The following is a 72,089-nucleotide window of genomic DNA, read 5'->3' as shown; positions in this document are numbered from 1 at the left end:
GGGTGTTCTTTTTGTTTGCTTTCTAGTTTTTTAAGTTGTGAGGTTAGGTAATCAATTAAAAATTTTTCTTGTTTCTTGGAGTGGGCCTGTAGTGCTGTGAATTTCCCTCTCCGAGCTGCTTTCGCTGCATCCCATAGATTTTGTGTTGTGTGTTCATTTTCATTGGTTTCCAGGAATTTTTTAATTTCTTCCTTGATCTCCATGATAACCCATTCATTGTTTAATAACATGTTATTTAGCCTCCATGTTTTCAAAAGTCTTTGCATGTTCTTGTTGCAATTGATTTCTAGTTTCATATCATTGTGATCTGAGAAGATGCTTGATATGATTTCAATCCTCTTGAACTTGCAGAAGCTTAGTTTGTACCCTAACATGTGGTCTATCTTTGAGAATGTCCCAAGTGCACTTGAGAAGAATGTGAATTCTGCAGTTTTGGGGTGTAATTCTCTGTAGATATCTAGTAAATCCATTGAACTAGTGCTTCATTTAGAGTCTCTGTTTCCTTGTCAAATTTTTGTCTAGATGATCTATCCAGTGATGTTAGTGGGGTGATAAAGTCCCCTGCTATGATTGTATTGCTGTTGATTTCTCCTTTTAAGTCCTCCAGAAGATTTTTAATGTATTTTGGTGCTCCTATATTGGATGCATATATGTTTATTAAGGTTATATCTTCCTGTTGGATAGATCCTTTCAATATTATATAGTGGCCATCTTTGTCCTTAATAATGGTCTTCATTTTGAAATCTACGTTATCAGATATGAGTATTGCTACCTCAGCTTTTTTTCTTTTCCATTTGCTTGAAAGATTTTTCTTATCCCTTTACTTTCAACGTATGTGAGTCTTTTGTTGTGAGGTGGGTCTCTTGTAAACAACATATATGTGAGTCATGTTTTCTTATCCAGTCAACTACTCTGTTTCTTTTTATTGAAGCATTCAAACCATTTTCATTTCAGGTAATTATTGATGTGTACTTACGTATTGCCATTGTTGTTTAGTGTGGTTATATATTTCTTCTTATTTCTTCTACTAATTACATCAGTCCTTTTAACATTTCTTTCAGTGATAGTTTGGTGCTAATATATTTTCTTAGCCTTTTTTTTTTTTTTTTTTTTTGGTCTGGGAAGCTCTGTATTGAACCTTCTATTTTGAATGATAGCCTTTCTGGATAGAGTACTGTTGGATTCAGATTCTTGTTTTTTATGATCTTGGTTACTTCATGCAATTTCCTTCTGGCTGTAGTGTTTCTGTTGAGAAGTCAGCAGAGAGCCTTATGAGGGTTCCTTTGTAGGTAACCTGTTGCTTATTTCTTGCTGTCTTTAGAATTCTGTCTTTAATTTTTGGCATTTTAATTACTATGTGTCTTAGTGTGGGCCTCTTTTGGTTTCTTCTTACGTGGGGCTCTCTGTGCTCTAGAACTTCAATGCCTTCTTCTTTTACCAAGTTAGGAAAGTTTTCTGTCACTATTTCTTCAAATATATTCTCTAACCCTTGCTCATTTTTCTTCTTCGGGGACTCCTATGATGCAAATGTTATTACGTTTCCAGTTGTCACACAGTTCTCTTAAGCTGTCTTTCTGTTTTTGAATTGTTTTTTCCTTTTGGTTTTCTGAATGTTTGATTTTTTCTACCCTGTGTACTAATTCACTGATTTGGTCCTCAGCTTCCTCTACTTTGCTGTTTAGTCCTTCCAATATGTTCTTCATTTCTGCTATGTCATTCTTCATTTCCATTCAATTGGTTTTCAATGTTTCTATATCTTTACTCATGGTGTTGATGTCCTTATTCATGCTGTTGAGCTTTCTCAATATCATGGATCTGAACTCTACCTCTGATAAATTGCTTAATTGCATTTCATTTATCTTATCTTTCATAGTGTTCTTTTGTTCTTTCATTTGGGGTTTGTTTCTTTGTTTCATCATTTTGGCTATCACAGTGGGTTTTGGAGCCTGCCAAATTTTTCCTGTGGGTGTTGGTGTTCTGCTATTTGTGGCTTTCTCTACTGGATTTAGATGAGTATGGGTGGGTCCACATTAAACACCACTGTCAGGTCTTACTTTTCTGGGTAAGTTTGCAAGCCAAGGAAAGGTTTAGTTATCTTCCAACTTTTTCCTGGAGGTTATTAGTCTCAGTTACTCAGGGCCTTGGAATGTAGCCCTAGTGTTCTGCATAAGAGGATGTCCAGAGGGTGGGACAGATGCTGGTTGTTAATGAGCCTCAGTTTGCATTTCTTTGCCTCACCTGGAATGGGCTAAATCTCAGAGGGAGGGGCCGCTGCTTTTCCCCACAGCTCTGAGAAGGAGCAAACTGGCCACCATCCTGTGTGGCCAAGAAGGAGCAAGCTGCCCACCATCCTTTGTGGCCACGATGCAGCAAAAACTCTGAGCGCCCTCCAAATCCCAGGTGTCCACACAGAGTTCCAGTCCATTCCACCCTCCCTCTACCAGTGTCCCAGGTGAGTGGCTGTAGCCAATTCAGGGCTCTGTTCCTGCCCTCTGCACTGTGGATTGGTATTTTATTCCCAAGGGTGCTGCTCACAGCTAAGACTGCTGCTGTCCATGGGCTCCCAGCCCGCCACCCTCTTGCACCTCTGCAGATTCTACCAGTGTCCCTGGTTACATGGTCCTGTCCCACTGCTTTTCTGTTGCTTTTTTCTGACGATTTGTTTTTATTTTAGTTGTAATTCCCATTTGATCATGGGAGATCATCTGTGTTGCTTCCATTCATCTGCCTCTATTTTGTCTCCCTTCAAGACATAATTTTTTTAAAATTATGAGGCATAAGAGGTCATGTTTACATGCATTTAAAAGATTTGGACACATAATGGGTCCTCACAAAAGCCTTGTTAAATATTTAAAATCTTGAATGCTTATTATTTTATGGGTGATCAAATTAAGTTTGCATCCAGTTCCCAAACTAAGATTCTGTGAATGTTTTATTTCAGTACATTATTAATGAGGATTGTACAAGAGAAATATAATGTGAGCTGCAAATCCCAACCGTACATATCATTTTAAAAATTTTAGTAGCCACATTAAAGAAAGTGAAAATAAATAAGTGAAAATAATTTTAATAACATATATTTCTTAACTTAATAGATCCAAAGAATAATTTCAATAGATATTAATATTTTAAAGTATCAGTGAGATATTTTATAGTCGTTTTTTAGCACCATCTCTTGAGAACTCTGCATTTTGCACTGAGAGCACATCTCAATTTACCTAGCCACATTTCAAGAGTCCAGTAACCACATGTGGCTGTTCACTCCTATATTAGCACAGCTATAGACCATGTTGATATTTATAGTATTGAATAAAATTTAAAAAATAGCTTATTATATAATTTTATAGCCATGTGAATGAATCAGGAACATCAAACCCGGCAATTTCATTCACACAGGTTTCAATGCTCTCACAATTTCATCAGTAACACTTTAATACAGTTTAGGAACTTGCTCATCCTTTTTTCTTGTATTATGAATATTTTCATTAATCTTTTCATCAGATACCCTGGGGTTTTATAGGTGTGCATCACTATCTCCAAATGGTGTTACTATTTTACTCTTAGAAATATCAACACTTCCAACATGAAGGCTTTGATGCATTCAACATTTTAAATAACTTATCTCAAAAGATATGCATATTGATGAAAAATAACGCAATGGAATACTATGCAGCTGTAAGAAAGAAAGATCTCTTATAATTTGAGATGACATGGAGGAACCTGGATAGTATTATGCTAAATGAAATAAGCCAGTCAGAGAAAGACAAATATCACATGATCCCACTTACTTGTGAAATATAATGAACTAAACAAACTGATGAACAAAATTGACTCAGAGACATAGAAGTAGGGTACAGACTGACAAACCCTAGAAGAGGGAGGTCTTAGGGGAGAGAAATAAACCACAGAACTTATATGCATGTATTCATAACCAATGGACAGAGACAGCAAAGCTAGAAAGCTAGGGAAGGGGTAGGGGGTTGGGGAGGAGGGTGTCAATGGGAGAAAAAAGAGAAACATCTGTAACAAAAACAAATTAATAAAAATAATTCAAAAAATAATAAAACTGATATTTAAAATAATTTCACTAGAAGAAAACGGTAGGCATTAATGTGTTTTGTTTTATTTTTACAACTGATGTTTACCAAGAATAAGAGGAGGAAGAAGAGGAAAAAAAATGAAGAGAAGGAAGAGGAGGAGGTGAGGACAAGAAAGAAGATGAAGACAAGACAAAGGAGAACAATAATAATATTCAGCAGCAACAAAAAGAAGGAGGAAGAGGTAGAGGAGAACACAGTAGAGAAAGAGGAGAAAGAAAAACCCATCGAAGCCATATGTTAGTACTGAGCTTGCAATCTTTCCACTGATAGAAGGCTGTTTTGGAAGGCACTCCATTTCTTTCAGTCAACCAAGTTATTGCACATTTAACATCCTGAAGAAGACACAGTTCTTGCTGAGAGCAATTGCTGACAAAAGAGCAGGTAGCTAGAGCTGAAGAAAGACTTTACATACTTTACACACTGAAAAAAGATTCATACACATTGAGAAATTCCCTCTGCTGCATCCTGACAGATGTTACCTGCTTAAATACTTCCAATAAACAAGAATTGACGACCTCTGAGGCAGCACATTTTATTTGTAGACCCTTGCATTCACTCTCAACTTCCCTTGTGAGGCCGCAGTAGATCATTCATGTGCTCATTGTGCTATTCTGGCCTCTGGAGAAAACATAAATCTGTCTGTCTACTCTATAAGATAATCCTGAAAATATTTGAAAACATTTTTCTTATCAACATCTTTTTATTTATTTCTTCATTCTCATAAAATATAATTTTAGCCACTTTGCCATGCTGATCTTTGTCCTTTAAATATGTATTTGGTAAATTCTATTTTAAAATATTTTGCTTAAACTAAATGTTCTAGAAACAGTCAGTGGTAAATTTATTGGATCATAATTTTTCATGATATGGGCATTATAAATCTATTAAAGTGGCCCAGGAATGTGCTTACCTTTTTATTAGCTGCCTTATAAATTCAGTTCATTCCTTACAGATAAGTATTGAGAATTTACCATGTACTGGGCTAAGTGCAGTGGTTACAAAACTCATTAAAACATGGTCTCGCCCTGGCCGGTTTGGCTCAGCGGTTAGAGCGTCGGCCTGCGGTCTGGAGAGACCCGGGTTCGGTTCCCGCTGAGGGCGCGTACCTCGGTTGCAGTTTGTTCCCCGCTCTGGTTGGTCGTGCTGGTGGCAGCCACTCGATGTGTCCCTTTCACGTTGATGTTTCTCTCTCTCTCTGTCTCTCTGTCTCTCTCTCTCTCTCCCTCCCACTCTATCTGAACAAAAACTGGAAAAGAATATCCTCGGGTGAGGATAAAAAAAACATGGTCTCTTCTTCAAATAGCCTGTGGTCCAATGAGACCTACAGTCACTATGATAGCTACCTGTCAAGGTGCTTAAGGTACAGAGGAGGAGGATGCAGCAGAGTCTGGAATAATATTGTCACCTTTTAATTGGTCAACTAAAATTGTCATAGTTTTTCACCTGTAATGCCACCAAGCTCATTTGAACAGAGTATTTACTGAATCTACATGAAGACATTTGCATTTATTCTAGTTAAAGTCAATCCCTTTCTTATTTATTTCCAAGAGAGTTTGGAATGTGAATTTTGTCAGACATCTTTTTTAACTTCCTTTCTCTGCAAAGTGGGTACTGTGTGTTTCACCCAAGTCATGAACAAAACTAGTGGAAAGGACCGGGGAATGGCATGCGGCTAAGTCTATCTTTAGACAGAAACCAAACCATTAATTACCACTTATTAAACTGCTGCTGTTCACACGCCTGTAAATCTGCATCATATGTCTCTCATCTAGGTCACCCTTTGCCCTCTTATTCACAACAATGGGATAGAATCCTGCCTCTATATATTACCTAAAAATCACATAATACTCACATCATTCCTCTGGGCACCAAGCAACCATATGTAAAACAGGATTGGATTTGGTTTGACATGATTTTCTCAAGTGAATCTGGGCTGCATTCTTAGGAATGACCAATAAAAACGGTGTTACCCGGCTGTGAAGTCCTGAAGGCTAACTCACAGAGGGGACTGCTTTTTGTTGTTGTTTTTTTTCTTTAATATAATTTTAAATGCAGAAAGGATTAAGACATTAATGTAATATATAATAGGCACAATATATAGCATAACATACAATGCGATATGTAATCTTGCTGTTACCAGTGGAAGTGGGGCATCTCCTTCCACACTGGGTGCTGGGGCTGGGGTCCTTACACTATATTGAGAAAAAAAAATTCTGAGACTCATAAGGGAGGATGAGTGATTTTCATGTGCGTGGAATTATATCCCTAGGCTTCCAAAGTCCCATTTCCCCAAGAGAACTAGAAGCAAAACCAGTGTCCAAAGTTTCTGTTCCATGTTGGAATTGGATCCAGTATGGTATCAGGCTAGTTTCAATCCACTGTGTGTGGGGTCCACTGGTTGTGGGCCTTGGGAGTGAACGCAGGGGAACCACCAGTGTGCATGCTCAGTGACAAGAGTGCCCAGAGAACCAAGAGGCAAGCACGAGCACAGAGAGCAGAGAGTGCGCTCCGTTGTTTAGGGATCAACTATCTCATTTTGTGCCCTTGACGCGACCATGCTTACACTGGCCAATGACTTGTTCCCAGGTGTGACTGACAGGCAGGTTCCTTCCCTCTTCCACCCAGACTTTACTGGGCATGTGTCTATTCTCCACCTGTCCAGTCCCTTCCCCAGAGATGTGTGGGAAATAGACCAATGGCTCCCTGGGGAGAGTTAAACGTCAGCCTCCCGTTAAAGCTGCATAAATGACATGGCCTTCCCTGTGCTCCTTTCCAGTTAATGAATAACTAGGTTAATTACACTGCTATTATATCTAAAATACTATACTATACTAAATTAATATAATATAATATAATATAATTAATAAATAATGTACTTCAGTCTCCAAATAGGGACTCTCAGCTATGGGAGCCATATCCATGGTCAAAACAATCAAACAAACAGAAATATGTTTCTATGTCTCAAGCAGGAAATTAAGAGTCATTTTCCTACCAAAAATTGTTATACAATGGTCAGATATATTCAGCATGGTTCAGCTAACACAATATTTTAGGAACATGATAGGTTAAATGACTTTTCACAGCTGGTCAGGGAGTTTCACTACAATTTATAGCATTATTTCAAAGAGAAAATGGGTTCTAAGATTCCAATAATGGATTTTAAAAAAATAAGTCTTTTAAACACAATCCAATTACTGGTCTAAATCGCCTCTGTGTAGTTTCACGATTTCACAAGAATCTAAATGTATGTGTAAGTGTGTATTATGAATACTTGTTTGCTTTATATAAATTTCTCTAGAATATAGATATCAGTGAACTTTGTACACTGATAAATGTAAAAGTAAAAAAAAAATCAATGTTTTAACTAAAACGTACACATTTTGGTTTTATATGGATCATATCCACAAAATGAAATATTAAAATACACATGCAACCTTAAAGATAATAGTTGTCTTTCTTTGTATAATTATTAATACTATCTTTTCTTTAATATTTCTGTAAGTCTGACTTGGTATAAAGCTGAACATACTTTAGGTAAGTATCATTATTCCCATTTTATAGCTAAGAAACTATGGCTTAGAGAAATAGAACAGCATTTTCCCAAGAATGCATAACTAGAAAGAATAGAGTGCGGATTCGATTCTCCTTGATTTCAAAGCCTTTCACTTAATCACAATGAGATATTACCTTTTAAAAAGAAAAGTTGGCTCTGACTAGTTTGGCTCAACAGTTGGAGCGTCAGCCTACGGACCAGAAAGTCCCAGGTTCGGTTCCCACTAGGGGCATGTACCAAAAAAATAAATAAAAAGAAAAGTTGCTGGGACAGGAAGAATTTCATTATAGTGCTTATGATAATTATTTGATTGTTACTATGACATGGAGCTACATTATTAGAAAGTATGTTTGTCACTTCTTAGGCACCAGGCACTTAGCATTTGATTGCCGGGGTCAAGAGGCATTTCACAGATAGAAGTTACAATCATTTAATGACGGAATCCATAGAGGACAATTATTTTGATCCCTTCCCTTAGCCAATGACAATAGTTCTTTTGCTCAGTCCTTTCTGTTTTCCTAACCCTTCTGACAGGCACTTGCCCGTCACTAATTCCCAGTAGGAACACTAGTGGCATTGCAGTTTTTCAAGACTTTTCAAGTCTCCTGGATTCTAGGCATGACATATGGTTTCGGTAGGGAACTACTGATTGCGTGGTGAAGCCTGTTATTTCTTCCACTTTTCACTGCGCAGCTCACAGCGTGCCGGCAGCTGAGCTGCGAATAGGATTTTCAGGTTCAGCATGAGATCCAGGAGCCCTGAAACAACAACAATAATAAAAGTGGGCTCTGGTTTTTATGCTGGAGGCAAGTTCTGCTTTCTGTATTCAGAACTTTTTGAAGGGGGGCACTGGGAGTCAAAGAGACAGGAAATGAAAATGCTACCCAGACCCATGCTTACCACAAGGAAAACTCTTGCTCCTTTGAAATTTCAATTTTTTTTCTAGGTACTGCTGTAAGCAAACTACAATACAGCTTTATTTCCTTTTGTGTGATGTGAAATGCCACCATCTCAGCCAAAGTTTTAAGAAATGCCATGACACACATAAAAACACTCAATTATGTTGCTGAAATAATCCAGGCACATTTTTCTCTCCGAAAACACTCTGCTATATTTTACATGAAAAATTACTACAAATACATGTGTCAAAAGTCCTCCCCAGTGAGAACCCTGGGTCCTGTGACATCGATGGATTAACACTTGTAACCTTCAGTTCTAATTGGAATAAAGTCAATGTCTGCTTTAAAAAAAATTATTTCAAGAAAATCAATGTGCTTTTAACAACAAAGGCCAAATTCTTTATTGTTACATGGACATGAGGAGGTTTATTTAGGTCTCTGTTTATGTTGGCTCTATGAAATGATCTTACTCATTTGTTCAAGGTACAACTCTGGCACTTAGAAACTAGCCAAAACAATCAAAAGCAGTAAATTCTTGATGACTGGGACTGTAGCTAATATAGAAACAATTTCTGACTCCTAAATATGTACTATGTAACTGAGGAGACTAGGGCTGGACTACTAACATCTTCATTAGCAATGAACAGAGAGAGTCCACAAGACAGCATGATCAAATGAAATGACCTGGCATCATAGGACATGAGGTCACATATGTTTTTACTACTTGAAAATTATTTGTTATGAGACTTGTTTCTTAAATTTTCTGAAATATAGTTTCTTCATCCATAAAATAGGGCTTAAAATTATGTGTCTCATTTTGGGAGCACATTCTCCATGGATGCCTCATATTTCTGCACGTCTTTTGAGCAAAGACACAGGCAGCTTTTGCTCTGGATCACCCATTCGTGAATGTTTGTACACAGTATAGCTAACAGCACTGGAAGTTTCCTATGGGCAAGAGGGAAGATTTGCTAGCTCTCCAGAATAATAAAGACAATGTCTGGACAGTTTTGTTAGTGGCTTCTTTATAAACGTTGGTTGTTTCTGAAACTTGGGGAAGGGAGGATCCTGTAATGCAATCCAGTGAGTGTGAAGATGTCAACTGGCCCTCGTTGTATTGCCTGTAAACAGCTGGGCTCAAGCAACTGGCATATTGATGTTACTTTGGCAACTGCTATTGCTTTGATTAATACACTGTCCTTTGTCCCTGAGCCAAGAGTGTTGTATTTATGGCTAGTATCCATTAAATGATGGAAGGCTAACTTGTTCAGACCTTTCATAGTTCTTGATATTCATAAAGTTTTTGTGAAAATTAAAAATAAAATTGTTTGGAAAGACTTAATGAAGTGTTTTATAAGAAAGAAATTATTTTATAAATCTTGGTTATCATCACTATCAATATGGTGATACAGTGATTTCTATTTTGAGTAGCTTGTAATTGTGGGAAACAAAAGACATAACATACATGGACAATTAACTACTAGAAATATTCTAGAAAAATAGCTTGAGTTGCATTTTTAAATCAAGAAACATTTATTAAACATCTGTGATATATTACTATATAAAGACAATGTAAGCAACTGACAATCCACAAAATGGGAGACAATAATTTCAACCCATCTATCTAATAAGTAGTCAATATCCAAAATATACAAGTCACACAACCCAATAGCAAAAAAGACTTGAATAGACATTTAAATAGAATGCAGTAGACATGCATATGGAGAACAGATCGATTTAAATATGCTTAATATCGCTAATCATCAGGGAAATGCAAATCAAAACCACAATAAGATATTGTCTCACACCTGTTAGGTTGGGTATTATCAAATAGACGAGAGACAACAACTATCCGTGAGACTGGAGAAAAGGGAACCCTTGTGCACTGTTAATGGGAATGTAAATTTCTACAGCCACTATGGAAAATAATATGGAAGTTCCTTTAAAAAAATTAAAAAATTAAACATGAAACTACCATATAATCTAGCAATTCCACTTCTGGGTGTATATCTAAAGGAATCAAAATCACTATCACAAAGAGATTCCTGTACCTACATGTTCATTACAGCATTCTTCACAATAGCTAAGATATGGAAACAACCTAAATGTCTATCAGTAGATGAATGAATAAAGAAAATGTGGTGTGTGCGTGTGTGTATATGTGTGTATGTGTGTGTGTGTGTCGATATATAATAAAATATTATTCAGCCATAAAAAAAGAAGTAAATCCTGCCTTTGGGACAACATGAATGGACCTCAAGGGCATTATGCTAAGTGAAATAAATCACACAGAGAAAGACAGACACTGCATGATCTCATTTATATGTGGAAAATAAAAATGCTGAACAGCCAAGCCAGTGTGGCTAAGTGGTTGAGTGTTGACCCATGCACCAAGAGGTCGCTGGTTCAGTGTCTGATGAGGGCACATGCCCAGGTTGTGAGCCAAATCCCCAGTGTGAGGCATGCAGGAGGCAGCCAGTCGATGTTCTTTCTCATCAATATTTCTATCTCTTTCTCCCTCTCCCTTTCTTTCTCTCTAGAATCAATAAATAAAATAAATACATAAAAATGCTGAACATACAGAAATGGAGTAGATACAGAGTTGCTGAATGACCACTCCGTAGCAATCTCGAAAAGTCTAACACATTAGTACTGTAATAGCAAAGTTCTCAAACAGATTTCCCAGCCAGGATATTGACATAGGCTCTAAATAAGAAAAGATATGCAGAGAGGACAGTGAAGAGACCCATTCATGTAGAGTAGAGATTCAGAGAGGGGAGAAGTAAGAGATACCAGAAGTAAGATGTGCCAAATAATGGCAAACTTTAAAAGCAAATTCTGAATATTATTCAATTTATAGTGGAGTAAGAGATATGTTCTATTTGTTATGTAGACAAAAGGCAAGTTCAAAACCTGTACATTAACAGGAATGATGGGGATGATGTGGTACTAACTCCATGCAGGTCTGTGAGTAAAAGTGATGATACCGACAAGCATCTCTGAACCCTGAAAGGCAGATGAGCGGCCCAGATCCGTTCCCAGCTAAAAGTATCATCTTGGTACTTCTCTTTCATGTCCATTTCCCTTCTCCTAAGTGTGATACCTGTTTGTATCTCCCCTGCTCTGCACACTCACTTTCTCGTGCGTGCTCCCCATCCACGGCCACTGTCAAATGTACAGGTGAGGTGCTTCCAACTTAAATTGGCTCATAGTCCTTTATATAATGTTGAGCATTTTTTATTTATTTCTTTTGAATCCATTTAAATTGAGTTGCATTTTTTTTATCTTCACCCTAGGACACTTTTGCATTTATCTTCAGATAGAGTGGGAGGGAGAGAGAGAGAGAGAAAGTGAGAGAGAGAGAGAGACAGAGAGAGAGAGAGAGAGAGAGAAATAAACATCGATGTGAGAAAGACACATCAATTGGTTGCCTCCCACATGACTCAGACCAGGGCCAGAGACCGATCTGCAACACCTTGAGGTAGGTGCCCTTGACTGGAATCGAACCTTGTATTCTTTGGTCCGCGGGGCGAAGCTCTAACTGCTGAGCCAAACCGGCCAGGGCTTGAGTTGCTTTTCAATTGTATGTGTCCTTTGATCAAAGCTTCTGCTCTGAAAATTTTCCCAGGCTTACCTGAGCAATTTTCAGTTTGTAAAAGTATGTCCATACTTTCATCATGACTTTGCTTTATGAATAATTCCCCCCATCTGTTTCATCTGCTCATCTATAAACTGTTTCAGGTTAAAATTGGTTTTTAATCATCTATATGTGTCCAAAGACTGGCACAATGCCTACAACATTATATGTACTAAATAATTTTTGAATAAATGAACTGAATCTTTCTCCTCTCCTTTAGCATAAAATTTAAGATATTCACATGTAATAGTCCGTATGAAGCTATGTAATTTGCCAGAATCAATAATCATCATTTTTTTGTTTCTGTTACATTAAGTGAAATTGCACTTTCTAGTGCTGTTCCCTCTTGATTTATATCTTCCCCAAGTCATTGTCTCACAGCAGCTGGAGCGGCACAATAGATTTATGTCTTTTCCAAAGGCATAAAAATTAATCTGAGTTTTAATTATTTTCCCAATAGTATATAAGTTTCAATTTGGTTTCTACTTAGGATCAATATTGATTTCATTTACTTTAGTAATTTCACCTTTTAAAAAAGAGACCATGTTACAGCCAACCTCCTAAAAGTATGGCCTAGTGCTCATTAATATTAATCACAAACATTACATTTGGTTTTCTCTTTGGCGTTTGGAAAGGTATAGGAATAGGCAGAGAAACCAAGTCCTGAATGAAGTTGAGATCATTGCCTGGTGGTTAGGATGGCCAGCATGGTTCACTGTGAATCGCAATGCATTTCCAGTTCCATTACTAACAAAGAGGTTCCTTGGGTGCTCAGTTTCACTGTTTATCATCAAGTGTAGTTCAACGCCTTACATAAATATTTGGAAAGGATAGAACGGTTTCAGCACAAGAATAAGAACCACTTGCTATCTTTTCATACGAAAAACCAGCCTGATCCTCACTTCTCAACTGGGCACATAGAAGATGTAGAAGAATTAGATCTCCCATAATGTGAATAGGCAATTCCTGGGACTATGGGACAAGCCTGTAGCATCATGCCACCTGTCCTCTTTTCTGTACTTGTGACCAAAATGCTCTTCTTGGCTGAACCTGGGCTCAGCTCAGAACCCTACACAGAAAATAACTCCAAGCACTGGCACTAGTCACCAGAATTAAAACAAGTATGTAAATCTCTTTACATACCTGCCCTATAGCATCACATGTGCAAAATCTCACTGACCAAAGATTAAAACTCTCACTGTAACACCAGGCTATAGAATATTACCACTGGATGGAGACCTGTTCTGATTTGCTTAAAGAGTGGTGTATCACGGAGATCACTTACTGTATTTTCCAGATTTCAAGACATATGTGTTCAGATTTTAACATTTTGGAAATTAGGTGTGCACCTATAATGTGGTAGCGTTTGTTGTTTATCATTGTTGTATTCTGTTTTTGATTGTCTGATTTGATATGATACCACTTGAACATGTCTTATTAAATCAATGATCCTTTTCAAGAATAGATAATTTGCTACAATATTTCATTGTAAGTATATTTTGAAATACAGAGTTTCAGATATTAACTTTTAAGAAAATAAGCTTTATCATAATTAAACAGTCATATTTTAGTAGAACCGTGATGATTTATAGTTTTGTTTGTCTCTGACAGACATTATAACTTAGCAACTAAACCATAGTGGAAATTGATGTGGCACAATTCCATCAACATAAATCAAAATCAAAGATATATAGCTCATAGATAAACATATAATATAATAATATTATAGTCATCATAAAAATAATCTAATAATATGAGGCTGTCTGACAGACATGGAACATATGAAGTATGTTTTATGAAATGACAGAGGTAGGCAACTTTGGAAGAATATAACTTGCCTCAATTTTACATTTGCATAAGTCTTGCTAGCAGGAGAGGAACCTATCTTTGGGAATTATATACACTTTTTTTGCATTTATCAACAATTATATAAAAATATACATATAACCCACTTTGCTGAAAAAAATGTATATGTTCTCAGTAGTGTTCTATATAAAGACTATAAACTCAATTTTTTGTTCACATACTTTTTTTTTTTATTTGGAGTGATGAAAAGTTAAGTTTATTCTTTCCCTCAGAGAAATCAGACCAGAATATTTATAGAAAGGGGGAAAGCCAGATAGCTACAGTATATCCTCTGGTTACCAAGAATAAATTAGGTAATGCATTTGAAAAAAAGATAGCGAAGTATGCAGGCTAGATAGATATTCTGTAAAATCTTCCTACATCAGAACACCTAGAAACTCTAAATAAAGCAGTACAAAATATTATTGCAAAAGTACACCTGTGCTCGCAAAACTTCACAGGAATTAAAAATATAAACTTAACAGCAGAGTAATAAATAGTCTGACAAGTCCCAGTGACCAGGGTGTGAGCTGATATCAGAAATTTAGAGCTTTGAGTTTCGTGGCTGCTTAGGGTCAGGACATAAACCCTTGATCCTCATAATTTGGGGAGTTGTAACAGAGACTTCTGCATACAGCCAGGATCATTTTAAAGAATATACCTTTAGAAAAAGAAAATATGGGATAAAATATTATTCATAAGCAAAGGGAGATTTATTTTCTCTATTTGAGAAAGCCTGCTCTGAAAATGTATTACCCTAGGCTTGCTCTCATATGGATGCTAGCTTCCTATATATTCTAGTAGAATGTTGATCTTAGATACCTCAAGAAAAACATTAAATTAAATTGATCTTCGATTGGTAGAGTTTTTGTATACCAGACAGAAAGAAGCTCAAATTCTTACTGGAGGGATTTACCCTCAAAACAAGCCTTAGTATTCTCAAAAATGAACTTGGCTGAACTTGATTTCACAATCCAAAATTACAAAACTACCTTAGCAAACAAGTCACCACAAAAAAAGAATTGGTAAAAACAATTGAATAAAAGCAGATCCCTGTGCCCCATGACTGCAGAAACTAGAATTCCTGGATCTTGAATATAAAATCATATGCTTATGATTATGTTCAACAAAAAATACATCTCAAATGAACAAGAAAGCAGATACCACTAAAACAAACAAACAAAACCAGGCACATTTTAAAAGAACCAAATATATATCTTATAAATTAGAAAAATAAATATAGTAAAATTTATTAGATTAGATAAATATTTAGACTGGAGATAAAGATAAAGATAATTTGTGCTCTGGGAAAGAGTCCTGAAGAAATCAACTAGAACACAACATAGAAAGACTAAGAGGTAAAAAATATGAAAAAGTATTAATAAACTTAGGGAATAAAATGAGATGTAACAAATATCAAATAGGAATTAAAAAGTAACTGAATAGAAAAAATGAAGGGGATATATATAGTCAGCCCTCCATATCTATGGGTTCTACATCAAAGGCATCAACCAACCACAAATTTAAAATATTTTTAAATGCTACATTGTTATTAATGTGCACTATGTAGTTAAGTCTTTGATAGTTGCATTTTTACTAAATAAATACAGCTTTTTTTCTTATTATTCCCTAAACAATACAATATGAAAGCTATTTACATAGCATTTATACTTTGTTAGATAATATAAGTAAATTAGAGATAATTTAAATTACACAAGAGGATGTGCATAAGTTATATTCAAATAGTATGCATTTATATAGGGACTTGAGCAACTATGGATTTTGTTATCTGGGGAGTGTGAGAGGGTTAGAACCAGTTCCTCAGAGATATTGTGGGATGACTACATACTCTGTGTAATAATACCCGAAGCATTGTAATACTTGGTGAAAGATATGAATACTCAGTCAGGACATATGAAAATTACGTAGAGTAAGAAAAAGTAGGAATGAATCATAAGACCTGTCATAGTAATACTTATTATAGAATATCAAAGGCAAAAGAAGAGCTCAAGGCTTCCAAAAAGAAAAAAAAACAAAACAAAACACATTTCCTTTAAAGACAATGAAAATTGTTTTCAAAGTGTTGAGAGGGAATGACCATCAACCAACTATCTTTCATTAACATTAAAGGATAAGTAGCTAAGTATATAATTTCAAAAACAATTGATATTTTTTATCACCACCATATGACTAATAAAAGCTATATTTTCAAAAGGAAAATAAGCCGTGGCCGGTTTGGTTCAGCAGTTAGAGCGTCGACCTGCAGTCCAGAGATACCTGGGTTCGGTTCCCACTAAGGGCACGTACCTCGGTTGCAGTTTGTCCCCAGCCCTGGTTGGGTTGTGCGGGAGGCAGCCACTTGATGTGTCCCTTTCATGTTGATGTTTCTCTCTCTCTCTCTCCCTCTCTCTCTCCCCCACTCTATATGACCAAAATGACCAAAAAAAAAAAGGAAAACTGTCCTCAGGTGAGGATTAAAAAAAAGGAAAATAATTGTGGAAGGAGTGTCTAAGAGTAGAAAGACATGTCAAGCAAATAAATTGGAGTATCAAAACAACAATCAGCAATATGTATAATAATGATAATATTTACTTGATGATATTAAAACACAGATAAAACTACTGTACTGGATGACAATGTAAGATACAGAAGCTACCTAATCAGATAGAAATCCTTTCATGTCTTTGGTTCTTTCAAGAGGAAGGGCCTGTCGCTGATTTACCTTAAGTATGATTAAGGTAGGATTTGAGTATTAATATTTTTCAGGAAATTACCCTAGAAAATTAGCGTGCATAATTCTACACCAGTATATGAGAAAGGGGACTAAAAATTCAGTTACTCTGTAAAGAACAGCCTAAATAAGACAGAAAAAGCAGCACAAATATAAAATATTGTAGTAGAAATGAATTCATTTCTATCAATAGCTCAATAAATAAAATAATTTAAATAAAAGAGACACACCCAAGACAGATGAATAGGGTATGGTAAAGAGTAAAGTGAAGAAAGTAGACTTAAAAGAAAAACTCACAAGGAAATAATTTTACTACATTATCATATAAGTATACTTTAAGGAAAAACATTATTAATTCCAAGGAGGATAAATCTGTGATAATAAAACCTGAGTTCAGTAGAACAAACATTGCAACATTAATGCATGCAATAACAACTGAAATATATATATAAATAAAAATTTGACAATTGTAAGAGAAAATAGAAAAATTCACCACACAGAATAAAAATTCAACTCTGGCAGGCAATTTATAGGCCAACCAGAAAACAATTTTATAAGGCTAAAGATTTAAATCACCTTGATAGAAAAGTTGATTAATAAATATATATGCAACCCAAATCTGACAATAATCCCATTTTTATTAAATTTTTTTTTTCTTTATTGATTTTAGAGAGAGAGGAAGGGAGAGGGAGAGAGAGACAGAAACATCAATGAAAGAGAACATCCACTGGCCGCCTCCCACATGCCCCCCCCACCCACTGGGAGTTGGGTCCACAACCTGGGCATGTGTCCTGACTAGGAATCGAACAGGTGGCCTCTTGATGCATGGGTTGATGCTCAACCACTGAGCCATACTGGCTGGGCATGATCCCATTTTTAAACACAAATGAGCATTTTAAAAAATGATAATATACCCTAGATTTATGCTTTCCAATATAATAACCACTAGCCATATGTGGCTATCTAAATTTAAATCTAAATAAAATTTAAAAAATAAAAAATAATAATTTCTTCAGTCACAGTTGGTCACATTTTAAGTGCTTAATAATCACATGTGGCTATTATTCAATAAACAAATCATCAAGTAAATCACAAATGAGTAGAAAGAAATTAGGAGTCATACCTACTAACTAGTGTTCCTTAAAGAAGAAAACCATAACTGTAACCCCTTGGACAGAAACAGAAGACCTATTCTAAATTTTCTTGACAGAAGTATATAGATTCAATCTCTTTTGTAATTCTTCAGCACTATCATATGAAACTACCCAGACATAAATCCACGCACATATGATCCACTGATATTGGACAAAAATGCCAACAATGCACAATGGGGAAAGATAGTGTCCGCAACAAATCATGTTAGGAACACTGGACATTCACAAGCCAAAGAATGAAATTGAACCCTTACGCTGTGTACAAAAATCAACTGAAAACAAATTAGAGACTTAAATGTTAGGTATGAAACTATGTAACTACTAGAAGAAAGCACAGGGGAAAGCTTCATGACATTATTCCTGGCAACGATTTCATGTACATAACAAAATGACAGGCCACCAAAGCACAAATGGGTAAGTGGGACTACATCAAACTAAAAAGCTTCTGCACAGAAAAACAAACCAAATGAAAACAACAATCCATGGAAGGAAAGGCAACCTACAGAATGGGGGGAAATATTTGCAAGCCATATATCTGAAAAAGGTAAATTTCCAAAACATATAAGGAACACCTACAACTCAATCGGAAACAAACACCCTAATAAATGGATTAATAAATAAAAGCCTTAAATAAACATTTCTCTAAAGAAGACACAAATGGCCAGCAGATATGTGAAAAGTTGTGCAAAGTTACTAAGCACCAGGCAAATACAAATCAAAACCACAATGAGATATCAGCTCACTATGAGATATCAGTGCAGCCTAAGAAAAAAAGAGACGAATATTGGTGAGGATATAGAGAAATTGGACCCCCTTGCACACTGGGTAGAAATACAAAATTTTGTAGCCACTATGGAAAACATTATGGAGGTTCCACAAAAACTTAAAAGTAGAACTACCATATTATCCAGCAACCCCTCTCCTGGGTGTTTATCCAAAGAATTAATACCAGAATCTTGAAGAGATATCAGAATGTCCATGTTCATAGCAGCATTATTCATGACAGCCGAGATGTGACAATGACCTAAATGCCCATCAGTGGATAAATGCATTTTAAAATGTGGTGTATACATACAATGAAATATTATTGAGCCTTTAAAAAGAGGGAATTTCTGCAGTATGTGACAGCAACAAGGGGAGTGAACCTTGAGGACATTATGCTAAATGAAATAAGTCATTTAAATCATTACACTTATATGAGGCATCTAAAATAGTCACACTGTTAGAAGCGAAGAATCAAATGATGGTTGCCAGGATCTGGGAGAAGTGGGAAATGAGGTGTTGATAATCTAGAGGTATCAAATTTTAGTTGGGCCAGATGAGAAAGTTCTAGACATCTGCTGTATAGCTTTGTGCCTATAGATAACAACACTGTATTACACACCAAAAATCTATTAAAAACATAAATCTCATGGTAAGTGTTTCACTACAGTAAAAGAAAATAATTTAAAAAATATTACAGACAACTCAGATACTCAGTGAACCAAGTGGAGCTTAAACTAATGCTGTTTGCAGCTCTATAGACAGCCCCAAATTGTGTTCCTCCTCACAGGTTGAATACACTCCTGGAAGATACTTCATCCAACTCTTCGTTTTGCTGACTCCTGAACTCCTCTTTCAGGTCACAGGGAAAAACTTCACTCCATCCCTAGTTCCCAGAACAGGGCCTGTCATCTGGTAAAGACTAGGAGAATAATTGTTGGATGCAGAAAGGGGTGGATGAATGGGTAAACATTTTCTAAATCTAACATTCTATAATTCCATGTTTTATTTTCACTACCAATGTGTAAGAAGCTGTAGGAGTGGTGGGAGAAGGTGAGTACAATTCTGAAGAGAACCAACCTCAGAATCGACCCCTCTTGAACTAGAGAAACGTTGGCTGCATGGTTACACAATGTAAGCATGATGTTTTTCATCAGAAATCTGCGTTCAAAAGATGGTTGCCTATTGAAAATCTCCTTTGCTTATTCACACACAAAAAAAAATTCTCAGTGGAAATTTCCTACAAAGATTAGTTGGGACTTTTTAACCACAACTAAGACAAATACCAAAATACATTTATATTTATAGGTACTCAGGTCTTGTCTTATGCCTGAGGTAGTGTATAAGAAACGCAGTTGCAGAAATGCAGTTGCTTCTCAGGGTTTCCAGTACCATCAGAATTGCATTTCCTTTTGCATCTCTGCTCCATTCCCTCCGTGTCTTGGTTTCCACCACACTATTACCAAGAAAACTTGGCCAGCTTTGGTCCTGTGCGCTTGCCCAACTTTGCTGAATTGCCAATGCCTGCACCAATTCATTGTGGCCAAAGTATAGGGCTGATTAATAAGAAAAAATAAGCTCCTCGGCAACTGTGTTGCATAGGAGGGTCAGTTTGCCTGGAAACCCGGAAAGTCGGGACATTGCTCAGATCAGCACAATAGTGCCTAGCACACTGCTTTAATGGCTTAACTGGCTGCTTTTCTGGGTTCATTAATATAGAAACCAACTGAGACTGAATACAACAGTTCGTAAGTATCTCGCATTCTTGCTTCACATTAAAACCAAGTAAAACAAGACATTTTGCAACATGCATAAAAAACAAAAACATTTGTTTTTGCCACTTATAATATTTGAATGTTCCACATGTCCCCAGTTTCTGTGCTTTTACCTGCTTCAGCATCTTCACTTTTGACAGATTTTCTATGCCACAGAATCACCTCTGCATTTTTTACTGGGTTCCTAAAATCCATTTATCTAGCGTTGATATGGCATGAGCCTCAACCTTCAACATCGTCCCCAAACTTCTGTTTTAGATCTCCATAAAGCTAAAAGAAAAGGAGATGGAGTTACCTAAGTGTAGTAATAACAGGCTATTGCTACATCTAGGTTCATATCAAGTACCCCTGAGCATAAATAATAAAATAAATACGATAATTTGGAAAAAACAACAACAATGAATTTAAGAAATGAAGTATGTGTGGGCCAGAACAATAATGAGGACATTGTGAAGAATGCTTTTAACATCATGGCTCTAGGATGAAAACAGAATCTTATTTGTCTAAAAAAAAAAAAAAAAATTTCTATTAGAATGAAGTAACACTCAGTCAATGCTTGTTGACTCACTCAGTATCTTTTGTATGAATATAGTGTATCAACATCTAAAGAACATTGCTTTCCGGATATAACATGCAAAGAAATGCTTGCATAGAAGCATGTCCCCAGTGACCTAGGGATATTTATTTACTTCAAAAACAAATTAACTACAGCAAGGAATAGGGCCCAAATTATTCGATAAAAATGAAATTATCCTCACTAAATTTTTTTGATCAATATACACCCTTTGCTGATTCCTCATTATAAGGCTGTCAATATTCAGAAAGAAAAGATCAACACAAAACAAACTGCAGGGCCTGCAGCTTCTGGAAGATATTTGCCATGTGAAGACACTGCATTGCTCACAGCAGATTAGTGTTTCCCTCTAGTGGTTAAAAGGCATTTAACTTCATCAACCAAGTCACCTTTGAGAAACAAAGCAGGCATTGGGAACAAGGCAGCATTGAGGCAAAAACTAGCACTGGTCTTAAATGAAATGATTTGCAAGTAGGATCAAGATGGTTATTATGGAGAAACTAATTCAGAGTTTAAATAGCTGATCAATTTCCCTGGGATGAACAAGGACAGAGAATGTTTTAAACTCTGGCTGATGAGAGATGCTGATGAAGAGTAAGGAAATGAACATCAGAAGGGGAAACAATTAAAATACTCAGTAAAACCAATTCATTTTAATGTGGTCTGAGATTAGTAATGAAGCAGGATTAGCGATTTTTAATACCATGCTGCATGACTTATTTAAAATCCCTTATTAAAATAATTTCACTTTTGAAAAACCAGAATTCCTATACTGGCTTCATTCCAGCGATGACTGACTGCGTTTCTCCTGTGACCCTGCAGCCTCAGGATGGGCAGTGTTACACCTCACAAGGAGGAAAAGCAAGGACACTCTAATCATAATGATCATTTGCCAAGATACGTCAGTAGGTCTAAAATATCTCATTAGAGGAGGTGAGGTAGTGTATTTGTGACACTAGTTGCGTTTAACTCTTTAAAATGCAGGACAATTACGTAAAAGACTTTCTCTCTTTCTAAATACTGTGAGCGTGTTAGGATATTGACAATCATCTCAACAGCAAAATGCCACACCAACTCCAAATATGCACACTGGGGTTTCCTGAGCAATCAAACTTGCTGAAATTACGGGTCAAAAGATCAGCACTGAAACTTTAGGCAGCCCAAGGGAAGACAACAATCTTCTACCTTTGTTGTATTCTGTGAACTGGCCATGATCACAGAAAGTGAAAAACAGCTATCAGATCACAGGACCATTTCTGCACCTGCAGTTATGATGTACAAAAGGAGCTCACAATGCCAGGCTTTCAGAAGCACATAAAGCTACCTATCCTTCCAATTTCTCCTAGGGAAATAGGGGCATGATATAAAGCAAAGAAAAATGCCCATGTTTCAAACACACAAATACAAGTCCTTCTTCAACTCAACTATTCAGAGTTTGGTTTACACTATGAATTATTGAAGGGGCATGAAAGAGAAGAGCTGAAAACAAAAGCTTGAAATCATCAGCTCATCACCCATAATGAGGTTATAGATCCTCAAGGAGGGAAGCTGAAGAGAAACAATTATTCTACAACTCCTCTTTGTGTTTAAGATGTTATAAACAATGTGGTCAATAAATTAATCTTGCCTTTCTAAGGCAAATAAACAAATGGAAATAGAACTGCATTCAATGATCGATCATTTACTTTGTATATTTATTCATTGTCCCCAATAAACTGTAGTAAAAGTACAAGTGGTTCTAGCTTTCTACAGAATAGGATAAAAATGACAGATAGGCAAATATGCTATTTTAATTTATATTTTCTTTATATTTAGTAGCATCTATAAAAAAAACTACAAAAGATTAAGCAGAGGTTTCTTTTCTTAGAAAATTAGAGAAAGTTATCAATTGTTAAATCTAAAGTATGAAAATTTAAAATACACATTTTTTTCATACTTTGGTCAGCAAAAATAGATTAGTCACAAAATAGGTTAATTCTTGAGTCACATCCGAACAAAACAATGGTGCGAATAAGATCATAATTGAATCTTGTGAAAAAAATAATGCAAAAGAAGCTCTAACCAGCAATAGAGCACCGTAACAATCTGAAGTTACTTTGATCTTATTTTGATTTCTTTTTCTTATTTTTCATCAAATTTTGGAAAATCTATAACATCTGAAACTTTTTTTTGGCCCCTTTGGCAAAGATAGGTTACTGGATGAAAAAGAATTTTTCCATAATGTGTGCTGTTATCTATTTAATAAGCTATTTCAATGATCATTTGACCTTACCAGATGAAATGACATTAAAAATGAAGCTTATGATTTTGCATGCAGGGTGCCTAATTGAATCATCACACTTGCATACAATTTTATAGGTATATATAAACAGAAGTCATCACGGTGTATGTCATTATTGGCCTGGGAGAAATCCTATACTATGTTTGAAAAATAGATCTTTTAATCTAGTAATTCTCTCTTCTGATTATAATATTGAGGCAAGCCAGATCTGGAGCTTAAGTTTCTTGACAGAATCCTGTTCAAATGAAAAAATAAGATCTTGGTCAAATGCTATCTCACTGGAAGGCAGAAAATGGGTGATGAGAAAGGAGGAAGCTGTGGGAAAGGGAATATACAGATGAAAGAAATAAGAGACCAGAAAATGAGAAAAGAAAAATGAATGGCACACTGAAAGCCTAGAATATCTTCCATGAAAAGAAAAGACCAATTGTCAAGAACACATATTAGAACTGTTATCATGGTTTTTTCTCACACAATACACTAATTTCATTTTTAGAAGCTCTTATAAATTATTCTATATCGAGTGCTGACTTATGGACAAGCAAAGGCACACAAAGAAGCAGGGACATTAGTATTTCCCAGGATGTACACAGGATGCCTGATAGACGTAATGAGCACCCTGGCCAGGAGCCAGGATGACAAACTCCAGACACAAAGCAGTGAGTCAAGTGTAAGACAACCACGCAGACAAATGCAGAGGCCAAGCAATTATTTTTGCTAAGCAGAAATATCTAAGCCACAGTAGCCAGTTAGCTCATTGTCCCCTGAGCTAGGTGGCTATATTACGGGCAATTCTCTAAACAAGGGCATTGAAATGTGGTCTATCATAAAATGTGAAAGTGGAATTAAAGGTTTTAAGTGCTTGGGTATAAAACCAACAAGAGAAGACATAAGAGCCATCCAGCTAATTGTAACAAGATGCTGCTTTGGGCCCTGCCTTTTCACATTGAGAGAGGAAGAACTCTAAAGAGTCAGAAAGATTTTTCAGCTTGCCAAATGTACCTCTGCATGCTCCCCAGCACTGTTGGCACTGATTAATTCTTAACAAGTACCAGTAAATTGCATGATGACTGTCAAAGTGAGAAAGCATTTTCAATTATCTCTGTGACTTCTAATGGAGCTTTGTTTGTAGACTATTGTATTGTTTAATAATATATCTATTTTAAAATATTATCCAATCTTCCCATCAGTTTGTTTTTTCTTTCTTATATTCTAAAGCCCTCTCTCTCATTCTCCCTCTCCCTCCTCTCTCTCTCCTTCTCCTCTCCCTCTCCTAAAGAGCAGCACAGATAGAAAAACAAAATGCCATACAGATTACAGAGATAATACAACAATGTGACAGGAGGTGGGCATGTTCACTTTATCTATATATGTTCATGGTCAAAACTGAAGAAGTCAATACATTGGAAACATTCTTTTGAAAGCTTACAAAAAATATACCCCTTATATTTTACAGGATGTTCTTACAGTATCTACATTAGGTGCCCATATTAATTATGTAGTTCTCCTAATTGATTGTGCAAACCCCAACTCTTCTAACCGTAATTTAGAGAAATTCATTTAACCGAGTTTTACTAATGAATCCTGAAACCTTCCCATAAGTTTCTTCTCACATAAGTTTTATAAGCACTATGGGTTTCAGCTAAAATCCCAGTACAGTAGAAGCATATTTTATTACAAGTCTGAGAGAGCAGCATGGAGAGATAAAAAGCACTTGCTAGAAAATCTAATTGGGCCAGAGATCAATCTTTTGATGGAAAGATAGAGAGTGAATAAAAGCCAGATGGCTATTTCCAAATACAGGGATTAATACTACATTCTACCTGCCCCCAACCCCATCTTCTTTTGAAACCACTGCAGAAGGTAGACCTTTCTAATGATTTTCCTGACCATAGGACTCTCATGGTTTGAGTATAAAACATGCAAGACAGGCTGCATTTAGACCTGAGCAGTTTTTTTCAAGCTGTGAAGAGATCACAGACTGACATTACCTGGGAGGCAGAACCAGCATTATTAGTTGAGTATGTAAATAAAGGTGGCATTTCAATTCATGAAAAACTAAAAGGGGATTTCTAACCTCTTCCAAGACTCTACATTGGCAGTTAACATTCCTGAAAGGTCAATAGGCTGAACCTTAAAGTCTCCTGTATCCATGCAGGAAAAGGAACAAAGTATTAAGTGCCACAAGAGAAGTCAATAGGTGAGGCTGAGTATCCTCCCTGTGGAGTTCTCAGGGTCTATATGCAATCTACATTCTTAATGTTGGATTATACATGCTGTATATTTTCTGTGAATGAAACATCTCAGCATATGTTTCCAGCAGAACTGTATGTCCTATAATTCTCGTATTTCCCAGAGTGCTGCAAAGCAGCAAGAGTTGAATATGCCACCCTGCAATATTCCAGGAAACTAATTACTGGGGGAATTCATGAAAGATTGCATAGATTACTGTGCCTCAACAATAAAGTAATGAGACTGGTTTCCACAAGGCATACATAAAAATCACATCTATCTGGTGTATATTGATTTATGCACACATTTTAGAAGATCTGTGCAAATTTTACCTGGCTCAATTCTTTTCTCGTTGAAAAACTTTCTTTACCAATTGAGCTGAACATCACATCTCTCCTCTAGACTTATTTTGCAAACCACACACTTAGAATCTAGTATTTTTTGCAGCTATTTGTCGTTATCTTGTGTGTGTGTTACCAATTCAAAACTGCTTTTCCAATAATGTGGAAATTCTATTATTTATCTATCGTTGCATAACAAATGATCCCAAAACTTAGCTTCTTAAAACAACATTTATTTATTTCACCCACTTTTTGAGGTTGAGCATCCAGCAGTGACTTAGCTGGGTGGCTAGTTCAGTGTGTCTTGCTGGGTTTCAGTCCAACTGACAGTCTGAATTCTAGTTATCTGAAGTTATTATCTAAACTGGAAGATAGTCTTGATTTAGCTCCTCTCTGCTTGGAGGCATCAATTCTTCACAATGTGGGCCTGCAACGTGACTTTCAAAAAATATAATTGGGCCAGAGATCAGTCTTCTGATGGAAAGATAAAGGAATATCGGAAATAAATAGAAACAAAATAGAGTAAAATAAAATAAAACAAACTTATTTCCAAGTAAAGCGATTATTACTATATTCCACCCACCCCACCATGGTCATCTTTCTGAACCACTGCAGAAGGTAGGATTTCTTACACCATGGTCATCTTTCTGAACCACTGCAGAATGTAGGATTTCTTACACCATGGTCATCTTTCTGAACCACTGCAAAAGGTAATGATTTGCCTAACTGTAGGATGCTCATGGCTTGGGTGTGAAGCATGTAAGACAGGCTACATTTAGAACTGAGCAGGTTTTCAAAGCTGTGAAGACATCGCAGACTGAGATGTTACCTGGGAAACAGAATCAGTATTATTAGTTTAGCATGTAAAGATATCTTTTTTTTTTTTTTTTTTTTTTTTGGTACATGCCCCTAGTGGGAACTGAACCCAGGACTCTCTGGTCCACAGGCCGACGCTCCAACGGCTGAGCCAAACCGGCCAGGGCTAAAGATATCATTTTAATGTAAGAAAATGTTGGGAAAACTTCAACAAAGTATCAGAGGCCTCAGCTCTTCAACCTGTGGGCCTCTGCACAAGGCTTCACACAGAGAAAGAAAGGGAGAGAAAGGCAGTGGAGCGAGGAGGGGCACACAACCGAGACGTGGCGTTTAGAACCTAATCTCAAAAACGACATTGTTATGACTTCTACCATATTCCACTGTTCACATGGACCGTGTGGGAAGGGACTGCACAGGGGGTAAACACAGGGGGTGGGGTCCTGGGGAAGTACCTTGGCAATCAGACACCACCAACGCCCTAGTTTGTGTCTTTTCACCATTTCTCCTTTTTAGAGATTTTAACGTGATCTATTGTTTGGAATAAGTAATCAACAAATATTTCTTAAATTTATTATTATGTCCCATATCCTTAAAATATATTATTTAATTACTTTTTTGTCCTTCACCAATTTTCACTGCATTGAAACACATTGATAATATAGGATAATAATGTTGCTCTCAGTCAATTAGAGGAATAGACAAAACTGAAATGATTAGGTGCATTTCTATCATGAGCAAACATCTGTGATTTTATTTAAATCATTCACATTTTTCTTTATTTCTCAATATTTATTTACACAAGAGATATTTATTGACAATTTAGTACCTGTCAGGGATGCAAAACTGCAACGCACTTTGATGATTATTATGGTAAGGGAAATAAGGAATCATGTGGAATCATGAATCTCAGAATACTTTTCTCTATAACATTTAGCCAAATTTAAAGATACGAAATTTATCTGTCCTGGCTTTTTTGGCTTAGCAGTTAAAGCCTTCGCCCGAGGACCAAAGGGTTTTGTGTTTGATTCCCAGTCAAGTGCACATACCTGGGTTGCCGGTTCAATCCCCGGCCTGGTCAGGGTCATGTGGGAGAAAACTATTTGATGTGTATTTCTCTCTGTGTGTGTGTGTGTGTGTGTGTGTGTGTGTGTGCCTGTCTCTCTCTCTCTCCCTCTCGCCCCTTCCTACTTTTCACTCTAAAATCAATGGGAAAATATCCTTAGGTGAGGATTAAAAAAAAAAAGATAGGAGATATAAGCTAGAAAACAGGTCCATAAATATACTAGCATATCAAGGAAAACTTAAATTATGTTTCTACAAGTTTGTGATAGTGTTGATTGTAGCAAAAATGATAACAATTGGATGTGAAATTGAATCTCCTAGTAGAAACACAGATACGAGTTTCTACATATACTACTATAAAAGAAGGGAACAAAATGAGCACATGGTGTCATATAGAAGCTGTTGGCAGAGACTGTTGCTAATATACCTATCCTTTAACTATTCATTTCATTTTCTTTCTTAACAGATCCAGTGATGTTCAGATTTCTACTTCTTCCTACACAATGCAGTGCCACAGGACTGTACTGATAAGTCCTATTTAAGTGATTATTTTTCATTTATCTTAAAAATGTCATGAGTATACTGACAAGGTTGGCTTTAAAATTTTTTGGAATTAAGTGAAGCATATGTTATCCTTACTTTCTGCAGGGGGTTGAACAATAGCCTCCAAAGATGCCTCTCTGTCCTAATCTCTGGAACCTGTAAACATGACATTATTTGGAAAAAGTTTGTGCAGATATAATAATTAAGTTAACGATATCAAGGTGAGATCTTCCTAAATTGTTGAGCCACAGATCCAATAACAAGTGTGTTTATAAGAGGCACAAAGAAGAGAACACAGAGAGAAAAACAGAAGTCAATGTGAAGAAGGACGCAGAGACCGAAGTTAAGCAACCATGGAATTTAAGAAGCTGATGGAGCCACCAGACGCTGGAAGAGGCAGGGATGGATTCTCTCCCAGAGCCTTGAGAGGAGTACACATCTCTGCCAATAACAGAACACGGATCTGCCAGCTTCAGACTGCTAGCTTCCAGAACAGTGGGAGAACAAATCTCTTTGTTTTAAGCCACATAGCTTGTGGTACTTGTTACAGCAACCCTAGGAAATTAATACACTCTCGAAGCTAAATAGTATTCCAACTCTAACTACGTCTTTTTTTTTCCTTTCTTTTTTTTTCAGTAGGCTTAGCACGTCCCAAAGCCAACACCAATAAATGCCAATACCAGCACTAACTCTTACAATGCCAACACCAGCACTAATCAGGATTCTCCAATAGGGTAAGCCAGTTCATCAACAAACCAATTCAAACAGTTAGTTAATGGGTTTGAGGACATTAATTGATCCATTACTATATTAGCATTTTAATATGACATAATTATAAATGGAGACTTTCCAATAACAACTTTCATTGTGTTATCCGTCAGACTATTGGAGCAGGTCAATGTTTAATAAACTCAGCTCTGACCACTTAATAACCTCCCATTCTATCCATAGGCTTAGTTCTGGTGTTGAGTGTCGGGTAAAGTGCAGAAGGTGAATGAAAGAAAATATTTCAGCAATAAAAAGTATTGTCTGTGCTCTGGCCGGTTTGGCTCAGCAGTTAGAGCGTCGGCCCGTGGACCAGAGAGTCCTGGGTTTGTCACATACCCAGTTGTCCCTGGCCCCAGTTGGGGTTGGGTGGGTGGCAACCACTCGATGTGTCTCTCTCACATAGATGTTTCTCTTTATCTCTTCCTCCCCCATCCCTCCTGCTCTAACTGAAGATAAATGCAAAAATGTCCTCAGGTGAGGATAAAAAAAGTGTTGTCTGTGAAAAAGTTGTAACAAGAGTAGAGAAAGAAAAAATAGATACTGATTGGAAACTTGCAAAGTAGTGTTTCACAGAGTGTATTTCAAAGAACAATAGTTCCAGAAAAAGTTGTCCAGGAAGTGTTGTCTGGTCAAATAAGCTACTATGTAATCCTTTATTTGGGGGGTAAACAAATATAATTATTTCAAAATGATATGTTGTTTAAGAAACTGGAAGAAAAAACAACAACAAATAAAACAAAGAGAGAGAGAGAACCTCAATGATCATCTTAATATATACTTGTTACTGGTTTAGATGGGGTTATTGTATCAAGGTAGAAAAACTTTGGAGCAATGCAGACAAACCCTGTTTCTAATCCACTACGTACTAGTTAAGGAGTCTTCAATAAATCACTTAGCAGTTTTAGTTTCTTCATAAGTAAAATAGGGAAATGACACTTATTAGGTTATCCTGTGTTCATGTTATAATTCATGTAAAACACCTATACTTCTTAAATGCAATGTATCTTTTAGTCATAAATTCTCAGTAAGTGGTCTATTTGGTTGTATTCTATTTGGTTATTTTTGTGGTTATTATGATGGTCAGTCACTGAGACTATGGTAGCCAACACCCCACTACCATCCATTCCACCCACAGAAATGCAGTTGTCTGAGAGATTAAAGTTTTAAAATAACAGTAATTAATCTCAACAGAGATGGCAAAGTAGAGGGAGCTATTAGTTTAGCATGAGAAAATGTGTAAGAAACCTGAAAAAATTTGTTAGCAAGACTGAAGAACTTATCAATCTGTTGAATAGGGCATTGGACAGCCTTAAAACCCTGGACGGGAGAAACACAGAGATAAAACCTGTCACTGATATTAAAGAAGGAGAATCTTAGGCAAGGCTCTCAAGTATTCTGGTGCTCGAGGCAACGTCAAGGGATTGTAGAAACAACCGTGGAATCATAACCAACCGATTTAAAATGCCTTTGTCCTTTTGACGAAATAGTCCTGAACCTGTCATATTCTGTGCCATTAAATAATGGATGTATCTAACTTCTTGTACTTAGTTGAATAGTATGTTCCCAAAATTCATATTCACCAGAAACTTGTGAATGTGATCTTATATGAAAATTGGGTCTTTGAAGGTGTAATCAAGTTAAGATGAGGGCATACTGGGTTAGTCTGGGCTCTCACTCCAATATGCTGGTGTCCTTACCAGAAGAGGGAAATTTAGAAACAGAAACTCACAAGGAGCATACCATGTAACAATGAAGGCAGAATTTAGTGCTACGTCTACAAGCCAAGAAAAGTCAAGGATTACCAAATACTACAAACTGGGAAGAGGCAAGGAAGAATCCTGCCTCCAGAGAGAGAATATGGCCTTGCCTACACCTTGATTTCAAACGTCTAGACTCCAGAACTATGAAAGAATAAATTATTTTAAGCCACCAAATTTGTGGTAATTTATAAGGGCAGCCTTAGGAAACAAATACATTCCCTTTCATTAGAATATTGTGTTCACTATGCAGTTTTCTGAATAAGATTAGTTTTCCAAGTAAATGAACACATACATGGAAACAATAATATTTAAGTATACATTTTTTTTTTAATTCCTGTCTCTGTGACAATTATACTGTATTTGCAAATTGGCATGATAGTTTTTATCCACCCACTTTATAAACTTTTAAAACACAGACTTCCACTGAAAGATAGCTCTGCCCTCACAGAAGAAGGACACTGTCACTTTACTGAATATACTATCCTTTGGGAAGAGAACATGAAAGACGCCCCCGTTAAGGCATCTAGGCCTTGTGGTCTCTTGCTGATCTAAGTCCCTAACTTGACACCATATACTCACCATAATACCTTTGTTGGCAGAGCAGCAACGAACATTCTTAAATAATCTTTTATTGCTACTTCCCCACTCAGAAGCCACAGACAGTTTTAATCACCACTGATGTCCTAGAAAAGTGTTGCATGACAAAGAAGTCACAATAATAGTAACACCAACAAATAAATGTTAGCATTCATAAATTTACTCAGACTTCTGAAAATAAAACTTTTTTTTTTTTTTTTAAAGAACATGCTTTACATTTTAGAGAAATAATTAACATTTTGGTAATTTGGACATCGCTGAGGTAATGTGATTAAGAAACAGTCACACTCATACCTACATTTCAGTACACCACTTTCAAATTAGACAAACCAAAATAATATAAGTATATAGAATTTAACATGAAATTTTCCCAAACATTTACACTCATGGTATGACTATATGCAAAACATTTTTCATTCATTAATTTATTCATTCAATCAATAAAAGACATTTATTAAACACTGATGGTGGGCTAAGGTACATGCTAAGTGCAGTGCTGGGAATACAAAAATAAATAGGACATATGATCCATGCCTTCAAAGAATGTATTCTCATAGGGAGACAAACACAAATAGCAGAACATTGATGAGAACACTCTAAGAAAAGTATAAACAAAATCTTGATTAGTTCCTGAAAAAGAAAGCTTGGAAAGTCTAGAGGTAGGCAGGAACTGCTCATCCAGTTTCCTGGTAACATTGTGCTAAACAATAGGTAAAACAAGTTCTATTTAGCAATATATCTATACATTCCAACTAATTTATTTAAATCAATATTAGTCATGGCCTTTTGACTCAATCAAGTTCTGAGCCTATGTATTTTTATTAAAAAGTAAATTCCAGTAAAATTCACATCAATTAAATTAATCTTTCTTTCTGGGCCCATCATTCTCTAAAAAAAAAAAATCTTTGATAACTCAGTTGAGTTATTTCACCAATAAATATTTTGCCCTGCACACATGGGGGCAAAAACACAGTATATTTAAAAGAAACATCAGTTAAAAAGTGAAACAAGAGACTTACAGTTTCAGCTCTGACATGTAAAGAGATTAAACGTTGTAACTGCCATTCTTATAGCAAGTAAAAAACTGAACAAACAAAAACCAAAAACTCTTTTTGAGCCTGTCAAGAACTCAGGCTGCAAGGCAAACCACCAACACCCAGAAGTCTGGCAAATGGGCAAATGATAGTCAAGATCTGCTCACTTGGAGCAGAATTGGTAGGAATACTTAAATGGTAATTTTGACAAATCATTTGAAATAAATATGTGCTACTTTGAGAGTGAGAAACTATTGGGGGCCACAGTCATAGGGGGAAACCACAGGTATGTGGGGGGTTGTACCCCACCAGGTTCTCAATGTGAGAATCCAAGGAACATCCCCACCCCTGCAAGACAAGTTAATTAAATTCTTCAAGGAGAAGAAAAATGCTAGAGGTAAAAACCTCAGATCTACACAAAGAAAGAGCACTGGAGAAGGAATAAACAAAGGTAAACAATAATTGTTCATCATCCAGGTGAACAATTCTGATACTGCTATACATTTATGCTGAAATTGAACAATCACGTTAATGAATGCTGGATAGTGGGAGTACGATTTCTCACCGTTCAGGTAGGAGTTCACAGATAAGCAAGAAAGGAGATTAGAATAATTCATTTGGTAACAGACTCAAGTTAGGGACATTAGGATTAACTCATATTTAGTTTAATGTAGATGCAGATAGATATATGTGTGTGTGTGTGTATATATATATATATATATATAAAATATATATATATATATATATATATATAGAGAGAGAGAGAGAGAGAGAGAGAGAGAGAGAGATTATTAATCCTCACCTGAGGATATTTTCCCATTGATTTTTAGATAGAGTGGAAGGGAGGGGGAGGGAGGGAGGGAGAGAGAGAGAAAAAAAAACACTGATGCAAGAGAGACACACCAATTGGTTGCCTCCTGCACAACCCTGACCAGGGCCGGGGATTGAACCTGCAACCCAGGTGAATTGAATTTACCACCCTTAAGTCTGTGGGCTGATGCTCCAACCACTGAGCCAAACCAGCCAGGACACACATATAGAAATGATTACAGGCATGCATCTATATCCAGGTTTTGTCAGCTAGGAGGGCCTAAAAGTAGTGACAACCCAATAGCATTGAGCATACCTAGCACACAGATCTTGGTTTCTAATATCTTTGTTTTTTTCTTTATAGGTAAACGGCAACACTCACATCCCTCACATAAACAGCTAACTGTAGGCCCAGGGCAGGAAACACACAAGATGAGTCTGGAGTATCTTGTAGAACCCAAAAGTAAGGACTCATCTCCAGAAAAACTCACAATGATGGGGTATGTCAAAGGGACACAGGAACCAACTGAAAGAGTTCCCATTGGCCACAACAGGGATATTTTGATAAACAAAAGATATAAAGTAGTATTGAATTATAACTCAAATTATAAAATAAATACTCATGAGTCTATACTTCTATTCAGTATATAAAAAAAAAAAATAGAAGGGAGAGAAGAAAGAAATCTCTCATGTAGAAAAATTGCAAATATTTTATGAGAGAGTCTGCCCTAAAGAAGGGAAATGTGGCCCTGGCTGGTTTGGCTCAGCGGTTAGAGCATTGGCCTGAGGTCCAGCGAGACCCGGGTTCGGTTCCCCCTAAGGGCACATACCTCGGTTGCAGTTTGTCCCCAGCCCTGGTTGGTCATGGGTGGCAGCCAGTCCATGTGTCCCTTTCACGTCGATGTTTCTCTCTCTCTTCCTGTCTCTCCCTCCATTCTATCTGAAAAAAAATGCAAAAGTGTCATTGGGTGAGGATAAAAATAAAGAAGGGAACTATGACTTTGTGGGCTGTGCATGATGACTTCCTTCCAATGAGTGTAGTATAGAAAAGGGGTTAGTAACTTCACATTGGAGAATCCAAACAAACACTGCTTCAGCCAGATGGTTTAGGTGTACATTAACAGTGATAAACCATATTGATAAAATATACACTCAATATAAAGTGAAGATAGCACTTTACGTCTCTGGTCTTCCTCCTAAAAACCCAAACCCCAGTCTAATCATGAGAAAAATATCAGACAAATTCCAGTGGAGGGGCATCCTACAAAATGCCTGACCAGTACTCCACAAAAGTGTTAAAGTCATAAAAATCTAGGAATTTCTAAAAAACTGTCTCAGTCAAAAAAAAAAAAAAAAATTCTAAAAGAAACATGACAGCCCTGGCCGGTTTGGCTCAGCGGTTAGAGCGTCCGCCTGCGGTCCTGAGAGACCCGGGTTCGGTTCCCTCTAAGGGCATGTACCTCGGTTGCAGTTTGTCCCCAGCCCTGGTTGGTCGTGCGGGTGGCAGCCACTCGATGTGTCCCTTTCACGTCGATGTTTCCCTCTCTCTCTCTTCCTCTCTCTCCCTCCCACTCTATCTGTACAAAAAATGGAAAAATGTCCTCGGATGAGGATAAAAAAAAAAAAGAAACATGACAACTAAATGGACTGTAGTATCCTGGATAGCATCCTGAAGCAGAAAGAAAGATCTCAGGTACAAACTAAGTACATAAGTACCTGAATGAATGGATATGGGCTTATATTAACAATTAGGTCAATATTGGTTCATTAGGTGTAACACACATACCATACTAATGTATGATATTATAATGGGTGAAGCTGGATCGGAGAGGTATGGAAATGCTCTGTACTATTTCCTCAATAGTTCTTTAAATCTAAACTGTAGAGTTCATTTTTAAAAAGAAAACACTCTTAATCAAAAGAAAAGTTACTACAATTATTCTAACTTTACTAAATATATATATATATAGAGAGAGAGAGAGCAAGAATTATGCCACTTCCATTTTAATTCATCTAATGGTTTTCTACTAGAGGGAGTTCTACCCCAAATACTCCAACAATGCGGAATGTTCTCAATGATTCCAGTAAAAAATAATTACTTTAAAAAATGGTAGAAAACAGTTACCTTTAGTCAGCTTGACTGTCAACAGAGCAAGAAAACACTGCTGGTTAGAATTAAGATCTTTTCTTCCTCCGGCTCCAATATGTAAAAAATAATATACCTTGGTTTTCTGTAGTAATCATGCAGTATTTTTATTTAGCATGTGTTAGAACTGCAAGTGGAAGGTGGCAGAAGATAGAAAGCTTTAAGTTTACTTGCACTATGATATTCTCAGAGGTATTCATTAATAATTGGTTGATTGAATTTTAATAATCCATAAGTTACATTTTTATTTTTGCATTGTAAGGATATTTTTAACAAAATACTTGGGATAAGGTGTAAGAGTTAAAAAATAAAAGCAATTTAAAAATTTTAAAAGATAAAGACTTAAAAAATAATTTGACAGGCTACATGCTTAATATTATTTGTTTGGTTTATTAATTATCAGTAACTGGTAAAGCCACAAGAAATATCTGTTAAAGAAATCTATTGCATATTTAACTTTAGGTATAAAATAAAACACTTTTAGCAATCAATTCATTTTCTAATTATTCTAATAACATACAAGCTAAGAGGCTTTTCAGTAGACAATTGTGTAAATATTCAATTAAATTATTTTTTAAGAGGAGTATGAGATAAATTACTTTTGATCTCCCCCTTTCTCCTACTGCTGACATTTCTGCCCACTCCTATTCAAAGGCCATTCATTTTTAAAGCCCAAATCTCCATCCGTTTAATCCACAGTTATTTGCCTGAAAGCTTTAGCATTAATTGAATTCCTACAGCACTTATAGTTTAAAACAGTCATCCTGGAAATTGCTATGCATTTTTTACTAAGTCCCAAATTTGTATTAGACTCAGCGGACTTAAAGTTGTCCTCTCAAATTGCTAAAGTTTTCTAAACACTTATTCTCAATTTTTGTATGTATCTCTTCATAGGTGATCTATAAACAGTTCGCAGACAAACCCCTGTGCTTGGATTTCACATTGTGTAGCACTGCCTTACAAGAAATAGAGGTTCAACACCTTCACATCTTCACTTTCTATGGTGTTTCTCTGTTCTGAAGGCTTCCACTAGGACCTGCAGATCTTCTTCCATGGGGAAATTCTCATTTATCCTCCCCCCTTTCTCCTCATCAAATCCCTTCACCAGTTGGCTTTGTCCTGGCCCTCACAAATGAAATAAAGACACAGGGAGGAGTCATTAACATAAAGGTAGGAGCTAAACTCTCTGGAAGGGGGAAGGAGAACAGCATCAGGTCCTCATTTTTCTGGGAGATGGCTATAGTAGGAAGCTGAATGGAAAAACAGTGAAAAAGAAAGACATGAAAAAATTATTATCATTATTACCACTATCACTATACTATAGCAGCATTTGGATACTAAAGGAAGATAGTATTTCAAAGAAGAGAGATCTGTGGTTATAGGAAACTATAAGCAGAGGAGGAAAACACTTTTCTATCTGTAACTTACTATCCAAGTAGTAACTTAACTTGTGCTTGAAAATGTTAAAGCTCACATGGAAAGTGAACTGGGACCCCTGTTTTACAAAACGGTCACATTTACTTCCTCTTACTAAAAGAAAACAAGTCCACTATAGAAGTCAAAAATGGTAATGATTAATTACCTATCTTGTCTCTAAATAATTGTTTATGAAACTACCATTTTAAAAAGCTTCTTCAATTTTTCCCTTAAAAGGGAGAGAGAGGAGAGGTCATGCTAGAAAATCGATATGAAGTTGGAATGTCAGCCTTGCAGACACAGTGGCAGAGAAAGCAACTGATTGGGGCCTCGTGCTTAGTGCACACCGGTTATGACTAAGTCCTTTAAAGAGATGTAGATAGAAAAAGCTGCCTGCTCTACCCTAAACACTCTCTAGAAAATGAAGGTCCCTAACAGCGCATTGCTAATCCCTTTCTCTGGTGGTTTATAATGGGAGATGAGATTTTTAAAAATTATTTTTCAATTGAATTTCTTGGGGTAACATTGGTTAATAAAATTATATGGGTCAGATCTACAATTCTAAAATATATTATCTGTATATTGTATTGTGTGTTCACCACCCCAAGTCAAGTGTCCTTCCATCACCATTTATTTCTCCTTTATCCTCTTTTACTTCCACTCACCCCCCCTTTTCCTCTGGTAATCACTCCACTGTTTGTGTTATGAGTTTGCATTTTTTGCTTAATCCCTTTACCTTTTCACCCAGTTCCCCAACCCTCCCCTCTGATAGCAGTCAATTTGTTCTCTGTATCCATGAGTCTGTTTCTATTTTGTCTGTTAGTCTATTTTGTTCATTAGATTCCCACATATAAGTGAAATCATATGGTACTTGTCTTTCTCTAACTGGCTTATTTGACTTAGCATAATTCTCTCCAGATCCATCTGTGCTGTTGATAAAGTTAAGATTTCCTTTTTTTTTTTTTTTTTTTTATGGCTAAGTAATATTTCATTGTGTAAATGTACCACAGCTTTTTTTATCCACTCATCTACTGATCACACTTGGGCTGCTTCCAAATCTTGGCTACTGTAAATAATGCTGCTATGAACATAGGGCTTATACTCTTCTGACTTAGTATTTTGGATTTCTTCAGATATTCCCAGAAGTAGAATCACTGGGTCATAAGGCAGTTCCATTTTTAATTTTTTGAGGTAACTTCATGCTGCTTTCCACCAATCTGCATTCCACCAACAGTACATAAAGGTTTCCTCTTCTCCACATCCCCACCAGCACTTGTTTTTGTTCATTTATTGATAACAGCCATTCTGACAGGTGTAAGGTGATATCTCACTGTGGTTTTAATTTAAATTTCTCTGGTGATTAGAGATGTTGAACATCTTTTCATGTGTCTACTGGCCACCTGTATGTCCTGTTTGGAGAACTGCTATTCATGTCCTTTGGCCCCTTTTTAATTGAATTGTTTATTTTTTTTTTTGGTGTTCAGTTGCTTAAGTCCTTCATATATTTTGGATATTAACTCCTTATCAGATGTATCAGTGAATGTGTTCTCCCATTCTATGGGTTGTTTTTTCATTTTGTGCAAAAACTTTTTTAGTAAATGTGTTCCCATTTGTTTATTTTTTTGTTTGTTTTCCTTACCAGAAAAGATATATCAGAAAAAAATATCGCTACAAGAAATGTCTGAAATTTTACTGCCTGTTTTTTTTTTCTAGAATCTTTATGGTTTCAAGTCTAACATTTTAGTCTTTAATCTATTTTATTATATTTTTGTGTATGGTGTAAGAAAGTGGTGTGGTTTATATTTTTGCATGTATCTGTCCAATTTTTCCAATGCCATTTATTGAATAGACTATCTTTATACCTCATTGTGTGTTCTTGCCTCCTTTGACAAATATTAATTGACCAGAATGGTGTGGGTTTATTTCTGGGCTCTCTACTCTGTTTTTTTATTTGTTTGTTTGTTTTATATGTGTGTGTGTTTTAATGCCAGTACCATGCTGTTTTAATTACTATGACCTTGTAGTATAGTCTGCTCAGATTTTGTGAATTAAGACTAGAGACATTTATTGTGGGTTTTTTAGAATCAGTGTAGAATACCTCTTCTCTCCTCACCTTCATTTGCTACGAGTTACATTTTTTCATGGGAAAATTGCCCTTTCTCTTTTCCAATTTGTTGTGGTTGGACTGTCAATTATAGTACATAATTCCATCCTGGCCCATAGGGGTGAGAACATGACCTGTTTTGGTCAATCATAGTAGGTATTTTATCTCTCTAGAAAAAGAGATTTTCTAAAGGATGAGTACAGGCCCCAAGATAAGGCAATCAGAGTACTTCTCAGAGGCTTTTTAATTTTTAAATTTTATTTATTTTTTTATGAAGAGACTCCTTCTTTCTTGGAGAATAGAATAAGATTATAATCTTAGGCTTCAAGTGGAAAATACTTGGAGGAGATAATGAGGCCTAGAAGAATTAAGCAGATGAGAGATGAATGATGCAAAAGAGAGTGAGTTGCAGTTGTTTCAAGTTTGAAGTTTCTCTCCCTGAGATCCTGAAATTACCTGCTCTCCACAGAAATTCCAGCAGTTCATAACAGGTTCCATTCTTCTCCCATTGATTACCATTTTTCACTTAGCTAGTTTGAGTTGGATTTCTGTCACTTACAGTAAAAAACGCTGACTATTTCAAATACAAGCACAGCAAAATTATAAAAATATATTTTCTTGTTGTTAAGTTACCTGCAAGTCATTTATATTCATAATAGGAAAATGACTTAAAGTAAAACGAGCTGAAGTTGCAGCATATTTAAAGAGTTATCTAATAAGAAATCAATGTTCTATATATAACTTGAAGTAACTGTAATCTAATGAGGTTAACAAATTGTTCAAAGGAAATTCTATTTTTAGAGGGTTTTTTTTTTATAATAGAAAACATTTATGAAATTTATGGTTTGTTGGGGTAAATTGACAGTTTTAGAAGTTGTCTCAGCTTTATTAAATTTCTCTTTCAACTCAAATTTGAAATTTTGGATTAAAAAAATGAATGTGTTTATGATTTTGCCATCCACAAAAGGAAAGATATTGATACAAGATGAAGTAAAACTGTTGGAGAGTTGTTTACTATTGAACAACACTGTGTTCTAGATTTAATAAAGTTTTCTATTGGTTTTTAGAGTGAGCCATGAACAAAGAGAAAAACAAAATAAAGATAAATTTTTAAATAAGAAATATCTCTATATGAACCTACAATTATTTAAACAGTCTAAATTAAGTAACATAAAGTAATCTGGGAGAAGTTTAAATGAAAAGAGAAATAACTATTTTCTACTTCTTCCTGAGTTCTGCTTGGATATGCACTTTGGACAGCAGGATCTGGAGAGAGAACACTTGTCCATAACAGGAAAAATGTCTGTCAAGGGAGTTCTGCAAGGAAAGGCGATGAATGCAGTGAAGCAAGGAGGAAGAGTGATCCCACTGCTAGAGAGACGCTGGAAGTCATATGTGATACCCCTCACTCCAAATATTTATAAGTGCAAGTGAAATTTATAAAATATTTGGTACGACTAATTTCTTGGGAAAACTCCTGGAGGAGTTAACATGTCTTGAGTGATCCGGGGTAATATGAAGCTGGTATACAGGTATAAAACATGAAGACAGGAGTGAAGTGGAACCACACACATAAAGAGACACATTTCCAAAAACATTCGGCCATTAGAAACAGCAGCGATCTTGAATCATGAGTGATGACATAGGATTTTACAAGCCACAGAATTGTGGATGGAGAACTGTTTGAGGCAATTTTGCCTAGCTAGGTCATATGAGGCAGAAAGACCCCAAGTAAATCTTTTTATAAGGGCAATGCAGGGAACAACTGGTGTCTTCATGCTTAGGGCCTGCGGCCACGCATGCTTATCTCGGTGCCACCAACGAGGGGGGCGCTAGACATGTGTCATACAGAATTGGAGCATGGGGTATTTTCTTACTTTTATTCTAACAGTTGGACATGGTAAACTTTAAAATCGTATAAATTTCTCATGAGCAATTTCTAATCCATTTTCTAGCAACCGCTTTCATTATGCCAATAGCCAAAAAGAGACCTAATTTTCCCATAGTCCACCTAAATATTTCAGGACTCTACTTTTTTTATAAATATGCCTTACATACTCTGTTCCTTTCACTTCTTCAAAGGCATTACCAAAAATATAATTTCAGCTAAGATGTTAATATTTTGCCCTGGCCAGTTTTGTTCAGTGGTTAGAGCATTAGCCCTCAGACCAAAGGGCTGTAGGTTTTATTCCCACTCAAGTTCATATACCTGGGTTGCAGGTTCTATCCTCGACCCTGATCAGCATCATGCGGGAGGCAACCAATCCATGTGTCTCTCTCACATCAATGTTGTTGTTTTTTTCTCTCCCTCCCTCCCTCCCTTCCACTCTATTTAAAAATCAATGAAAAAAATATCCTTTGGTGAGGATTAACCAAAAACAAATAAGATGTTAATGTTTTGATTTTTAAGAATGTCTTATTATCTATAAATTAGACTTTTTAATCTACAAATAATGAAAGCAGTAATATCAGATAAACGAGAATTTTAACTGAGGCATTCCAGGGTCCATAGTTGAAGGCAAAGTTAATATCCAATGAGAATATTCAGTCTGTTTCATGCCAGCAAGGAGAGAGTTGTCTTGGTGTGTGTGTGTGTGTGTGTGTGTGTGTGTGCATTTGCAAATGTGTTTGAGGACACTCTGTGGCTCTCAAAGAAAACATACATGTTACTTTTATAAATCAGGAACATTCCAGTATTTATGGAACAGGGAAGTACAAAAACACATCCACTCCTATTATCCATTTATATGTAGAAGTAACAAAAACAGATTCCTAGCCACAAGATCACATTATGTTCCTTTTTTTCTCCACTATAAACCTTGCTCAACCCCCATCAGATGAACTTGAATACCCAACTCTTCCACGTGCAACACCTAGGACATTACCCCGAGCAGTTCTGTCCAACACAGCTTTCCAAGTGTCAGCCTCCCTCCTTGAAGTTCTCCAGAATCCTCGGACTGGTACATATAGCTTTCAGTCATCCTGTGGACAGGGAGACCTAGAGCCCATGCCTAATTATCTTTGTCATTAAAGCAGGTAAATTCATGGTATTTGAGTGGAGAAGGACCAAGGCCTGGAGGGAGACAGCAGCTCTGAACCCATAAGGCTTTGTATTTGCTTCTAGTTGCAAACGTATTTGCTTCTAGTTGCAAACAGCATAGCAATAACATGACCCAACTGAACAAAACTGTTTTCAGCTTTTGCAAGCCTCGTATAGTTTAGCAAGGTCATTATTACTGACACCATCAATTTTGGGGACTCCTATTTCAGCAGTCATATTGCTTTCTACCTGAGCCCATGGGGTTTTACTGATTTAGGCTTGACTTGCATAGTGACAACTTTTTTGTAGGAGTTCATCTTAATCTGTGTTATCTGCTATCATTGCAAGAATAGTAAGTTTTCACTCAGGATGAGTGATTTTTGTTATAGTTCTCATTATATAATTTCTTTTTTATCCCAGGAAAGTCTAGCTTGCGATAGTCACATGATTTCTCTGGGTTTTCTTGCATTATTGTAATCCTGTATCTCTGTCATTGTTAGCCACTAAACTTAAATTTGGGCTATTTCTACTCTAGGAAGTTTTCAGCATAGCAAGGCTGATTACATTTGTTTATCTATGTTCCTTTGAGTGTGTTTTTTTATTTTTAGGTGGGTCACATTTACCAGCATTATAAATGCAATCCAGATAGTAAGAGCCCAAACACTTTCCCATCGGAGTTTCTTGGATTCCTCCCTGAAAGTGCCAAAGCACCCTTACAGCAGTCAGGACCCACTGAGAAAAAGAGAAACCCTGAGACCAGATGAATTTAAGGGGAACATAAGAGACTGTGGGAGGTGCTGAGCTATGAGATGGCTCAGCCGTCACCATTCTTCTTAACAAACCTCTCCACCCAGCACTCCCACCTCCCAAAGCAAACCAGCCAATGTTCTAATAATTTTCTGAGTTTCTGCAATAGAGGCCATGAATATCCTTTGTTTGAATTGTGCGGTGCATTTCTCTGTAACTGTCTTCTTAAAAAGGTAGAAACATTTGCCCTCCATTAACCCTCAAACAAATCTTAATGCCAATTGTTACAATGGGGCATACTTGAGGCTGGCAGCCAGGTTGGTGAGAAAGCCCTCCCCTACTCCCAGTCTAGAGGACAATTAGCAAAACCCAGTGTTTGGGCAGAACATTTATTGCCCATACAATTTTTTCAACATGTCACTACTGATTCCCATGGATTATGCTCAATCTTATTAATTAGCCTACAAGGTCCTCATTTCCCCTGTTCCAGAAAGTCACATGTCTGTAAGCATATCACCTATGTTGTCAAAAACTGTAAACAAAAATCTGAAAGGTCAGAGTTAGCCTGCCAAACTTAGTGAATGCTGGCAGATGTCACAAAACTCCAGGGCAGAGTAAAAGTTGGTTTATTGCAAAAGCATTGCCAAAATATCAGCATTTGTACCATTTTCCTGAGCCCTAATTCTTAGCAGGTGACACGAATTGGGCCAGATGGTCCCTGCCTTGTGTTACAGGAGAGGGATGCTGAGCTTAGGGAACCTGAATATTTTATACTGGACAGTGAGCATGTCTGCCAAACGTCCGTCCAGATGGGCCACCATCTCTATCTTCAAAGCAAAACTGTTACTTGCTTCAGAGGGAGACATTACTTCTACTACGAAGCCCATTCTCTATAAAAATATCCTTTAAAACCTAGTCTGGAACAAAGGCAGTCAGTGCTTCTGCCTGTAAGATGATACAAACAAAAAAGACCCATGGAGAATTGTCTCCCAACATATCACAAGTTAATAAAGAGAATTTCAGGAATAAATTGATTTACCTAGTTAATTTTTGCCACCAGAGATCTATTTCACCATATTTTTCTTGTTGGGATAGTTTGGTATACACTAAATCACATGCACACAAATATAACATGCATTCTGCAAATATATTTTTTCATAATTCTTTTTCAAAAAGAAACTTGAAGCCATTTTTGAAACTAAGGTTTTTCAGAAGTAGATACATAGTATATATTATCTAAATCAAATACTGAAAAGGGAAAATATGAAGAAAGTTAAGAATGGTATAATAAAATAACTGCAAGCAAAATGTAAAATGGTCCAGAGACAGGAATGATGGAAGAAAATGAACACTCAATCAAATCAGCACAATAGAGGAGAGCCAGAAGTACATGGAGAAGAATATGTTTTGGTTTTGCAACTAAGTAGATTTGGGCGGAATTAGATTTATTACTCTGAATTGTCCCTGTCTTTTGAAAATAAATATTGAAGATGATTCTATAATGCTGAATGATATAAAGGAAGTAAAACAAATTTTGAAAAAGTAGAGATAGCTCAATTTTAAGTTTTGGAGATAAGAGACAGTATTAAACCAGAACACGAAAAACAAAGGGATGCATGTGAATATTGTAAGGCTCGTCTTTTGGGCAAAAGAATACTTATATAAAAAGAAACTCGAAAAACTGACCAGCCCTGGCCAGTGTGGCTCAGCTGGTTGAGTGTCATCCTATGCTCCAAAAGGTTGTCGGTTTGACTCCCAGTCACAACCAGTCCTTGGTTGGGGCCATGCCACAAGCAACAACAGATGTTCCTCGCTCACACTGATGTTTCTCTCTCTCTCTAAAATAAGAAACACATTAAAAAACAAAACAAAACACAACTTTCTGGCACTAAAATTTACAATGGCACACATATAGGTTCAATCTGCGTGGATTTAGATTAAGCTGGCAACTTCAGATTCAGGAAAGTATTAAGGGTCATCACTCCGGTTGCATTCTAACCTCCATATCTGTGTTCTGAGTAATGCGAATTGAGAACGTGACAGACAGAAGAACTAGGCATACAGACACAGAGGAAGGAGAAAATGACGGGGGAGGAGAAAGGATGAGAAAAAGATGACGGTCAACATAAAGGAATAAAAGTAAGATAAAAGGAAAGAAGAGTGAGGAGAGAGAGGGGGCTCATTTAGTGCCCCAAAACATGACCTATAATGTTGTTTCAGTTAATTGAGTGGGACAGTAATTTAAGTTTTCGGGTACATTTTAATGCTCTAGAACACTAATATATGATGTTTGGTTGCTTTTACTGTTAAAAAAAAAAAAAAAAATCAGCCTGCACTTGTACTGGTAGCACAGAAACAAAGGCAGGTTAAAACCAGCTGTCATTACAGTAAATGTCCAAATCCACTTCCTCCAGCCCTGTCCATCTACGGCCACACATATTCCACAGACCAGCACAGCAGGCTGTCACTGTTCGCACTGGATCCTGCCAGGCTTCTGAAAGAGAAACGATTACAAGGTTGGGATCAAATGAAATACTGAATTACATAGCGATGGTTTTCAAACCATATTTAATATTTTCTAGAATTGTAGAAAATTTATTTAAATGCATTTATTTTTTTCAAGGACATATGGTTCAATAATTTAAACATTTAATAGTTTTGCTGTTGCACTCTCTTTTTGAGAGGAAGATTGTAAGATGGGTACTGAATATCAGTTGTTTCCATAAAAATAATTTAGAAAATAGCTTTTTTATTAGTGTTATTAGAACATCAAAAGGTTTACTTATATAGGTTAAGTTTATGCCGGTATTTGTCTTCCCTTCATCATATAAAAGCAAGCAATGTACTCCGAGAAACTCTGGGTTAATGTTGCTATCAGAGTCAGGCTGAAAGTCGCATTGTATTGCCTATGCTATTCCGTTACCGACTACACCTTTGAATTCTGTAGTGCTATACAAATGATATACAATATAAACTGTTTGACATAACATCCCTTTAATAACTTGGGAGTCTGTCAGAATTCAGACAATGTGTGTATTGCCTGCTATTCAAGGGCAAGTTGTTTGCACCATTTCGGTATATTGATTTGTCTTTTTTGTTGTTTCCTGGAGAGATACTACTACTGAACTGAAAGAAATACTCAATAGTCACTTTGCTCTCATTCTTAATAAGAAATTTTTTAATATGATTATAAATGGAAGACTAAAGTAAAATCTTCCACGTCTTTCTTGGTCAGCCCCAGTTATGTTTTTAATTTAAACTATCGTCTAAGAAATGACAAGCAAAATACCAGATACCTGGGAACTTCAAAGCTGCGGGGGCCTTCACTTCCCAGTCCCAAACTAACAATTTTCCTAAAATGTTTCATGACATACTTGACATAAACTTGAGTGTTGGACATTATTCAATGTTGGGTAAATAAGACTGAAAGAAAATGTTGGTACATTGGAACATACTCGTTTCAATCCATGGGCTGCTTTACAGTTATCCTCCAAGAATAGAAATAATTAGTATACATTCTTGATAGGTTAAGGCCAGATCCCCTCCACTTGGCCAGCTTCATGGCAACCCTGCCCTTTGTTCCTACCTACCCAAAGCTAAAAACTTCAGTCTCCCTTCACTAAACCAAACTTGATCATTTTAAGATTCTTTTGTATTCCACTAGATGTTACCTACCTTTCTCTTTACTACTATTTGCACAGCCTAATATAAAAACGGAAAGAAAGAAGAAATAGAAATGTCCTTTCAAGGGTTATGAAGGTCTTGCCACCTCGTAAATAGACTGGTGGGGTAGAGGCAGCTCCGTCCCTTCATCTTTCCATCAACGGAGCGAGCGCGTGGCTCCGCCGTGCATCCACTGGGAAGGAATCAAGTCCGACGGCTGCTGGTTGAGTGTCGTGTAGCCGGCCCAGTGTCAGGCGAAGTGTTTTCATCCTTCAGTGTTTTCTCGGCCTGGCAGAAAAATGGATAATGGATGATGATGTGGATGATGATGTGGATGACAAAGTGCACGGACTCAGAAACTGATGAAGAGGACAGAGAATTTGATAAGAAAAGGCCTTCTGGGCCCCAGCATTATGAAAACTCTCAAACACACACACAAGTGGAGCCCGACCCGCTTCTCTGTCGCTTGGTGCTGGCGTTGCTGCTGCTCCTGCCCTTCTTTCTTGGCTTAGCTGTGGTAGGAAAAAACCCCAGACCCTCGAAGTGGGTTAATAATGCGTGTTGTCTTTCTCTGGTAACTGTTTAAGGTAGATTTATAAATCCTTGCTTAATTTTTATTTCCAAACTTTTAGATCACGATGGGAAATGGGCACAATTAACAATACTTTTTAATCTGTATGCAACAACCAGACTTGGACAAGAAGTAACCTAAACTTACATATGCCAACAATCTGGTAAGTTATCATGGTGGGAAGTATTACACATTTACCGAACAATGAGAATAGCATACAATCTTTTACACGATGAATTGTGTAATCAGAAAAAAAAATAGAAAAGGGTGAGGATATGGTGTCAAGGGAGCAAAAGGAATAGAATATGTTTAGATCATGATGTTAAAAATATTTTGTTCATCTGTCAGTTGCTGTTACTCTTTTTCTATAATTCTTCCCATCTCCACTCTTGCTTCTGCCTTCTCGTTCTCGGTGGCTTTAGTCATTGCTACCTTTGCTTTCCCAGATATCACTGACCTGGAGTAGGCATTTAATATATTTTATTTGGGGAACAAATGATTTGTTTCCTTACTTCTAACCTGCATTCATCCAATTTTCTTGGAACTCTTAGCACCGGTGATGTACCTGGCCCAGTGCTAAGAGGATAACCTACAACAGACACTGCCCTGTGTATATTATAACACACCCTGTGCTCTATCGGGTGTACACTAAAGGCTCACTTTGGTCATATCAACCATTGGTTCCACTTAAATAGTTCCTATTGCCTTTCTCAATTTTTCTTGGTAAGGTTTGTTAAAGTTTCGATTCTCAGTTTAAACACCATATTCTGCAAGAGGATCTGCTCAAACCTCTGAAGTAGGTTTGATAGATTGCTATGTGCTCCCCTAGAACCCTGTCTACACCAGGTTTGTCTTCTAAGGAGCTATATTTCTGGTACCTAATAATTTTACCAGGTAATTGGCTTTCAATATGTAGTGTTGTTTTAATGGGATTCAACAAATATAATATGAAAAATTAGTAAATGTCATTGTTATCATAGTTTTATTTTCATGTTTCAAAGGAAGCATCAAACACATTTTAGAGCTAAGAAGCATAAGTACATAATAAAAAGGTGGTCAAGAGCTTGTTACATATATTATATTAAACTATCATTCCTCCCTCCTCCATTTTTGGCTCATCAAATAAGTAATCAAATTGCAGAAATAAAGAAAAAAATAGAAATCCATTACAATATCTTTTTTTCCCCCTCTCTTATGGACCATACGTATAAATGTATCCCAGGTGCTGAGGCTCAAAATTGCACGTATAACCAAGGGGAGCAAAGCATGTATTGATTTTACTTAACAACTTGGGAAAGCAGCATCCTCCAACCAGGGATTTACAGAAATATTGTAAAAGCTTCATAAATCTTATTACACTGAGCTCTGGGTTTAACCCAGGTAACCATCTGCTCTCCCCCAGCCATTCAACACAAAGCAGATTTCAACTTTTGCCAATTTACTCAACAGGATCCAAGACTAGGCTGGTAACTAGAACCTTGAATTAGAGACATGGCTTCTGTGTTTAATGGTTATAATATCGATATGCTACTTAGTGGAAAATTTTGTGCTAGTGTGAATATGTCTAATTATCATTCCTGTTTATTCTGACCCTCAAAAAAGTGATGTGTGCTTCCTAATTGGTATAGATTTTCCTGTCTGTCCTTCCTACCTTCAAATAATGTTTAGAGTTCATTTATAGTCATTTTTCTCTTAAAGTCATGTTTCAAGGCAGAAGGAAGCAAAAAGGAAAATTGTCTAAGACTGTTAGTATGAGAGGTAAGAAGAAAAAAATGCTAATTTAATTTTTACTGTTCTGTCTTCTGAGGTTATAAAAAAGATTTATAGCCCTGGCTGGTTTGGCTCAGCGGTTAGAGTGTCAGCCCTAAAACCAAAGGGTTGCAGGTTATATTCTGATCAAGGGCTCATACCTGGGTTGGAGGTTCGATTCCTGGCCCCAGTCAGGGCCGTGCAGGAAGCAACCAATCAATGTGTCTCTCTCACATCAATGTTTCTCTGTCTCTCTTTCTCTCTCTCTCTCTCTGTCTCTTGCTCTCTCTCTCTCTCCCTCTCTCTCCCCTTCTACTCTATCAAACAACAACAACAACAAAATCAATGAAAAAATATCCTTGGGTGAAGATAAAAAAAATATTTATAAAATAAAGCAGTAATACTATAATATTTCCCCTACAACTAATAATAATCATACAATGTTAGATGAAGTCTGTTATTGTTTTACAAGCAAATGAATGATGCACGATGCTCATGTACAGCAACACACAGCATCATCTAATTTTGGAGTCACGTGTGTTTAAAACCTGACTACTTCACTTTTAAGCTGAGATATAGCCTGTTAGTTGTATGTGATAAGCAGGCATTACTGAGAAAAAATCATTTTTCTAATTTTGAATACATTTTTTTTGGTATTATACTCATTTCCCATGAATATAAAAAATAATACTTTGGATATAACTATAAAGAAAAAAGATTAGTTTTCTTGTGTGAATCACTAAAAGAACCAAATTATTCTGTAATTGTAATTTCCTCTATGCTTTAGTGTTTATAGATTTTAATTAAATCAATAGTCAAGATAATTTTCTCATGCATGCATGGGTTTCTTGGTTTTCAGAAATGTCTAATGAGAATTTCAGTCCAAACAAAATTAAGATGTATGGGTGGTAAGTGCATCTTCAACTAAAATGCTCAGGCCTTTCCATTGGGGCCTCTTGATTTCTCATACTTGTCAAAGGAGAGTTCAGTAGTTGGCCATCCTTTGCAGTCTAAATACTTTTGTAAGCATTGCTTTGTACTTTTGGTGTAGTTAGTAAGTGAAAAAATGTTATCAATTTTGTCAAAAGTTTTTCTAAATTATTTTCTAAAAGAGGCTTTTACTTAATACAAGTATTTAAAATATATGAAATAAATGTTGCTTTTTGAAAATAAAGTCAGCATATGAATTCAATATCCTTCTATATTTTATCAACTTATGACTCATTTCTCCCCCCAAATAAAATATTTGATCATTAAAACAATGTTTACCACACACAACATACCCAAAACCTTAATCACTGGGGAGAACAAAACAGTCATCAATAGTGATTTAAAAACTTTTTTTTTTTAATTTTAAGAAGAATTACATTTTACAACTCCAACTCTTGTCATAAGATGGTATTTCAAATAAATTTAAGCCAATAAATAGAGGGTCCCAGATTAAAGAACATATAATACAGACAGAGGGTTGACATGCTTATGTTTCTGTTCTGCCAAGATCTTTAATCAGAATAGGATATGGAGGGTCACACAGCATCAGGAACAAGCTTAGCTGTAGCATCAGTGCAAAACTTGTGTGGAAAAGCTACTGTGAATGACATGTGCATAGCAGACGTTGTCTCTGTGGACAGAGACTAAGCAATGCCCTGCCATTGACACAGGGCTCCAAAGTGTTAAAATAAAAAAAAAAGGTGAGGGCATTGTTTTCTTGTTGCTAGTGTTGGCAAAAAAGAAATGTTATTCCACAGCATAAAATTGACAGTGCTTTCCCTTCTAAAAGTGCAGACTCTCATTAACATTTTTTTGTGTAAAATGTGCAAAATTTAAGAGTGCTTTAAAAATGCATATCTATAGCCCTGGCTGTTTGGCTCCGAGGACCAAAGAGTCGTGAGTTCAATTCTAGTCAAGGGCACACACCTCTATTGTGGTTTGGTCCAGGCCTGGTTGGGGTCCTGCAGGAGGCAACCAATTGGTGTGTCTCTCTCACATGGATATTTCTTTCTCTCTCTCCCCCTCCCTCCCTCCCTCCCTCCCTCCCTCCCTCCCACTCTACCCGAAAATCAATGGAAAAATATCCTCTGGTGAGGATTTAAAAAAGAATAATAATAATAATAATAATTTATATCTATAGATAAGTAAGTATATAAATGTTTGGAAATTGCACAAATTGTATAATAAACAATACAGTTCTGGAAGCCTTTGTTGTTTATTTCTATGCTATGACTACTTCAAAAGTGAGTGAAAGATTTACACATATTTCCTTTGTCTAACTTTTCTATTTCTCTCCCATGTTCTCATCTAGGATTATAATCTTCCCTATTGAGTGACAGGTGCCATATTATTACCAAAAAAAAAAAAAAATCAGGTGATTTGGTTTATTTTTCTAATGGAAATGTAGGATAAATTATAATTAATCCTGAAATAAGATTATAGATTTTAGTACAATTTTGAGATGTTTCTAGCCATTTATTTAAACCAGGTTTTCAAGGGTCATTCTGGTTTTATTCAAAGCTGATCCAGACTCTTCCAAATATGTAAATTTTGTTGTCATTCTAGACACATATCCTTTGTGGCTAAGGCATTCATCCAGGGAAAAAAAAAAAAAAAAGACTTTCAAGTCATAGTCCCATGAAGACAGACATTTTCTGAAGATTAAAAGGGAAATGAAAACTTAAAACATTGGCATTTTCTTAGTGGATAGCATATTTAAGAATATGTTTAACATAATAGTCCAATTTAAAGGGAAATGCTATCATTATAGAGGTAGGATAGAAGTCTTTTCATCTTAACTACATACTAATCTCAAAGAATACAAAGCAAAGTATTTTCAACTACTAAACCTTAATATTAGAGTCTTTTCTTATTAAGCTTTCTTTTCTCTCCTTTGACCCTCTTGCATGCTAAAAAAAAAGACCCCATAAAGAGCTGAGAATCTTTAGGATTATAACACACCATTAGAAACAGTTTGAATACACATACTTTAGTAAATACATGGAATCAAAAAATGCAACTGTCAATATTTATTTTAAATCTCTAAATAAATCACCTTTCTAATGGCAGCCAACCGTTAAAAAACAGAAAAAAAGTTTAGACTCTCCACCAACTTTTCATTTTCACTACAAGGTCAATAGATGTAGGTGGGAAGCTATTTTGGCTTTTCAGTCCCCCGATTGCTCTGGATATATCAGCTATTCACCTTAATGTTAGTGACTTTATTAAATTCTGATTTAGAAACTAATTTGAAAGAAGCCTGACCTTTGAAATACAAATGGTGACAAGAAGTCAAAGGAAAGAGGTGGAGAAGATATTGCTGAGCAGATCTCAAATCACATTCATTTTTTAAAAGCTACTTTATAAGCCATTCAACACTCACAATTTAGCTCTTTAATCCAAATTTCAACTTGAAAGTAGCCCCTGCTGACTCAAAAGTGTTATAACATGCAGTGGCCAGGTGGGGGAGAAGTGCAGCCTTATCCCTTTGAAGCCAGGCTGCCCGGGATCAATAGGAGCTCACAGGTGGCCACACTTCAAAGAGGAGGCAGCAGGTCTCTGTTTCGTCCGGCCCCTGTAACAGTGATTTCCCCCCCAGTGGCTTGGAGTTGGCTTTCATGTTAGACTTTCACTAGAGAAGTAAATGAAGAGCATTAGAGGCAGATCTTGATTAAAAGAATCTTTTTTTTTTTTAAGCCAACATCTTGAGAGGACCAGCTACCTTTTAAAAGCAGCTATTAATGCAATTGCTGGGTAGAAAGAAAGGTAAGCCTGCGGGAGAAATTTTTAAAAGCAACCACTTACAGGGATGCATCTGACATTTTAGCAACGAAGATACATCCGTTCATCGAGCTACAGTGGTTGTAAGTAAATTTTCATTTAATGTTTTGTAGTGGGGTGTCTATTTCATGGTGGAGTTAGGGTGAAGAAATGCCCACAACTGCCGAATCAAGGAGGAAAGAACAGAGCGATGTTAGTGAAAATATAGCAATGGCCAATTTAGCCATTAAATATGTCCCGGTACAACCAACACACAAGCATGTAGTTCTTGAGAACATTTGCACATAACATTTGCTGAAATATATTTTCTACTAATTTTATTCTCATTAATAATATATTCAATGAGATCTCATATACTTTGTTTATAAACAAGAATCTGATATTATGAATAATGTTTCCTTTGTCTTGGATAACACAAAAATATTTATCAATAATATAAGAACTATAGAAATTCTTTATAATCCATAGAAAGATGGTTCTTAAATTTCACCACATGTTAAAATCATCTGGCATGCTTTAAGGAGAAAATAGAGATGCGTGGATATATATATTTTTTAATTTAATCAGCCTCAAGTGGGCCTGGGCATAGGAATTTGAAAAGCTCCCCAGGTGATTCTCATGTGCACTTAGAATGAAACACCCTGACCTTGAACAGAGTCTCAAACTCTAGCATGTATATAGCCACCTGGGGATCTTGTTAAACTGAATAGTATCCCAATTCAGTCGGTCCAGGGTGAGGTCTGAGATTCCGCATGTGTAGCTAGCTCCCAGGTGATGCCAAGCTGCCTGTCCATAAACCATTTATTGTAGAACATCAATTTAGTGTTTCACAGCTCAGGAGAAGGGCATAGGTTGGAATCATTAAGGTACTAGGGCTGAAACTACCTATCTTCTCATAACCTCCAATCTAACAAGACACCCACTACCCCACCTGCCCCCAGTTACCCCAGCATCATCTGCCATGACTTCTTATCTTTCAGGGTAGACTTGTTGCTGAAGGTCATTCAATCTGGATTCTGGAATAATCTTTGGATGGCTGTGCTAGGGCTTTAAAATGCAGTCAGTAATAGACCTTGCAAATTGGGGATGTTTTAAATGAAGAAACTGTTTAGTACTAAGCAGGTTACTACTAAAAAAGCAGTTACGCATTGTTAAATGTTTTTTGTTGGGATGAAGAGCTTGTTGGCAGCAAGAATGCTAGTGGGGTCTTTGCTCTGATTGGACCATATCCATGACATCTCTTCAAGGAGAGGACAAGCTGAGTGAGAGAGTCATTTGAACCAAGGGGAGAACCAGCTGTCCACGTTGGCAGGGGTCAGGCAGTTCTGTGTGCACCGCAGGGAACGTTTCACTATGCCATGCAGTATTCGCCCCCTCAGTGGCCTGCATGGGTCCCAGGCTGCCTGCAAGGTGCTCTAGCCCTGCTAAGAAAGTTTCAAGTTTCTGACATGGGGCATCAAACTCACCTTTGAACTCTCTCCTGATCCACAGACTTTCGAAATAAACCACCGTCTTTGAAAAGTAGAAGCAAGAATTCTATGTCATACCCCTTCAATCTTCCTGTGTTCTAAGACAATGGGGTGTTTTTAGAGAGGTCAAGGGCTTTTGAATATGGCAGACTGAGTGTGGGAAGGGCTGTCTTTGCTTCCCCTTTGGATGTGATGTATGCGTGGAGGCATGGAGAGTGAGCAGGAGATGACCAAAGAGCGAAGGGAGGGGCTCCACAGGCAAAGACAACGGAGCAAATGGTCGTCGCTGACGCAGGGCAGCATCTGAACCCCCGAAGGCTGTCCAGTGAGGGGGAGCAGGACAGGTGGGGTCAGGAGAGGTGCACGGGCCAGATCACGCAGAGCCTCTAAGGGCATTATTAAAAGGTTAAACTTATTTTCAGGGCTGTGCGAAGCTATTGAAAGGTTTTAAGAAGTAGCATGATCTAATTGTGTTCATGGCTGCAATGTGGCGACGAGGGTAGGGATGCGAAGCTGAGAAATCGGAAGGCCAGGCCTTCAGCAGCCACTGGAGGAGTCTGCTTGAAAGATGTGGAGCCGGGTGCTTTCAGAGGCGCTACAGAACGCCCCGCACAAGGTACGTGCTGATCAGATGGCCGCAATTACTGTCCTGCTTAGTCCCAGGAAGACCTCTGTGGCCACTCCACAACGTTCTTGTTGTCAGGGACCATGCCTTACCTAACTCGCTTGTGGTCCTTACTTTCCCAAACAGAGAGAAGCATTTCTCCAGTGAACACCAGATTGTCCAGAACTATAATTTTTTGAAAAAGCACTTACTGCATTGCTGAATCACATTATTTGATACTAACCATAGCATTTAAAATATTCTGACATTAGCACACATGGTAAAGTGTTTGGACTTGGGAACCCTTTTACAATTGATGTGCACAAGGAAGGGGATGGTGTCTCATTTTTCCTGAAAAATTGTTATTAAGTAGGCAGCATACCTTTCAATGAATACATTCTTGAAATTGTGAAAACAGAGTATTTAAAAATAATAAATACATGAATAAGAAAGAACAAAACAAAAACCATAATCTCCACACATTATTAGTACACGAGACAGCTTTCTCAACAACAGTGAGCAACACTAAACACAGCTTATCAATTTGCAACATACAGTGAATATAACAGATAATAGCTGCGTATTATAGAAACTCACAATATTGAAACATATAACTATAGTGAAAGTACACTTGTACTATGTAAATTTACTTCTCATATAATTTAGGAAGAAAAGTTTAAGTTTTTCATTTAAGCTATGGTCTCAATAAAGACATCACATAGGCAGAATATGTCCAAATATGGTAAGAGAATGAAGCATAACAGAATGTTGCAATCGTGGGATTAACCTCTGGTTTAGAAAGAGACTCTCAGAAAGACTGCATTGTTGCCCAGATTTCTTTGAGTGTAAGGCTCATGAACAAGTACTTCATCTAAACTGTTATTATATCCTTTAGGGATTAAGAGCTAAACTCATAGGTAGAGCAAATTAAATAGTAGATTTTATTCTATCCTATAGTCCAGAACTAGAGTATAGTATAATGAAGTTATAGGAAAGAACATAGGCAAACTTTGGCTCTGTTTTTAATAAAATCTAAACGGAAGAGGACTACTAACACATAATGATTACATAAAAATATTAAACAGTTTTTATAAAGGGACAAGCGAATCAATTTTTGTCCATTAAATGTTTCTAAATATTGCCCTGTAAAACAGTAATTCAATAAGGTGGGCATTTCCACACTGACTTTCATGATACCAGACATATCTTTTTTCCCCCGTTACTTATAGTTATCTTCTGTCACTTTAGCTTAGTTTCTTTGGTGGCTAGTCACTTTTAAACTATATATATATATATATGGAATACTTATCACAAATTCTTTTTAATACAAATAGGTACCACTAATTAAATTTCTTATATCACTTCTAATATTCAAAGACACCCTTAAATAAGCTAGCTAATATATGTGATACCTGGAGGAAAAAAAGCCTCCCTTACCAGAATGATTTAAATTGCATATGGCAAATGAGAGCAGTTCTTGCTCACATATTCAATGTTCTAGCCATAAACAGGAATCAGGAAAATTACCCCATTAGTGTCAAGGATTGAAAAATCATGTTACCTCTACATATTTGTGTGAAACACTGCATGTTACTCAGAAATCTTGCTGAACTGCAAACACATTCTTTTCACCTGAGAGATATTGTACGTGATTGCTCATTTCCCTCCCCAATTCCATAGTTTAATATAATTGATCAATTCATTACATAGTATATTTCATAGAATACACACAGCTTTTACATTCTCATTCATGTCCCACTATGTCCATATTGTGTTTTGGAATTCATCATGGGAAGCAAAAATGAATGACCTTTTCAGCTATTCTCTTTATTGTGGGATTAAGGTTTTCCTTTTATTTCCCCTGGAGAAATTCTGGAAATATAAATTAGAATGCTGATTCCTAGGATAATGGCCTTCCTGCTTTAATTCGGTTAATAAATCAGTGCTTTCCCCACAAAACAGTGTGTTTCCTAAGAGAAGATAAATGGGCTCATTCCTTATGCAGAGCTAGGTGGGAACATAATAGAGAACCTTTTGACATGGTGTATGGCTGCTGGTTGAAATGCCAACAGAAGCTTTTAGGGGCTGAGAACAGAAAGTAATGGAGTAAGTGAATAGATGAAATGAACAAAGTTATAGCAGAAGCAGCGTGGAGTCAAAAACTCTTTGCAGGTGGAATAGAAGACACAATGTAGCTTTCTTTAGTTCCTGTTCACCTTGCTCCACACACTCAGTCAATTAGAAAGACCAAGCAAGACTTGTCCTCATCTCCAAGTCCTATCCCACATTCCATTCTTCTCTTTAACTCTCTGTGGGTAAGTCACCGTCGTCTCCTAGCTGGTCATCTTTCCTCCCCTCTGGCCCTGCAGTGGCCCCCATCAAACACTATCCCCAAACCCAAACTCAGAAGCCAATTTTTTTCACTTAGCTGGATCTTTTCACTCCCCCTGCATTGAATCAGTTTATGGCCACTAATGTATTAAGAATAAAATCTGAAAAGTTTTTTTTACCAGTTTTTCAATCCCAGTATATTCTGTGCCCATATTCTTCTGTTTTCATCTCATACCCTCCTTCCCCTGTCTCTCTTTTTTTTTTTTTTAATTCTCACCAGAGGATATTTTTCTATTTATCTTCAGATAGAGCGGGAGGGGGAGAGAGAAAGAGAGCAATATCAAAGTGAGAGGAACACATTGACAGGTTGCCTCTCGCACGACCTGACCGGGGCCGAACCACAACTGAGGTACATGCCGTTGGCCAGACTCAAACCTGTGACTCATTGGTCCATGGGCCAATGCTCTACTTCCGACTCTTCAAGTGCAGCCATGCCTGGCCTTGCTTCTCTTACAGCTTGTTTCTACCCTGGGTGTTTTACTAGCTGTTTCTTCCCCCATATACTCCTGGTTTTTAATTCTCTTCCTTTAGTTTCTTCTTATCATGAGATTCTAACTTAATCTTCACCTTCTTGTGAAGAACTTCCCTGATGCCCTGATCTTAAGTAGCCCTCTTTTCCAATCCAGTACATTACCTTATTTTATTTTTTGCATAGTACTTCTTAATAAAATATATATTCTTCTTTGCTTCCTGTATTTTGTTTAATGATCACCGACCTCTCCTCTTCCATTAAGTAGATCGTAAGCCTCACAAGAGCAGGGACCTTGCCTGTCTTGCCCACTGCTCGCCCTCCAGGCTTAGAATAACTTCTATGAAGAGCTCAATGACAATCTCCTGAATAAATGAATAGTGCATTCTCACTTCTCTTCTTTTCCCCATTAAATTAAGGTTGCTTGTGATCTGCCAGAATTTCCCCTAGTAAACTCCTTTAGAACTTCAATGTCACATCATTTCTGGATTGGGATGCTGGGTGGGCTGATAGAGTATTTATGATTTCTAATTTTGCCATTGTTATATGTATTAATTTACCTCCATGAGAATTTACTAAATATAGAAATAGTAAGCATATAATTTGAACACAAAACAACCCTGAACTCATGTGCAACTTGAAAAATCTAAACAAATGAATAAATATTTTGTCCATGTGTTTGGGAATCATATTGATGCTGGCTAAAAAATCTTCTTCTTTGTTAATTTATTACTATAGCTTTTCCTAGTTCTCTCTCTCTCCATATATCTCTCTCTCTCTCTATATATATATATATATGTATGTATATGTATATTTGTTGTCTATTCATGAAATCTGAAACATTTTTTGGATTTTACTTATGTGCATACTTAGTGTCATAACAATAATACAAAAATATATTTTCTTTTATTAACTTTTCAGGTACAGTTATTGCAGACAAGTCCATTTTGGGTAAGAATTGCTTGTTTGCAATTCTTTTTTTTTTAAATTAAATCTATTGGAGAACATTTGTTAATAACATTATATATGTTGTTAGGATGGCTGTTATCAATATGACAAGAAATAACAAGTGTTGGAGAAAATATGGAAAAAATGAAATTCTTTCTATTAAGTTTTCAACACCTGTCTCTAGAAGTCTGACAAGTTACTATTTCATATCCTATAGAGAATATACTCATAGATAGACTGACATAAATATCTAAAGTCTCTTCAAATGGCCCACCAAATATTTATGTGCTACTGTCCATACTTTTATTATTGCTACAATCAGCCCTTTAAAAGGGAGACATATATTTCAAGCAAAGTTGACACCTGAAAAATCCAAAATTACACACAATATAAGTAAGGGCACGGTTATGCAGCAAATGGCTCCAAACAAAATAGAACTTCAGAATTGTTGCCTGGAAGGTTTCCTTAGAAATTATCTAGTTTAACTATCTTATCATATAGTTTAGGAACCAGAAACCCCACAAGAAAAAGTGGATTTTAGGAAAAAAAATGGAATGGTATATAAAAACTAAGTCACTTGATGTTAATTCCCCAAACCCAGGAACTATTCAATGGCTTGACACATAGTAGATACTCAATAAATATTTGGTGAGTTATTGTTAAAGAATTGTCTTGTCTTTTTTTTTTAATGTTAAAAAAGTCACAAGTTCATATCAGATAAAGAAATCCTTGAATGTTTACAATATTGCATTGTGACATTGACATTGATTTTAAAAATATTTTTTAGTTAAGCATGCTTGGGTTCTAATCCTGATCTACCAATGTGACATCTTGAACATGCTGACACTCTAATTTTAGGTTATGCCCCCCCATATTAACAGCTAACAATTCCCCTTTTAAAAGAATGATCATAGGTGTGCCTGAAGTTTAGCAGAACTGACCAACAGGGATATATTATCCTTGAGTTCAGAGCTATAGCTATTCTCTGCAGATCCTGGCACAGTGTGCACCTCTGCCTTTTTGAATCACAGTCAATGCCTTTGCTCATAAAGAACCACCCCCTTTCTGGTTGCTCAATGCCAGATTGTTCCTGCTGCTATTGTCTCTCCGCAGGCCAAAGCTATGTAGCATTCTTTAACACAGAGGGGTTTGTCGATATCGTCAGTCCTCCATATTTATGAAGCATTGCGTTTGTGGGGATAAAACATAGCCAAATCTATGTCGTTTCCAGCCTGCCTTTTCCATAGCTGTCATTTCTTTGGCTTGAAGTGGGTAATGCTTCCTTTCCAGGGAGCATATTTAGCTTCTTTCAGAGTGGTGTCTGGGAAGGATTTACATTCTCACACCAAACAGACTTCTTATTCTAAGAGTATCAAAAAAATCAGCAGAATTACAAGGAAGAAAAAAAGGGGGGAAAGATGTTTAAAAGTCCAAAAACATATATGAGTCTTTCAAAACACAGTGGGATTGAAAACTTTTGGACATTACTGCATGTATATGACATTTGCTATATTTGAGATCAATTAAAAAATAATACTTGTTTTAGTACATAAATATGTCATCAGTTCAGCTCTGCAAATGTTATGGCATTCAGAAGTATACATGGCTTTGCACAACATGGAAATCAAAAACTCCCTGCAGTGTGATAGAGGGACTGCACAAATACAACCCAAAATGTAAATTCAGCATCACAGAGCAGGAGCATCTCAGGTCTTAAAACCTTCACCCATTATTAATTTCTGACAGTAAATTCTATGTGACTGTCGCAGAGAAAATCTGTATCTTAAGATAACATTCCCACAATGCAAAATCACAATAAAGCCCTACACAGAAGTAAGGACAAAACACACAATCGATAGTTTTCTGTTTGAGGATAATCAGAGTAAAAAAAGTGACAGGAAGCTAACAATCACAGCTTTATGAATCAAACTCTCTTTACCATTGCTTCAAAATATTCCTTTTTGATTTGAATAATAAGACACTGTTGAGGAGAGATAATGAGCTATTTATTAAGGATACAGTGTTATTAATACTTAATGGACTATTTCATTGGCTTCATAAGAAAATAAAGTATTGCAGGTTGAATTTGAAGTAAGTCCAGTTATTTAGTGAGGGAATAAATGAAGTGAGTTTCTGTTATGCCAAAGAAAAAAAATTCCAGCAATTCGAGCAATGTCTTTAAACCTAAATTAAGTTAGAATTAAAATATGTTAAGAGTGATATGGTTGTTATATAGGCAATACTGGGAACTGTTTTATCGTTTTAGGGTCATTTTTTTTTTTTTTTTGAGATGTTCTACTTTTTATTTTACAACATCAAGGTTGTTTTTATTCACACAGACACAAAAAGCTAAAAACACACAGATGATGTAAGACAATTAAAATACAAACATTATAAGAGCATTAGTCATGTAAACAGTTCAGCAAATATCTATACTATTACAGTCCATTTGTTCTTTTTTGTTGTGTTTTATATCACTGTATTATGATGAACCACGGTTTCACATCATTCGCTAGCAATTGGATTATAGCTGTGTTGCAATTTGCTTAATTGGTATCAAAGCAAAAATTATGCTGTCTTGGACAGGTTGTTAACAGAATGTAACAAAGGGAGAAAAAATGTCATCTCTAGCAAATCTGAGCATCATAATATAATGCTATCCCTATCAAGGCAAAGTGGATTGGTTTTAAATGTCATGATGAATAATTAGAAACTGTGAGCATGAACCATGATCTGTGATCATTCAGAAAGTATTCTATTAAAACACTGTACATTTCTGGCTAGGAACTTTGACTTTTTAAATCACGTGTTAAGAAAAAACACTAAAAAAAAAGAGAGAGAATATTATGCCATCAAAAGTAGAGATTTAAACCCTGGCCGATTTAGCTCAGTGCTTAGCCTGAGGACCAAGGGGTTCCATTCCTGGTCAAGGCACATACCTGGGTTGCAAGTTGGACCCCAGCCCCAGTTAGGGTCATCCACGAGGCAACCAACCAATTGATGTGTCTCTCTCACATCAGTCTCTCTCTCTCTCTCTCTCTCTCTCTCTCTCTCTCTCTCCCTCTCTTTCTCTCTCTTTCTCCCTCCCTCCCTTCACTCTATCTAAAAATTGATGAAAAAATATCCTCAGGTAAAGATTAACAAAGTAAAAAATTAAGATTTCTTGCCTTGGGAGCAAAAGTGTAATATTTTTAAAGTGAAGCACTCAAAATGAACATACTTACTTCATGAACAAGAGCTGCATTCTTCACCAGAATTCAAATGTCTACCCATTCTGAATTGTAAGTTGAAAAGCTAGTAGCTGATGTATAAATGGCCATATATTCCAATTAGAGTTCTGACCCTTTTATGCATCAAATAATTGTGAAAATATTCTTAAAATTCATTAATTAGACAAAGTCACAGAATTCTGAAGGTCTATTTTATTCTCACACACACACACACACACACACACACATACCTATATCTCTCGACTCATGTTCATGTAAACAAAGAGCCCAAAGCCTACTTTCTAAAATATACTTGAAAATAAAATAATAGATTTGCCATGTATAAATATAATAATAATTATTTTTAATCATCATCGAAGGGGGGAGAGAGAAAGAGATGTGAGAAGGAAATATTGATCAATTGCCTTCCATATGCCCTCTGACTGGGGATTGAACCCACAACCTAAGCATGTGCCCTGACCAGGAATCAAATCAGCAACTTTTCAGTGCACAAGACAACACTCAGCCAACTGAGCTGCTCTGGCTAGGCTATAATTACTTACAATAAGTTTTAATTGTCAAATTATATGTTCAAAGCCTTAATTTACAAGCAAATGCATTCCTTCATCATATTGGTAGCAGAGAAAAAAAGATGTAGCAATCAACTTAGTGACAACTGAAAATCAACTTGCATTTAAAAAGGTTATTTATAAAATGACACTTCTCATACAAAGCCAGTATAATTGTGAGGTGTATTATATGCCTCATTACATATGCTTTTACATACAAATTCTACTTTAGCATCTATCTGTGTGCAAGTAGACAAAGATACATTTTTAGAAGCAAGAGTAAACACCCTTATTCCTTTCTATTAGTAATAATTGAGTGTTACTAACATGGTTCTATGCTATTCCATCTGACAAGTTCAAAAAGGACATCATAGACTCATTGAACATTATGGCCAAAAGGGAATTCTCAGGTCTTTTAGTACAAACTCAGTTTAAAATGTCAATCAAAATATATTTAAATACATTATAGATGAATATTTTCATCAACCAGGTCTTATGATAATGTACACACACATTAAGACAGACATTAGTCATTCTCAATCTTCACTGCATATTACAATCATCTGTGAATTTTTAAAAAGTACCCATATGTGGGCTCCCTATCCCCAGAGAGTTTATTTAATTTGGTGGAGTCCAGTCTCAGCGTGTTCTAAAACACCATCAGTATATTTCTAAAGCACTTTCTAATGCGCAGCCAGGGTTGAAAACCACTGACCCACATGAATCATGTAACTAGTCACTGTTAGGAGATAGCAAAGTGCAAATGCAAAATGTCAGCAATAAACAAAGTCTATTTCCAAGTTAAAACAAATTGTTAATATTGCAAACCAGATTCATACATGTAAATTCATATAAACAGTTCTTTCGGTGTTTATTAAATGAATCATTATGCATACATATTTTTAAATTTTAAATTAAAGCTATTTTACATTTCTATGGCATTGAAGTTGTTAAAAAGCACTTTACAAACATTAATTGTGCTTCACAATATTTCTATAAACTACATATTATTATTTTTGTTTTACAAATGGGAAAACACAGGCATGAAGAGGCTAAACTAATTGCCCACAGTCATGCAAATAATGAATGTTACAGCTGGGAAAATAAAAGGGGATTGTAATACTTAATTTCCTTATCTAATAAAGTTTCCTTAGGGGTGGAGAAGGGATGAAACCCTGCAAGAAATGTGTTCAATTTAGTGCTTTTTCTTTTAGAAGATACTCTGTCACTATCTACAAACACTGACTATGTAGTCTCTATGGCTAGGGTACCACGCCAAACAAAATGAAGGTGTAATAGCACAAGACCAAGAACCTCCATTTCATGTACTGAATCAAGAACCTTCATTGTGTAACCGTGCGAAAACTTCATTTATTTGTTATGAGCTTTTCTTCTTTTCTTTCTATTGAAACTGGCCTCATTCAGCACCCACCTTCTTCTCCCTTGCAGGTTCACTCCCTTAATCATTAAGCCCTGAGGACAATGAGCTTCTGGTCAGCATCAAACAATCTTAGGAACAAAGCCTTTGCTCTGTTGACCACAGAGACAGAGTTCCAGTCAAACTAGACATGACATCTAAGCTTCAGTTGTGTTTCAGCTGCAAACCTAGAAAAGTGGGACAACCCCACCAACCACACCCTTGCAAAACCAGGCAGAGAGAGGCCATGGCTGACATAAGAACCAGATGCAGTGATGACCACACAATACGCTGACACTGACCGATCAATAGAGACACAACTCTAACAACAAATCCTAACTCCCTTAGTCCTCTATGTAACCCTGCCCCTAGAAGCCATCAGGGAGCCGGGATGTAGAACAGTGTTTCACCTGGGCCTCCAGGTTTGGCACCCTTTCCTTAAAAATAAACTTCTGCTTTCTTTGCTGCAAACCTCTGTTGCTATCTTACTGGGTTTTTATGTGTGCAGGCAAATGAACATCTTCCGGTTGGTAACAATTTCAGGTACAGGACCCAGAGCCTCCTTTCTAAATACAGAACCAAGAAATTCCATCTGAGGTGAGCATCTATGAAGTAAATAACCATACAAATGTCATATATGCTAAGAGCCAAATTTGTGATGAAGAACTATATGGATGCAGAGGTAGTTTTTGGAAAAGTTTGAAATCAAACTTATAAAGACAAAATAATTTGAGACAAAAATATGTACAAAATGTTTGGGAACCATTAGTTCCTTCATTTCCTGTGATGTCGGTGTCCTTGGAGGAGAGTGTAGATAGAGGATCAAGTTGGGAAATGCGTCAGGGCCGAGGGTGAAAGACTTAAATAGCAGTCTAAGAAGTTTGGATATTACCATGTAGGCAAAAGGCATGACTGTTGATACTTTTTAGTAGAGGGGTATCAAAGGCAAAGTACAACATGGGAATGTTAATCTAAACCATAACTTGTAGGAGAGATTCAAATGGGAGAAACTAGAGATAAAGAAATTAATTAGGATATAAATTTTTGGATGAGGTGGAGAAAGGCCTGGTCAATAAGAGCAAGTGTAGGAAGAGAAAAAACATGAATTAGCAAGGTCTTGTGGGACAGGGGGAGAAACACATTAAAAGACTTGCTAAATAACTGAGGATAGGAAGAGATGTATTTGAAGCTGATAAGATCTGTCAGCATATGAATATTCTACATATCACCTAGCTGGGTGTTAACTATATTTTGTGATGTTGAACTCCCTTTTACAAGTGGCAGCCAACTTCATATTAAGATAGCCCTAATTACTAGAAAGCTCGTTCTACTTGGCAATAATTTCACCTAATATAACTTTTATCCATTGGTTCTAGGTTTACACTTATATCACTCTAGCTCACAAACACAAATGATTATTTTTCTCTAAAGTGTTAGATAGTAACTATTTTAGGCTTTGGAGGACATATGGTCTCTGTCACAATTGCTCAGCTCTGCTGTTGTAGGGAGAAAGTAACCATAGACAATACACAATGTGAATGGACGTGGCTTTGCTCCAGTAAAACTTTGTTTACACAGACAGATGGCAGGCCAGTTTTGGCCCAACAGCCATAGCTTGCTGACACCTGCTGTAGCTCACAACTATGCTGAACATATTTTAAGGCTCATTTTATTCTTGAAACTTTCTACAAAATCCTCCTCTCCAGCCTGAGTACAACCAGGTCCTTTGATTATTTCTAATATGATAGGATTTTGAATCCCACTTCTATGTTTTTCAGTAAAGCACCTGTCGATGTGTTAGACTGTGGCACTCGTAATTTAATAAACCTCTCTTAAAATGATCAAACTATAGAGGAGGGTTATTGACTCCTTTTTGGGGGATACTGTAGTCTACTAATGAATTCTAATGGCTGAATAAACTTTTCATGACAGCTATATTTTTCTGTTGATTCATGCATACGATTAAGACTCCTCTCTGCATTTGAAGAGTTGGGCTACTGTTGAGGCTGCTACCCCTGCTGTCTAAGACTCTAACTTTTGCTAATTGTGCATGGTAGGGACAAGATTAGTACAGGCTAATGTATTCAAAATTATAGAAAAGCAGATGTAACCATTCAGTGCCCCAAAAGTATAGACCAAGCTATGCCTTCCCTGTTTAAGATTTCAGATAATTCCCGGTTCTGGTGATTTCCTCATTGTGCTATGAGCTGGAAAGGATCTGTGGAGTAATGATCATGCAGAGTGAGCTTAGACTAAGCCATACTGGGCTGTGTTTAAACTGGCCATAGATAGAAGAGACATTTGCTGAGACAGAAGTACCATTTCCATCCCCTGGAGATGGTGAACTTCCTGAAGATTGAGCTCAATGATGTCTGCTTGCATCTGCATTCATTTTTTTTTTTTTTTTTAATTCTCACCCGACGACATTTTTGCATTTATCTTCAGATTGAGTGGGAGGGAGAGAGGGAAGAGAGGGAGAGATACATCAATGTGAGAGAGACACATTGACTGGCTGCCACCCACATGACCCCAAACAGGGCCAGGGACAAACTGCAACCAAGGCATACACCCTTAGCAGGAACCAAACCAAGGTCTTTCTGGTCCGCAGGCCGACGCTCTGACCGCTGAGCCAAACTGGCCAGGGCTGCAACTGCATTCGTTGATCAAAGAGTACAGTTAAAAACTATCAAGGATTCTTTATTATATACGTTTTTTACAACTTGAATTTAACCAAAGACCATCTGAAAAACTGGTGCTGTTACTATCTGAAGTCAACCTTTGTAATTGTCTTAAAGGCACTTAACACTAGGGGAAGTTATCTTTTTTTTTTATCCTCACCCGAGGACATTTTTCCATTTTTTGTTCAGATAGAGCAGGAGGGAGAGAGAGGAAGAGAGAGAGAGAGAAACATCAATGTGAAGGGACACATCGAGTGGCTGCCACCCACATGACCAACCAGGGCCGGGGACAAACTGCAACCGAGGTACGTGCCCTTAGCGGGAACCAAAGCCGGGTCTCTCTGTACCGCAGGCCGACACTCCAACCGCTGAGCCAAACTGGCCAGGGCGAAGCTATCTTTCTTTAATTCCTTCCTTTTTCTCTCCTTTCATCACTCACTTCGTTCTCTCCCCCGCCTCGGTCCTCCTTCCCTCACTGACTTCCTTCCTTCCTTTCTTTATATTATTTTTCTGTCATTACAGTGTAAGCTCCTAAAAGCAATGACTTCTTTGGTCTTGTAGCTTCATTGTTCCAGGAACTGCTTGGTGCTACAGGATTAGTGGCAAATAAACCCTAGGCTTCGCTCTCAACAATCAAACTTTGGCTGGGAAGGCAAGAAAACTATGAATAAAAGTATAATATATCATTATTCTTAACATACTTGGCACTATTGTAATGTCCCTATATTTATGTTTCTTGGGTTTGTTTTTTGTGTGTTTTTTTGCATGAACTACTATATAACTTCTCTGTTTTTTAATAAATAAACCTAACTCTTTATGACTACCCTAGTTATCCGATGCTAAGTTACAAACATCCCCAAACTTGATTGAAACAATATGTGTTTTGCTCCTGAGTCTGTAATTCAGACAAGCCTCTGCCTCTGCTCCTTTGGTGTCAGCGGGCACATCTGCAGACAGGCATCAAACAAAGGCCTACACTCTCACACATCTGGGGATTGAGTTTGGCTGTTGACTGGGATGTAGGCTAGGGTTGTTGGCCAAAATGCCTACATATGGTGTCTCCATGTGGCCTCAATTGCCCCATGGCACATGACACAGAGACTGATTCAGGGAGGAGCATGCCCAGAGAGAACTTGGCAGGAACTGCGTACCTTGTCTAACCTAGATCTTGGTCATGCAGCGCCAAGGGTGCCATGTTACATTAATCGGAAGAAAGTCACTAGGGCCAACCACTATGTCAGGGGAGACATAACAGTCTCCTTTTTCCCTTTTTTCTTTTATGGGAAGAATGTGGACATGTTTTAAAATCACCATACTCTTTCCTCTGTGTGTCACAAATTACATTTCTTCAACAACAAGAATACCTCATCTCTTCATAAGGCCTCCCAAAAGGCCCTATGACATTGGGCTTCAGCTTGAGTTCCCAGATTTCATCACCTCTCTCAGGTCAAGGTGACTTGAGGCTCTGTCTGGTGGTACAGTCACTTGACAACAACTCCTCAAGTAGTTTCTCTCAATCTGAAGAACTTCACTAACTAAAGGTTATCTGATACCCCATATACCTAACAGTCATAGGATAACCACTGTACACACACGTTAAAAAAAAAATGGCAGGCGAGAATTCTACCACTGAACATAACAGTCTGAGGAATGGGGTGGTCCCAGAGATGTGGAAGTGGGGTACAGACTGACAGTCCCCAGAAGAGGGGTTGGGGAGTGAGATAAACCACAGAACTTATATGCATGTGTGCATGAACAATGGACAGGGACAACAAAGCTGGGGAGAGGGTGAAAAAGGAGGGGGAGGGGGAATCAGTGGGGGGAAAAGGAGAAACATCTGTAACAAAACTAAATAAATTAAGAAAAAAAAAAATGGAAGAGCGGGTGTACAGCAGTCCCTGACCAATGTGGAATTCCAGCCAGGCACATGTTGCCAATCCTAATTTCTGGAAATCGTTCTCAGAATATCTTAGTGCTGCCCTCTGGGCTCTGGACTCCACCCTTGGAGTCATCCTTTCTTTGACATGAAACATGGCTAGTTTGTAGCAGATTATTTTCCTTAGTCTTCTTACTGCCCATAATAGTTCCAGAGCCCAAAAGACTCTTTTTACTTTGTGATGACTCTGCCTCTTTTAGTTCAAGCTGACACAATTAAAAAAAAAAAAAAAAAAAAAAAGAATTCTTAGATAAAGCCACCAAACCCTTTAAAAAATATCTTCACGATTAGTCCTGCTCTACGTTAAGTTCCCTGGAATGCTACCGTGGAGACAGTTCTCTCCATCCCTATAGTTCTCTCCATCCCTATAGGGCCTTTCCTATTTGAAAGGATCTATATGGTACCTCCTTAAAACTTTCTGAGGTCTTAATAAAGGTTTTTAGTTACATCCTTGGTTTTATCTTTAGACCGTGTTTTTCTGAGAATGCCCTAGATTTTACCTTTTCCTGGAAGCTGTTATTTAATTATAGCAACTTTTACAATCAGGAGAGCCTAGGAATAAAAAACCATTTTATTTTTGAACCCGGCAAGCCTAGCATCCTTTTATTTAACATCCATCCATCCTCTCTCTCTCTCTCTCTCTTTTGCGTTTCACTCCTTCTCACAACTTGAAGAAACTAGAAAGCACCTTAAGCATTTCTACCTAGAAATCTCCTCAGCTAGATCAGCCAATTCCTTGGCTGATATTTTCCATTTTTTACCTTTTGAGAGGAGGAGGTTTAAAGAAGTTGTTAAAACCATCATATGCCAAACATGCTGTTAAGGAAAGATTACTGAGCCAGAAGTTCACACAGATTTTAACTCCAATGTTGTCATTAACTAGTAGTATCTTATTCACATTAAAATTTAGAAAAGAGTTTGTAATAAATAAAGGTATTTGTGATTGTATTCAGAAAATTTAGGCATCTCTATCAAGCAACTAACTTCAGTAAGTGGAAACACAGAATGCGGTGTGGTCTGACATACTTTTTATGTAAAAGTCATGATGACTTCTGCCAATATTCCTAGTTTATAAAATATTTCCCAAACATCCAGTTATGAGTACACCCGAGATTAACACAAACTACCTCTTTAAAATTATGTGCAATTGACCATTTATAGTTTTCATTAACTCTCCAGAGTTCCAGTGTCCCTCAGATAACACTCAATAATCTTAATATAAACTTCCCAATAGCTAAATGGGAACCTTTTATATATAGTAAGATTGAAGTTATGTAAAGTAGCTAAAAGCTTCAATGACCACTTCACCATCAATCCTGATCCTCAGTTTTTTACAGAGAGATGAAGTTACATCATTTTTATCATTAGAAAACAAAACAAAACACTATGGTCATCTACACCAATGATATGTCAGTACTTAAGACAGATAAACTAGGAAGCAAGACAGTGAGATTGAGAAGACTCATGAAAATGATAGCAAGGGGGATTGGGGGGCATTAGTACTGGACAATGGAAAAACCGTGGGAGAATTTCAAGCATAGAAGTATTGAGGATAAAATGAGAGGGCAACATATAAGCATTAAATGATAGCGGTAACAGTGTTATATCTATTAAATAGTTAACAGAGTTAAAGTAAATATAAAATCTGCTTTATATAATTTAAACTATTGTCAAAGACAAGTCTATGATAATAGTACCAATATAGTTGGTTTTAAAAAAATGTAAGAATCTGTGTATTGGATGAAAATCCTTAAGGATTCTTTATGTCATGGATGGTCTCAACTGTGCCTAAAAGATAAAATACTACAGAAGATTTTCCAGGATCTGCCAAAAGATGAGGGATTTTGCTAAAATATATACTAAATTTAACTTGATAATCACTCCTGGTGATCAATGGGAAAGGCTGACCAGCTGCTATTAAAGCTGTTGGATGCAGTGTCCCAACAGTGAAGAAGAAAGACACTAAGATCCTCCTAAGAGAGCCAATCAGGGTCTTCAAGAGAAAATGAAACTGATTTTGAATTTTTGCTAATAGGCTAGAGTTTGAGGCATGACCTGTTGTTTGCTGTTAGCCGTGGTAAGACAAGAAGAGAGAGGTGAGAGTGACTATTTTACTTTGAAAGGTTTAAAAAATGATTATTTTTCTTAAATTAAAATAAAATATATGTAAAATACACAACAAAAGTGACATTCTAAATCATATATATGGATTTAGAACCATAAAATAAAAGCACTTGCAAGACAATAAAGAAAAAGAGTCTTAAACAAGTTAAGTCCAAAACTAATTTCTGAAGGACTATGTTCTGTCCCTTATTGATACGGTATAATTTTTTCTAAAGGGATATTAGAACACAAGTAGACATTATTTGGATTGAATATAAATCACCAATTTTGGTGTTTTGTTGTTAATTATCACTTGAGGATATTTTTTCCACTGATTTTTAGAGCGAGTGGAAAGGATAGAGGGAAGGTGAGCCAGAGAAAGAGAATAGAAACATCCATGTGAGACGCACACGTCCATTGGTTGCCTCCACACGCACCCCAACCGAGATCGATCCTGCAACCCAGGTATGTGCCCTAGACAGGGAATCAAACCTGCAACCCTCTGGTCCACAGGCCAATGCTCTAACCACTGAGGCACACTGGCCAGGGCTAATTTTGGTGTTATTTATAATATCCAAGCATTAGAACATTAAAAAAAAAAAGAAATTAATAAATAACATATGGAGCTAGATACTGTAATAAAAAGTGGTGAAAATCATGCTGTATGTGACCACAAAGTATATATAGTAATATTTTCTGTGTTAATAATTTTAACATAATAATAATATGTAAAATTTATGTTTTATTTCTGAATTCCAGTTGCTATAACATCAGCTGATTGAAGTTTCTTCCAATTCAATTTAAGGAAAAACTAAAAACTTATAAGAAAGCTGGTGTAATTTGATGTTACTAATAATCAAACACAAATTATGTTAAATGTCTTATTACAACAATAAATAACATGAATGAAAAATATATGTATAATTTATTAAGTCCATATTTGTTTGTTATACTGTTAATTTATAAGTCATTGAACTTTCAACAGAATACCCATACATACATAATAATAATGAAATTCAGTAATTTTGTATATTTTGCCAACTGTCATTTATCTTTGATATTTTTGCTAAGTTTCACTAATTTAAAAATTGTGGCTTTGCACACTTTTATATTTTGTTTTTATAAAGGTATGTTCATCATATAGTAGGGAAAAACATTTTATATATAACAATGTCTTAGTTTGGTTTACACATACAGAGAGAGTATGTGGGCCTCCATTCTTTCCTTTGGCTTTGCAAATTTTCTAGGTAGGACATTTTAATTTTTCCAGTCTGGTCTCTTTTTTGCAGCTCCAGATCCTAGCTTTCTTCTTTTTAATTTTTTTTCTTTATTGGTTTTAGAGAAAGAGGAAAGGAAAGGGAGAGAGAGAAAAACATCGATGAGAGAGAACATCTATTGGCTGCCTCCCGCATATCCCACACTGGGGATCAGGCCCACAACCTGGGCATGTGCCCTGACTGGGAATTGAACTGGCGACCTCTTGGTGCATGGGTTGATGTTCAACCACTGAGCCACACTGGCTGGGCCAGACCCTAGATTTCTATGTGACATCTCCACTTGAATATTTCACATATATCTCAAACATAACATATTAAATATAAAACTTTTGATATCTTCACAAACAAACCAAAAAGAGCATAACAAAAGCTCTTTGGAGTCCTTACTATTTAAAACCAAAACATCCAATGCCTGCACTAGAATGTAAGCTCCTTAAGCGTGGGCATCACTTGTTTTTCTCACCACTGTACACCAGCGCTTAGCAAAGTGTCTGGCACTAGATATTTGTTGAATGAATAAGAACACCGTTGATGAATT

Source organism: Molossus molossus, unplaced genomic scaffold, assembly GCF_014108415.1.
Source record: "Molossus molossus isolate mMolMol1 unplaced genomic scaffold, mMolMol1.p scaffold_m16_p_8, whole genome shotgun sequence".
NCBI classification, from domain to species: domain Eukaryota; kingdom Metazoa; phylum Chordata; class Mammalia; order Chiroptera; family Molossidae; genus Molossus; species Molossus molossus.
Note: the sequence above shows the minus strand (reverse complement) of the source record.